Source organism: Scyliorhinus torazame, chromosome 2 (assembly GCF_047496885.1).
Source record: "Scyliorhinus torazame isolate Kashiwa2021f chromosome 2, sScyTor2.1, whole genome shotgun sequence".
NCBI lineage: Eukaryota > Metazoa > Chordata > Chondrichthyes > Carcharhiniformes > Scyliorhinidae > Scyliorhinus > Scyliorhinus torazame.
In genome coordinates, this window is record NC_092708.1 from 176,755,507 (window position 1) to 176,827,595 (window position 72,089).

The window sequence follows — 72,089 nt, forward strand, 5'->3', positions numbered from 1 at the left end:
CGCTAATAAAGAAAATAATCCTTTATGTCTTTCTTAACCACTGTATCTATCTGTCCTGCTACCTTTAGATACTTTTGGGCTTACACTTCAAGGTTTGTTTGTTCCACTCCACTCCTCAGAATCCTACCATTAATAATGTATTTTCTTTGCCTTAATTGTCTTTTCCAACTGCACTGTCTCACACTTTTCGGGATTGAATTCCATTTGCTACGTCTGTGCTCCCCTAACCAATCCATTGATATTTATATGCAGCCTAGCGCTTTCTGCCTCACTATCAATCATGCAGACTATTGGTGCATCATCTGCAAACTTCTTAATCATGTCCCATATATTTAGGTCTAAATCAATGAAAAATACCAGGAAAAATGAGTGACCCAGTACTGAGCCTAGCAGAATCCGACTGAAATCCATTTACAAAGAGATTCATACACCCTTTACTCCCTATCACTGTGCCAATTTTGTATCTAACTTGCCACTTTCCCTTAGATCCCATGGGCTTTTACCGTTCTGACCATGTGGAACATTGACAAGACCCTTGCTAAAATATATTTTAACTGTATCAGATGTTCCCTCATGACCAGCCCTATTATCTTCACAGAGAATTCCAAAAATATTCCTCAAAAAAATGTCCCATGTTTCCTGGAACTTGCCACTGAAAACAAGGGAGGCACTGTTGTGATCTTTTTATTTCAAACATACCGTTCATACAAGGATTGGGAAAACAATAATGTGGGTTCTTTGTTTGAAGGTAAAGACAATGGTAACTGGAAGGTTTTTAAAACTTATTTCACAGGATGTGGCGGTCGCTGCCTAAGCCAGCATTTGTTAGGCATCCCGAATTGCCCTTGAGAGGGTAGTGATAAACTGCTTTTGTGAATCGCTGCAGTCCCTGTGGTGTGGGTACATCCACAGTGCTGTTAGGGAGGGAGTTCCAGGATTCTGACTCAGTGACAGTGAAGGAACAGTGATGTATTTCGAAGTCAGGATATTGTGCGGCTTGGAGAGGAATTTGCAGGTGGTGGTGTTCCCATGCATCTGCTGCCCTTGTCCTTCTAGATGGTAGGGGCTGTGGGTTTGGAAGGTGCTACTGAAGGAGGTTTGGTGAGTTGCTAGAGTGCATCTTTAATATGGTACACACTGCTGCCACCTTATTTCAATAGTGGAGTGAGTAATAATAGTAAGGGGATCAGGAGTTATGTGGAGAAGGCAGGAGAATGGGGATGAGAAACATATCAGCCATGATTGAGCGACAAGAGCAAACTTGATGGGCCGTATGGCCTAATTCTGCTCTATGTTTTATGGTCTAAATGTTTAAGGTGGTGGATGTGGTGCCAATCAAGCTTTGCCCTGGATGGTGTTGGGCTTGTTGAGTGTTGTTCCAGCTGCAAGTGAGATTGTTTCAACACATTCTGATTTGTGACTTTGGAGAATCAGTTTCTCACAGAATTCTCAGCCTCTGACTGGCTGTTCTAGCCACAATATTTATATGGTTGTTTCAGTTAACTTTCCGGTCAATGGTAACTTGCAGGACCTTGGTAACAGGGGAATCAACAATGTTTTTTTGGGTTGTGACTCCCCAGGGTGTACACTATTTCGATACTATAGAGCTCATTTAAGTTACCAAGAATTTTTTTATTAACATTACTGAACTATGTTATAGTGGAGGGTACAGGTATAGAGAGGGTTCCATGGTGTGCACTTACATGTTGCTACCTAGCTCTACAATGCTGACCTAAGCTCTAGGTCACTGCCTTCTTACATTGCTGGTGGGCACTCAATTCCAGATTAACCCTTAATGTACCAGATCCTTCCACTGCAGTAATGACATTGAATATCATGGAGAGATGGTTAGATTCTCTCCTGTTGAAGATGATGGGGAATGGTCCGAAAATTCCAGCGGATAATTGACTGGCATTTGTGTGGTCTGAATGATACATGCCCAAGCCTGAATGTTGTCCAGGACTTGCTGCATATCGACAGGGATTATTTCAGTTGACACATTTAACCTATAGGTGTGCTACTCTGTTCTACCTACAGAGAAACGCCAGTAGGAACCACAACAGTAAATGGGTCATATTTGGGTTGACAAGATGTGATAACTGGAGTGTCATAGGGATCAGTGCTGGGACCTACACTATTTTCAATTTATATCAATAACTTGGACTAAGGTTGTATGGTTGTTAAATTTGCTGATGGCACATAATAGGTAGGAAAGCAAACTGTGAAGAGGACATAATGGGTGGAATTTTAGCTTTTTTTATTAAGAGTGTGGCAGACGGTTGGGAAAGTGGTGTTGAAGCTGCAGGCAGCAACGGTGGCTTTCTCCACTGTATTCTTCGGAACAAGGAGCGGGTCCCACAACATCATGCTCTGATTGAGCCGCTCCACTTTGTTTTTCAAAGATTCAGATTCCCTTTTTAATGGCTGCCTCAGTGCACTACCGTTAAAATGGAAACCACCCCACCGCAACCCCACCTCGTGCAAACCCCCTACCCCGGTATAGGCCTGGCACAGTCCCCTGGTACTACCCAAGACACTGCCTGGGCATGACCCTCTCTCTCTGAGCAATGCACTCAGCTGAGCTCCTCTGGGAGGTGCATCTGTCAGGTGTACAACATGGAAGACTAGCCGTAATTCGTGCCGGCATGTTCTCATTCTGATATCAATTGATTTTCCAACGGGACGGGGGATGATCAGGTGTAGAGCCTGATAATGAGATTCAAAGTTATTATAATGTTGTTCCTGACATTGAATGTTGGGATTCCCATTACGTCACTGGCGGGGACAATTGTGGTGAGATTTCAGCGAACATAAAGCACGATTTGGGCCTCTCACAAGAATTTTTGCTCCCGTCACCAAACATACCTGAAATAAATGGGAGTGGAAAATCCCGCCCAAGGAGATTGCAAAGGGGCATGGAGAGGTTAATTCCACAGGTACAAATTTGGCAGGTGGCATCTAATGTGGGAAAAAGGTGAACACGAAGAATCTAAAAGGAACCTATTGTCTAAATGGAGAGAAATTGTAGAACTCTGAGGTACAGACAGTGTCCTGGTACATGTATCACAAAAGGTGAGTGAAAATACAGCAAGTGATCGGGAATGGAATATTGGCATTTAATGCAAGGAAAATGGAATCTAAAACTGCAGGGATGTTTTCCTGCAGTTCTTTTGGTGTTGGTAAGACCACATCGAGAGTACTGTGTACAGTTCTGATCTTCTGATTTAAGAAAGGATTTAAATGTATCAGGATCAGTTCAGAGAAGATTCACCGAATGATAGCGGTGTGCAGGGATTATCTTTTGAAGTAAGGTTTGATAGGCTGGATATCAATTGGAGTTTGGAATAAGAAAGGTGTTCTTATTGAAACATATAAGATCCTGAGGGGATTGACAGCGTGGATGCTGAGACGATGTTTCACCTTGTGGGAGACACTCAAACTGGGGAACATAGTTTAAAAATAAAGGTCCCCCAATTACAATGGGGCTGAGTGGAATTTCTTTTCCTCACAGAGTTGTGAGTCTTTGGAACTCTCTTCCCTGGAGAGTGGGGAAGGCAGTGTCATTGAACATTTTTAAGGCAGAGATAGATAGGCTCTTGACTAAGGGGAGGCATATGATGTGGCGTGATCACCAGCAGCACTACTCATTGTGACGTGGGATGCCCCAATAGCCTAATTTTAACATGGTTTAGTTAGATTGAAGCAGCACACCCATCTTCAATTTGGTCAACCCAGTTCGCAACACAAAGCAACCCTTGAATTAAAAGCATCCATGTTACAGGCACAAAATGTTCATCGTTAACTCTTGTCTTAACATCCATCACAAATGTGAATCATAGAACTCTCAGTGCTGAAGGAGGCCATTCGGCCCACCGAGTCTGCACCAGCCCTCGGAAAGACCACCCTACCCAAGCCAGCATGTTCACTCTATCCCCGTAACCCCACACCTTCACCTTATCCCCGTAACCCCACCCAACCTTTGTGGACACGAACGACAATTAAGCATGGCCAATCCACAAAACCTGCACATCTTTGGACTGTGGGACGAAACCGGAGCACCCAGAGGAAACCCACGCACACATGGGGAGAACGTTCAGACTCTGCACAGACAGTGACCCAAGCCGGGAATCGAACCTGGGACCCTGGAGCTCTGAACATAGCGCATACAGTGCAGGAGGAGGCTATTTGGCCCATCGGGCCTGCACCGACCCACTTAAGCCCTCACTTCCACCCTATCCCCATAACCCAATAACCCCTCCGAACCTTTTTGGTCACTAAGGGCAATTTATCATGGCCAATCCACCTAACCTGCACGTCTTTGGACTGTGGGAAGAAACTGGAGCACCCGGAGGAAACCCACGCAGACACAAGGAGAACGTGCAGACTCTGCACAGGCAATGACCCAGCGGGGAATCGAACCTGGGACCCTGGCGCTGTGAAGCCACAGTGTTAGCCACTTGTGCTACCGTGCTGCCCCGAAGGCCACTTGTGAGGCAGAAGGCAAAATGGGAAAGGGAAGGAAATGGTGAAAAAAAAATTTAAATGACTGAAAACTGAACATAATTTGAATAATGTAACATAAATGTTAAACACCCAAGAGTATTGCACAGCTGCAAAATGTTTCTCTTTTCTATTCTGCTACTCCTATGTGGTATAACCCTTGTGGTTTCAGCAGATGGAAAGGTCGGCTGCTCAGATCCCTTTTCTGGCTGCTAAGATACTCTTGGCCAAGGTCCTCCTGGTTTTTGAGTCTATGAGGCTTCCACTTGCACATGTACAGGTGCTGGGCATCGGAACAAAGGGACTGTGAGAGAGTCAATGGGTGAGAAATCAAAGCATTTTATTTAGAGTCCTCACTTCCATGGCCCCTTTCACCTTTTGCCTTCTCTTGGGGTGCCTACAGTTTCCTGTTAAAAATGATTTTGACAAAACTTTGCTGCATATCAGTGGAGCAATTAAGGCTCAAAGCTAATCTTTCATAAACATTGTTCAAAGTGCCATTCAGAGTGTACAAAGCATCAATAAGGCAAAGCATTGCACTCATTTGACTGCCATGATTGATGCTCAATAGAGGTGGTCACTCTTTCCATGGGCATTGTAGTGATCTGTACATCTGTACATACATCTGCACATACACCAGGCACTACAGCACAGATGTAACAGCCACAGCATCACTAGAGGGCAGCATCAGAGACGGGTATAAAGGGTCCAGCCCAAGGGAAGATCCACCTCTTTCAGAAGCACAGGGCTAGTGAGCAGCAGCAGACAGAGACAGCTCAGCATAGTCAGTTTACCTTAGCTTCCCTGGTCATACCTCTTGACTGTATTATATCTAATTAAGCTCTGGAAACAGAACAAACCCACTGAATGAAGTATTTGTGTTAACTGGAAGTCTACAATCTTTATTCAGACTTAGAGAATAATATCTGGTACCAGGAGTGATTTCAGAAAGCTAGCTAGACACCAGCAAGAGAAGAAAAACTTAAACCGGATATTCAACTGTGGAAGGCTTTGCAGCAAATGGATCCTCAATGACTAACTGATTCGTTGGAACTTGTTGGAACTCCATGGCAGCTGGAAACAACCGGTAATTTAAGTTATAACTGGAAAATGTTTGAACAGCTGTTACAAATATTTATTGCAGCTAATGATTTAAGCACTATCTCTGATGCAACAAAAATAGGCATACTACTCTCAACAGGAGGGCATGAAGCTAGAGAAATCAATAATTGCTTTAATTACTTAGCAGGTGAGGACAACACCAAAGTAGAAGTTATACTTAAAACTTTTACTGAACCCTGTAACAGTCAGTCTGGTGAGATGCTGGAAAGGTTTAACTCTTGTCAGAGAAACGGAGGGCCCATCACTGATTTTATTAAAAATCTCAAGTTAATAACACAAGGCTGTGTTATTCAAGTTAAATCTCAAGTTAATAACATTATGCTGATTTCAGAGACACTGTGATAATGCATCAATTAATTTCTGGACTATCTGATAAAAATTTGAGGGAAGAACTTTCACAAAATAAGTATCTAACTCTAGAAATCGCTATCCAAAAATACCTTGCTTATGAACAAAAACAAAATCAATACTTTGAGTCTCTACAAACACAGAATCATCATTTAGAAAACAAAATCGGTAAAAATAGCGCAAACACTCACCACGAGGCGGAGGCAGGGTTGAATCGGAGGAAAATGGAGGTTCTGAGCGGCAACCATGTTGAGAAAGGAGCCGCACATGCGCAGTTGCAAAAATAGCGTACAGTACAGGAAACCCAGAGTGTGCATGGGTAATCAAGTCCTACGCATGACATCACGAGACTCATGACATCAGAGGATCAGGACCACGCCCACTTAAAAAGGAAATGCACGAAAATGAACAAAAAGACATTTAAAGCTGCAAAACCCAATTTTCTTGCCTCAAAAGACAGAACAATGCCCGAACTTACACCAGCAGTTGAAAATAACTTTCACAACTCCCTGGAACAAGCAGTTAGCACCGCCCTAGAAGATTATATGGTCCTTGTAGACTATGACTCAGACGAAGATTTCATCTTGGGAGATGGCTACCCCAATACCAAATCCGAACCGCAACTAGAGGTGTTGTACCGTGAAGACCCCGACAATGTGTTCTTCGGAGTGGGGAATCTTCAGCCCAGCATATATGACATCCCGACTCGTGAGTGCAGGATTATGATGCGGCCTGACGCCAAGAAACAGAGAGTGGTCCACGCACCACGAAGGGTCCCAGCCTCCACACAAGAAGATGATTTGTTCATTGAACATGAAGGGAACGATCACAACTCCGAAACAAAAAGCGATGATTTGTCCATCGAACAATACACATAATACTACTCAGACATGGCTGAGTTATTCGGAGATCCTGATCACAGCATCAGCAACACGGTTGAAAAGCTCAACACGATTCTTCTCATGGTAGATGAATCCAATACCAGGGTTCCATGGCATGTCATCGATACATTGGATGACAGCAATACCCAAGATGAATATGACACCACACAGAGAGCACAGATCGACTCTACAGCGAGAACACTGCACGACTCCACAAAGAGAGCGATGACAGACTCCACAGAGAGAGCGATGAAGGACTCCACAAAGAGAGCGACACAAGCCTCCACAAAGGGAGCAACGCAAGCCTCCACAGACAGCTTGGTGACAGACTCAAAAATGGAAGCAAGCAAACACTCCATAGCAAACGCCATCCATGAACAAGACCATGAAGACCTATCAAGTTTATTTGAGCCACCAGAAAAAGACTATGAAAATCTACCCAGCTCATTTAACCAACAAGAAGTCACTGAATGTCTACCCACTGTATGTGAGACAAGTGACGACAAAATCACAATTCCCATACAGGATGTGCAGAATCACAGCGAGACTGACATATCTCAGCTCATCTGCACAGAAGCACTCAACAATCAGAGGAGGGCTACTCATGTGTCCAGAGAGACTACGTCAAATGAAATTGTGAAGATTTTGACTCCAAAAGAGGAGCACCAAGAGTCCAGAGAGACCAGGTCAATAGAAATCCTGAAGATTTTGACTCCAGAAAAGGAGCACAACGAGATCAATGATGATTCAAATGAACCTGAAATGACTCCAAAAGAGGACCACCAAGAAATCAGTGATGATTCAAGTGAACCAGAAATGACTCTAGAAGAGGAGTATCAAGGAAGCAAAGAAGAGGAATCGAATCCACCACAAATGACTGATGTCACCAACATCAATGCAACATCAGATCATTCTCACAATTCTCAAGAAGAAACGCTCAATGTCAAAGGACACTGACACCAATAACTGACAATGACTCAAATCATCCACATGGCACACTCATTGAGTGCAACAAGAACAACAAAAACCACAAGAAGCACAGCAGAAACAAGAACAACAACAGCAACAACAAAAACAACATGCAGAGCAACAAGAACGACAAAAGCAGCAAGAAGCATCCCAGAAACAACAAGCACAACATGAAAAAGAAGAAGACTAAAAGCGAAAACAACAAAAACAGAATCAACAAGCGCGACAAAAAAACAAGAACGACAGCAACAAGAACGACAATGAAAACGACCAAGACAGAAACGACTGAAACAACAATAATAAAACAACGACCTGTACAACAGGGTACAACTCTGCACATGAAGGACAATGCCACAGCACACTGCGAAACAATGACAAGGCTACAAACACGCCATGGCATGATAAAGAATCTCACGAATTCACATCTGCTCCAGAACAAACAAGCAAAACAGCTTTCACGAATGATGGCATACAGAATCAATACCACAAACACAGGAAAAAGTCGAGGTCAGACAACAGTGCGACACAGAATCGCTACCCACAATCAAATGGAACAGGGGGGAAAGGTGTCCACATCATTAAATGACTCATCAGCAAGGCAGCCGAGTCATGTTCCGACACCAACCTAGCTCTGTTATCGTACCGAGCAACCCCATTGAGCTCAGGACTGTCGTCAGCACAAATGCTCTTCGGCAGAGACATCCGGACAACCCTACCGGCAATGCAGTTCTGAGACCCCGGCAACGCACTGGTTCTTGACAAAATGCGGGCACTCAGCTCCAAACAAAAATGATACTACAATCAACATGCGATCCCACTCAAGCCACTGACAATAGGTGACATCGTCAGAATCAGGGACCCAGAAGGCGGATGGTCTGAGCTAGCCACGGTGATCAGACCGGAGCCGTCACGGTCCTACATTGTCAAATCATCAGCTGGAGTACTTTTTCGCCGTAACTGCCGGGATTAGACCTACTAGAGCTATTAGAGATTAGACCTACAACGCCAGTATATCCCACACTGGACTTGACCGAGTCCACTTGTCCACAGGACGTTCCTCGCCACACAACGCCAGCATCAGGAATAAGGTGGGTGAACTTAAGGCATGGATCGGTACTTGGGACTACGATGTGGTGGCCATCACGGAAACTTGGATAGAAGAGGGGCAGAAATGGTTGTTGGAGGTCCCTGGTTATAGATGTTTCAATAAGATTAGGGAGGGTGGTAAAAGAGGTGGGGGGGTGGCATTATTAATTAGAGATAGTATAACAGCTGCAGAAAGGCAGTTTGAGGAGTATCACCCTATTGAGGTAGTATGGGTTGAAGTCAGAAATAGGAAAGGAGCAGTCACCTTGTTAGGAGTTTTCTATAGGCCCCCCAATAGTAGCAGAGATGTGGAGGAACAGATTGGGAAACAGATTTTGGAAAGGTGCAGAAGTCATAGGGTAGTAGTCATGGGCGACTTTAACTTCCCAAATATTGAGTGGAAACTCTTTAGATCAAATAGTTTGGATGGGGTGGTGTTTGTGCAGTGTGTCCAGGAAGCTTTTCTAACACAGTATGTAGATTGTCCAACCAGAGGAGGGGCAATATTGGATTTAGTACTGGGTAATGAACCAGGGCAAGTGATAGATTTGTTAGTGGGGGAGCATTTTGGAGATAGTGACCACAATTCTGTGACTTTCACTTTAGTAATGGAGAGGGATAGGTACGTGCAACAGGGCAAGGTTTACAATTGGGGGAAGGGTAAATACGATGTTGTCAGACAAGAATTGAAGTGCATAAGTTGGGAACATAGGCTGGCAGGGAAGGACACAAGTGAAATGTGGAACTTGTTCAAGGAACAGGTGCTACGTGTCCTTGATATGTATGTCCCTGTCAGGCAGGGAAGAGATGGTCGAGTGAGGGAACCATGGTTGACAAGAGAGGTTGAATGTCTTGTTAAGAGGAAAAAGGTGACTTATGTAAGGCTGAGGAAACAAGGTTCAGACAGGGCATTGGAGGGATACAAGATAGCCAGGAGGGAACTGAAGAAAGGGATTAGGAGAGCTAAGAGAGGGCATGAACAATCTTTGGCGGGTAGGATCAAGGAAAACCCCAAGGCCTTTTACACATATGTGAGAAATATGAGAATGACTAGAGCGAGGGTAGGTCCGATCAAGGACGGTAGCGGGAGATTGTGTATTGAGTCTGAAGAGATAGGAGAGGTCTTGAATGAGTACTTTTCTTCTGTATTTACAAATGAGAGGGGCGATATTGTTGGAGAGGACAGTGTGAAACAGATTGGTAAGCTCGAGGAAATACTTGTTAGGAAGGAAGATGTGTTGGGCATTTTGAAAAACTTGAGGATAGACAAGTCCCCCGGGCCTGACGGGATATATCCAAGGATTCTATGGGAAGCAAGAGATGAAATTGCAGAGCCGTTGGCAATTATCTTTTCGTCCTCACTGTCAACAGGGGTGGTACCAGGGGATTGGAGAGTGGCGAATGTCGTGCCCCTGTTCAAAAAAGGAACTAGGGATAACCCTGGGAATTACAGGCCAGTTAGTCTTACTTCGGTGGTAGGCAAAGTAATGGAAAGGGTACTGAAGGATAGGATTTCTGAGCATCTGGAAAGACACTGCTTGATTAGGGATAGTCAGCACGGATTTGTGAGGGGTAGGTCTTGCCTTACAAATCTTATTGAATTCTTTGAGGAGGTGACCAAGCATGTGGATGAAGGTAAAGCAGTGGATGTAGTGTACATGGATTTTAGTAAGGCATTTGATAAAGTTCCCCATGGTAGGCTTCTGCACAAAGTAAGGAGGCATGGGATAGTGGGAAATTTGGCCAGTTGGATAACGAACTGGCTAACCGATAGAAGTCAGAGAGTGGTGGTGGATGGCAAATATTCAGCCTGGATCCCAGTTACCAGTGGTGTACCGCAGGGATCAGTTCTGGGTCCTCTGCTGTTTGTGATTTTCATTAATGACTTGGATGAGGGAGTTGAAGGGTGGGTCAGTAAATTTGCAGACGATACGAAGATTGGTGGAGTTGTGGATAGTAAGGAGGGCTGTTGTCGGCTGCAAAGAGACATAGATAGGATGCAGAGCTGGGCTGAGAAGTGGCAGATGGAGTTTAACCCTGAAAAGTGTGAGGTTGTCCATTTTGGAAGGACAAATATGAATGCGGAATACAGGGTTAACGGTAGAGTTCTTGGCATTGTGGAGGAGCAGAGAGACCTTGGGGTCTATGTTCATACATCTTTGAAAGTTGCCACTCAAGTGGATAGAGCTGTGAAGAAGGCCTATGGTGTGCTCGCGTTCATTAACAGAGGGATTGAATTTAAGAGCCATGAGGTAATGATGCAGCTGTACAAAACCTTGGTAAGGCCACATTTGGAGTACTGTGTACAGTTCTGGTCGCCTCATTTTAGGAAGGATGTGGAAGCTCTGGAAAAGGTGCAAAGAAGATTTACCAGGATGTTGCCTGGAATGGAGAGTAGGTCTTACGAGGAAAGGTTGAGGGTGCTAGGCCTTTTCTCATTAGAGCGGAGAAGGATGAGGGGCGACTTGATAGAGGTTTATAAGATGATCAGGGGAATAGATAGAGTAGACAGTCAGAGACTTTTTCCCCAGGTGGAACACACCATTACAAGGGGACATAAATTTAAGGTGAAAGGTGGAAGATATAGGAGGGATATCAGAGGTAGGTTCTTTACCCAGAGAGTAGTGGGGGCATGGAATGCACTGCCTGTGGAAGTAGTTGAGTCGGAAACATTAGGGACCTTCAAGCAGCTGTTGGATAGGTACATGGATTACGGGAAAATGATATAGTGTAGATTTATTTGTTCTTAAGGGCAGCACGGTAGCATTGTGGATAGCACAATTGCTTCACAGATCCATGGTCCCAGGTTCGATTCCAGCTTGGGTCATTGTCTGTGCGGAGTCTGCACGTCCTCCCCGTGTCTGCGTGGGTTTCCTCCGGGTGCTCCGGTTTCCTCCCACAGTCCAAAGATGTGCGGGTTAGGTGAATTGGCCAATGATAAATTGCCCTTAATGTCCAAATTGCCCTTGGTGTTGGGTGGAGGTGTTGAGTTTGGGTAGGGTTCTCTTTCCAAGAGCTGGTGCAGACTCAAGGGGCCGAATGGCCTCCTTCTGCACTGTAAATTCAATGATAATCTATGATTAATCTAGGACAAAGGTTCGGCACAACATCGTGGGCCGAAGGGCCTGTTCTGTGCTGTATTTTCTATGTTCTATGTTCTATACTCTTGATGACATCAAACCATCATCCCTACTACCACCGTTAAGATGCTCCAGCAGAAGCCGTAAGGCGCCCGACCGGCTAGATTTGTAACAACAATTCGACACACGCGCAAGACGAATATGGACATTTCTCACGATGGACTCACAACACAGGTAATTGTTTCTGTCTTACTTTTATCATTTTCACAGTGTGCAGATTTGCATATTCTCACCACTTGTTATGAAAACATGTCAAATAAAAGGGGGGGATGTAGTGATCTGTCCATCTGTATATACATCTGCACATACACCAGGCACTACAGCACAGATGTAACAGCCACAGCATCACTAGAGGGCAGCATCAGAGACGGGTATATAGGGTCCAGCCCAAGGGAGGATCCACCTCTTTCAGAAGCATAGGGCGAGTGAGCAGCAGCAGACAGAGACAGCTCAGCATAAGCAGTTTACCTTAGCTTCCCTGGTCATACCTCTTGACTGGATTATATCTAGTTAAGCTCTGGAAACAGAACAAACCCACTGAATAAAGTATTTGTGTTAACTGGAAGTCTACAATCTTTATTCAGGCTTGGAGAATAACATAGGCATGAAGGCCTATGACATTCTGGGCACCCATAATTGAAGCAGACTCTTCCAATCTCTCTATAAAACAGCAAAGTGGAGCTGATAAGCATGAAAACCCCTCACATATTTTATTCCTTTGCTAAAGAATTACCTTTCATATTAATGACCCCCAAGGTTCAGCATCTGCATATAACTGAGCAAAGCTAGCAATATCCTACAACTTCTGTTAGAGACTCTGCAATGCTGCCCCTGTCTCCGCTATCTTCTCTCGCTCATTTGTGATGGGTGAGATAAAATGTGGGGGCAGTGCAGTGCAATTGGAGGAGTCCAACCACCTGTAGGGGGAGGAGGTGACGGCAATTATGCATGCTACCGAGGCCAACACTGAACAGGTGTTGCCATGCTGAGACAGTTCCAGAGGGGCCTGGCACGGTCCCTGAGTGATGTGATACAGTCCCAGAGGGACGTGATACAGTCCCACAGGAGGTGGTACAGTCCCAGAGGAGGTGGTACAGTACCTGTGTTGCATGGCTGCGAGCATGGAGACCCTGGTCGAGATGAGAACAGACCTCCAGGACTGGTCGCGCCAGGTAGTGGGTGTGCCTCCAGAGCTCGATCCGGCCACACCCCCATCCCAAGAAGTAGCCCAGAGGCCATCAGGAACCTCAAAGAAGGGAGATGTGATGGGGTCCGCAGGGGAGGTGCAGGAACACCGCAGCACCCCTGCATAACCCCCTACCCCCCCTGTCCCTGGTGCATCCAATGGGCACCGGGTAGAACAGGGTGGCACCATACTACCTGGAAGACCAGCCAAGCCCATTATGACTTTGATGAAGGGATTGGAAGGATTGTTGCCAAATTTGCTGATGACACAAATAATAGGAAAGTAAATGTTAGGCTAACCAGTCTATAGTTATCAATTCTTTGGCTCCCTCCCATTTTGAATAGGGGTGTCACATTGGCAGATTTCCAATCCTCCGGTACTTCTCCAGAATCCAAGAAGTTTTGGAAAATTACAACTAATGCTTTCAATATCCCTGTAGCTACTTATTTGTAGCTTCTGTTCATCCTTGGTGTTGGTACAGCTGAAGTGTTCATGCAATGCAAGGGCTGTCACCTTCTTGGATGATGATGGGTTAGCCTTTGCCCATTGGAACTGCTCAGAACCTTCCAGAACTACCATGGTGGGTTCAGCTGTGGCCATTTTATCAGTTCGACACTATTGTCTATTAAAGAATACAGAATTTAAACAAGAGGAGAAAGTTTTTCGAAAATTTTTCTTCTTTGTGCCTTCTCAGCACGACACTCAAAACGGTTACAGCCAGGGAGAGAATGTAAATATTAGATCTCAGAAAGAAAGCACAGTAATAGAAACAGCTCCACAGCTGAGATCTTATCGAATTGAAACGGACCAAGCAAATATATAAAGGAACCAAAAAGCCTTGACATAATTGGCAAGAAAACGAATGGAACCTTAGTGGCACAGTAAGGCGGCATGGTGGTACAGTGGTTAGCACAGCTGCCTCACAGCACCAGGGACCCGGGTTCAATTCTGACCTTGAGTGACTGTGTGGAGTTTGCATGTTCTCCTCTTGTCTGCGTGGGTTTCATCCGGGTGCTTCGGTTTCCTCCAAAAGTCCGAAGCTGTGCAGACTAGGTGGGTTTACTGGGGTAGGGCAGGGGAATAGTACTAGGTGGAGGGGTCTTTCAGAAGGCCGGTGCAGACCTGATGGACCGAATGACCTTATGCACTGTAGGGATTTTATGGTTCTATGTTAGCTTCCATACAATGGGGGGAGGTATTTGTTATGGGGGGGGGGCTCTGTTATGAGTGGTCTCTGTTTTGTGGGGTCCTCTTTTTGGGGCTCTGTTATGGGGGGATCTCTGATATGGGGGATCTCTGGTGAGGGTCGGGGGGGGCGGGGTCGGGTCACTCCCTTGCGTGTATACTGTGTTGGGGGTGTGACCTAGTGATTATCATGGTTGGGGGAGGGGGGCAAGAATTGCTTTGCAGGAGAGAGAGGGGCTAGCTGCCATACCTCACTATCGAGCCGCCAGCTCAAAATGGTAGTCCGAGAGTGGGATCCACAACAGAATCCCTCGCGATACCCAACTTGCAGAAATTGATGTGGCAAGTGACAGTGATTTGGCTCTGAGCGTCACTCCCAGCGCCAAGGTGAAACCGAGGTTATTCAGCTCCTGCGGGTGAACATAGTCTCCTAAAAGGCGAATTCTGTCCCAATGTTTCAAAACACATTTTATGTCAAGTCGGTAGCCAGAGGGCAGCACGGTGGCGCAGTGGGTTAGCCCTGCTGCCTCACGGCGCAGAGGTCCCAGGTTCGATCCCGGCTCTGGATCACTGTCCGTGTGGAGTTTGCACATTCTCCCCGTGTTTGCGTGGGTTGCGCCCCCACAACCCAAAGATGTGCAGGGTAGGTAGATTGACCATGCTAAATTGTGCCTTAATTGGAAAAAATGAATTGGGTATTCTAAATTTAAGAAAACAAAAGTCGGTAGCCAGCTGCACAGAATAATTAATAAAGGAGCAAGGTGCCAGCATTTTATGACACTTCAGAAAGTTAGCAAACAGACATCATTTTGCGTTGCTAAGATTACGTTTGGCACATCAAAAACTGAGTAGGCAGAACAAACATTATTCCCTTTCTTTTGAAGTCAGAGACTGGGGGCGAGATTCTCCGTTGCCTGACGCTGATATCATAATCGGCGATTGGGCGGAGAATCGCTTCCGACGCCCAAATCGGAGGCGACGCCGGTTTTCGATTCTTCACCCCCTCCGAAGTGTCTTAAGAACGCCGTCGCCGTGTCGCCTGGAAGCCCTCCCCCAGTGCTCTGCCCCTGATGGCCTCGGTTCCCGACCGCATGGTTGACATTTGGTCTGAGCGGTCGGGAGCCCGGCGTGGGGGCTGTGGACTGTGTCCAGTGATGCCACAGTCGGCTGGGAGCTGTGCTGCAGGACGAGGGAGGGGGGCTTCCGGGTGGGCTGGGGGGACTGGTGGGGGTGGCCAGTGGGTGGTGGGGGCTGGGGGGGGTGGCGGCTGGGGGGGCTGGTGGGGGTGGCCAGGGGTTGTCCTGTGGGGCCGTATTTGGCAGGTGGGGTCCACGCACAGCTGTGCCATGTTGTACGGCGCGACCGCCGCAGGTCATCACCATGCACTAGCGCGGCCACGGACCCGACCATTCTCTGGCCATTTTTGGTGCAGGACCCGGGGGGTTTTACCCACCGCCGCTGCTAGCCCCTCACCGGTCCCGGAATCGGTGAGCGTTCGGCGCTGATTATGGCATCGTAAAATGCCACAGTTCCCACACTGGTGTCGGCACTTAGCTGCAGAAATGGAGAATCTAGCCCTAGGATTTTAAGTTTTAGCCATTACTTTATCTATTAAGATATACACACCCTGTATCCAACTCATTGTCCATGAAGTTCTGGCTTCTCTTCTTCATGACTAAGGTTTGAGTTGCCATATTCTTTTGAAAGAAATTTTAGAGTACACAATTCATTTTTTTCCAATTAAGGGGCAATTTAGTGCGACCAATCCACCTACCCTGCACATCTTTGTGGGGGTGAAACCCACGCAAACACAATGAGAATGTACAAAGTCCACACGGACAGTAACCCAGAGCCGGGATCGAACCTGGGACCTCGGCGCCGTGAAGCAGCAATGCTAACCACTGCGCCACCGTACTGCCCTCACCATATTCTAAATTAAAACATACGAATACTTTTAAGCATGCCACACACAAATTTGTATAATAATATATTGACAATTTATAGACTAGTTTCATAGATTAAAACAAATAATAATGCTCACATGAATATTGAATACTATTTAACTCACAAAACTACAAAAATACACTTTAAATGAGCCAATAACAATCGCCTAGCACAGGGCTAAATAGCTGGCTTTGAAAGCAGACCAAGGCAGGCCAGCAGCACGGTTCGATTCCCGTACCAGCCTCCCCGAACAGGCGCCGGAATGTGGTGACTAGGGGCTTTTCACAGTAACTTCATTGAAGCCTACTTGTGACAAGAAGCGATTTTCATTTCATTTTCAACTTCAGGAGCACCTGATACTGATGTAACTATGATGCAAGGTCACATGATTAAGTAACTGCGATCTGGAGAAAAGTAGAAATACAACCTTGTGTAGAGGTACTGAGATGTATAGAGATCTGCAAATGAACAATGATGGATTTTACAAATTACAGATATGATTGCATCCTTCAGGAAATATACAACCCTAAAGATACCGCATTTAGACCTGAAATGAATAACATTCAAAAGTTTCCTAGATTCTGGACAGGTCCCAGCAGATTGGAAAATCACGAAGGTGACACTACTATTTGAGAAAGTAGGGAGTCAGAAAGCAGGGAACTATAGGCTTGTTGGCTTAAAATCTGTTATTGGGAAAATGCTAGAATACAAGGAGGCCTTAGCAGGACATTTAGATTTTCATTATACTATCTGGCAGAATCAACATGGTTTCTGAAGAAAACTCAAGGGGTGATATATTAACAGGGATGGACAGGAAACAGAGCCAGGAAAATGGGTCATTTTCAGGTTGAAAAACTGTAAATAGTGGAGTCCCACAGGGATGAATGCTGGGGCCTCAACTATTTACAATCAATATTTAAAACTTGAAAGGCTGTATTTTCTGATGTCACAAAGAAAGGTAGGAAAGCAAGTTGTGAGTAAGATATAATAAAGAGTCTGTAAAGGGATTCAGATAGAGTGGAAAAACATTTCGCAGATGGAGAATAATGTGGGAAAATGTGAGGCTGTCCACTTGGGCAGGAAGAATAGAAAAAGGAGACACAGGGCATTGTGCCAAATGGCTTTTGCAAGCCCATGTACACCACATCAACAATATTAACCTCATAACCCTCTCTGATACCTCTTCAAAAAAGTCCAGCAAGTTATTTTAACATGATTTAAGCTTAAAAAACTGTGCTGACTTTCCATAAGTAACCCACTGTGATGAACGGTTATTGTATCACCGTACCCTTATCATCATGTAAGGTGATGTCCCCTTTAAGACGGGGCTTGGAACGCTGGGGGACTCCGCCTCTGGCTCCGCACACCTGGGAGCCGGATATAAGGGGCCGCTTTGCAGGCGGCACCCAGTAAGCACCCGTCTCGGCACCAGACTAGTTCTTAGCTTATTAAAGCCTTCTTTACCGTTTTACTCTCTAGCGTCGTTATTGAGGGTACAACAATTTAATAAGCGAAACTACATCAGGATGGACGCAGACCTAAAACCAGAGAAGCTCAATCTGGAAGCACGGACACCGGAGGCAAAGGAAATTTCTAAATACTGGCTCCGATGCTTCGAGGCCTACCTGGACTCCTCAGCGACTCCCATCCTGGGGCCACACAAGCTGCGCACACTCCACGCCCGAGTGAGTCACAGAATCTCTGCCACGCTCGAAAAGGCAACTACCTATGAAGAGGCGGTCGTGATACTACGCAAGCAGTTTGTCAAACCCATCAACGAGGTACATACCTAGCATCTGCTCTCTACTTGCCGGCAGCGCGCGGGGGAATCGCTGGACGAATTTGTTGAAAAACTCACCGCGCTCGCCAGGAACTGTGACCATCAGGATGTGACGGGGGAAATCCATATGAACCTGCACATCAGAGACGCATTCGTGACCGGCATCCGCTCGACCTACATCCAGCCGCGACTACTAGCAAATGGGGCAAAAGACCTCCAGGACACGCTAACGCTCGCCAACTCGCTGGAGGTGGCCCGACATAATTTAGGCACGTACCCCGCGGAGCCTGCGAGCCCCCCTCGGACTTCCCCAGACTCGGCCACGTTACAGGCCTGCGCCGCGCAGCGATCCGCCCAGACCGGGGGCACACCGTGCTATTTCTGTGGGCAGGGCCAGCACCCACGCCCACGCTGCCCAGCCCGCTCCACCGTCTGCAGCGACTGCGGGAAGAAGGGGCATTTTGTGAGGGTCTGCCTGGCCAGGTCCAAGGGCCAGAAACACAAAGAACAGCAGGCCCGAAGATCAGGCTCACAGGCCTGCAGGCCTCGCAACGCGGTTGCGCACTGACCCGACACGCTCCCTTCTGACGCGTCATCTGCTTCGTGTGAATCATGGGAGTGGCCAGCTTGGTGGCGGCCATCTTCTCGACCCGACACGTGCAACCGACGGCAGCGGCCATTTTACGAATCCGACTCGGCTGAGGACTCAGACTACCCGCAACTGGGAGCGATCACCCTCGACCAGACGGGGCCAAAACACCTGCAGAACTCTATGATGAAGGTCCAGGTCAACGGGCGCGACACTCCATGCCTTTTCGACTCCGGGAGCACGGAGAGCTTTATTCATCCAGAAACGGTAAGGCACTGCTCCTTGCGCATCCATCCCGTGTCCCAAACCATAGCCCTCGCATCCAGGTCCCACTCGGTCCAAATCAAGGGGTATTGTATTGCGGATCTCTCAATCCAGGGCGCCGAATACACCCGTTTCAAACTGTATACCCTCCCTCACCTCTGCGCCCCCCTGCTGCTCGGACTGGATTTCCAGTGCAGCCACCGAAGCCTGACACTGAAGTTCGGCGGAACCTCACGGTATGCAGCCTTGCGACACTGAAAGTCGCACCCGTCTCTCTATTCACAAACCTCACTCCCGACTGTAAGCCCGTCGCCACCAGGAGCCGGCGGTACAGTGCCCAAGACATTTTATCAAGTCAAAGGTCCAGCGTTTACTGGGAGAGGGGGTCATCGAGGCTAGCAACAGCCCCTGGAGAGCACAAGTGGTGGTAGTCCGGTCCGGGGAAAAGAAACAGATGGTCCTGGATTATAGCCAGACAATAAACTACTTCACGCAGCTCGATGCGTGCCCATTTCCTCGCATAGCAGAAATGGTAAATCGGATCACACAATACCGGGTATTTTCCACGGTCAATCTCAAATCCGCCTTCCACCAGCTCCCTGTCCGACCGAAAGACCGCCTCTATACTGCCTTCGAAGCAGCCGGCCGGCTCCTCCACTTCCTCAGGGTCCCCTTCGGCGTCACAAGTGCGGTCTCCGTCTTCCAGAGGGCGATGGACCAAATGGTGGACCAGTACGGCTTGCAGGCTACATACCCGTACTTGGACAATGTCACCATCTGCGGCCATGACCAGCAGGACCATGACGCTAACCTCAAAGTTCCTCCAGACCGCCCAAGCCCTCAACCTGACCTACAACAAGGAAAAATGCGTCATCCACACAACCCGGCTAGCCATCCTCGGCTATGTTGTGGAAAACAGGGTCCTAGGTCCCGACCCTGACCGCATGCGCCTCCTTAAGGAACTTCCCCTCCCCCGCAGCCTCAAGGCCCTCAAACGGTGCTTGGGGCTTTTCTCGTATTACGGCCAGTGGGTCTCCAAATATGCAGACAAAGCCCGCCCACTCATAAAGACCACGATATTTCCCCTGTCGGCTGAGGCCCGATCGGACTTCAGCCGCATCAAGGCCGCCATCATCAAGGCCGCAATGCACTCGGTGGGCGAAACCATCCCTTTCCAGGTGGAGAGCGATGCGTCAAACATCGCCCTGGCTGCTACCCTCAACCAGGCAGGCAGACCAGTAGCGTTCTTCTCCCGGATCCTCACCGCCTCCGAGATTCAGCACTCTTCAGTCGAGAAGGAGGCACAAGCCATTGTGGAGGCTGTGTGGCACTGGAGGCACTACCTAGCCGGGAGGAGGTTCACCCTCGTCACCGACCAATGGTCAGTAACCTTCATGTTTGATAACGCACAATGGGGCAAAATAAAAAACGATAAAATTTTGAGGTGGAGGACCAAACACTCCACCTACACGTACGATATCAAGTATCGTCCAGGGGAGCTCAACGAGCCCCCAGATACCCTGTCCCCTGTCCCACGCCAACACGCAGGAGGACCGCCTGCAAGCCATCCACAATGACCTCTGTCACCCGGGGGTTACCCGGCTCGTCCACTTTATCAAGTCCTGCAAGCTACCTTACTCAACAGAGGAGGTCAAGGCCATGACCAGGGCTTGCCAGATCAGTACAAACCGCACTTCTACCGGCCAGACAAGGCTCGTCTCATGAAGGCCTCGGGTCCCTTTGAGCGACTAAGTGTAGACTTCAAGGGCCCCCTCCCGTCCACCAACCGCAATGCCTACTTCCTCACCGTCATCGACGAGCTCTCCCGCTACCGTCTCGAAAGCTCGCCATCCCCTGTCCCGACATGACCTCGGCCACCGTGATAAAGGCACTGCATCTTCACCCTGTTTGGTTTCCCCGCTTATATCCACAGCGACCGGGGTACATTGTTCATGAGCGATGAACTGCGTCAGTATCTGCTCAGCAAAGGCATCGCCTCGAGCAGAATGACCAGTTATAACCCACGTGGAAACAGGCAGGTGGAGAGGGAGAACGCAACAGTTTTGGAAGGCTGTCCTTCTGGCCCTACGGTCGAGAAGTCTCCCAACCACCCGCTGGCAGGAGGTCCTACCTGATGCCCTGCACTCCATCAGGTCGCTCCTCTGCACGGCCACAAATGAGACCCCTTACAACCGCTTGTTTGTCTTCCCCAGGAAGCCCACCTCCGGGGTCTCGCTTTCATCTTGGCTGTCGGCTCCGGGACCTGTTCTTCTCCAGAGGCACGCGAGGAGCCATAAAACGGTTCCCCTGGTCGAGAGGGTCCGATTACTACATGCGAACCCCCGATACGCCTACGTCGAGCACCCCGATGGCAGGCAAGATACGGTTTCCCTCTGGGATCTGGCATCCGCTGGTTCCCCCATTACAGATGCCCTCTCCCTCATGGCTCCCTTGCGGGATCTGGCACACACTATTCCCCCCCCCCCCACCGGACCCACTCCCCGTCGATGGACACCAACCGCGCGCGCCACATAGCGCCCCCCCCCCCCCCCCCCCACCGCCCCCCCCCCCCCCCCTCCCACCAGCGCCGGCACCACTACCGCCAGCCCCAGCTATTTCCCCAGTGCCCCAATCCCCTACCCCGACCCGGACCAAGGCTCCGATCACCCTGCTCCCGGACGTACCCTCAACTAAGACGTCCGTGTCCGCCGCACCACCGCCCGAGCTGAGGAGGTCGATGAGGACGATCAGGCCGCCGAAACGAATGGACTTGTGATTCCACTTCACCCCCGCCGGACTTGGTTTTTTAAACAGGGGATGAATGTAATAATTGGTTATTGTATTACTGTACCCTTATCATCATTTAAGGTGATGTCCCCTTTAAGACTGGGCTTGGAACCCTGGGGGACTCCGCCTCCGGCTCCACCCACCTGGGAGCCGTATATAAGGGGCCGCTTTGCAGGCGGCATCCAGTAAGCACCCGTCTTGGCACCAGGCTAGTTCTTAGCTTATTAAAGCCTTCTTTACCGTTTTACTCTCCAGCGTCATTATTGAGGGTACAACACCCACATTTTCCCAAGTAGCTTAATTTTGTCCCAAATTACTGTGTCTGGAAACCTCTGCAGCACAAAATTAAATTAACTGGTTTCTAATTGCTTGTGCTTATTTTATGCCCTTCTTTTGTAACATTTGCAATTCTTCAGTCCTCTCTGTGGTAGGGGGTCCCTTTCATGGCGATCTTTCATCGACCATATGACCCGCTCCGAGCCTATCCTGTGGGAGCGTGGGAACCCCGACCAATGGGGAAAAAGTGCGGGATCCTGGAAGAAGGGGCCCAGGCAGTGAGGACCCAGGAGTGCAGGAGTAAAGACCTGTATGTTGTATCTCTGTGCCTGTGTATAGTTAAAACTTCATTTTTGTTCCCAATAAAGCTCTTTGTTGTGTAAGAAACCTCCTCAGTGATACCTTGCACTTTCACATTGGCGACGAGAGTAAATCGGACAATGATCGCAAGCTTCAAAATTGTTGGGGGAAGAGGTTTATCAGAAATTTTGAAGAAACTGAAAAGATGAGGCCAGTAGAAAAAACGGTGCGTGAGAAACTGTGCCAATGATAGGGAAACTTGATCTGTTCGACTAGGGGGCTAATAGATCTGGAGTCAACATATCGAGAGGCTTCAGTTTTTTTTACCACTAATGAAATCATGGGGAAGATAAACAAAAGGTCATTATGCTTACAGTATGTGGACCCCAGACTTACAATCTCATTAGAAATTTAACATCCCTGGAGGCCACAGACACAAAATTGCTTGACCACTTATGAAAGAGCACTTCAACACCAGTCCCTCCATTATATTGCAGCGCTGTAAATTTGTCTCCCGGGGAGACAAGTTCGGCTTCTGTAACCAAACTTCGTCAAATGATGGAGCACTGCAAATTCGACTCATCTTAAGTGGGGGCTGCACTGGTTTATGGCATTAACAATATCAAAGAAAATTATTAGCCTAATTGAAAATATCCCTGGATAAAGCAACAGAAATAGCTCAAGCCACTGAATGAGCACTTCTGAGTTCCAGAGTGTGCAGGAAGGTGAGGTAAAGCAGCTTTGGAGTGGAATGGCTGTTAGGCGGGCATCCCGAGTGTCAGGCACAGAGGAGGCTGAACGGAGATCCCAGGAACAGGCTCTTGGACAGAGGCAAGGGAGAAAAGCGGGCCATCAGCCCAGTCATTTTGATGAGTGTTATAGATGCAGAGGAGAACACCCCCAAGAGATGTGCCATTGCAGAGATTTCATTTGCTTCAAGGGTAACAGGAAGGGTCACATTCAAGCATGTTGCCTTGCCAGACAGGGCACAGCCAGTTTAAAAAGAAATGCAACATGGCTCTAGTGCATAAAGTAGAGATTTGCAGATCTTGCATGATTAAAGGAAGCAAGACAGCTCCTATAGAAATTGTCCTTATGGTCTATGGGCAACCATTGAGCATGGAAGTAAACGCAGGGGCATAGGTCATGGTGATAAGTGAACAAACCTACAAGTTCCTTCAAGGAGGAGTCCAACCCCTCAGCCTAAGCAGCACGGCTGCTCAGCTGGCAATGTATACAGGAGAAGTCTTAAAGATATTAGGTACCACGACGACACTGGTGTTATGTCAGCAACAATCTGCTCAAATACCCATGATCGTTGTAGAAGGAGAAGAGCCGAGCCTCATGTGGCGAGATTGGCTATGTCAGATAAAGCTGAACTGGCTAGAAACTTTCAGGGTATCAAATGGTGTTTTTCAAGAAGTCTTGTGCAAGTACAAAGGCGTGTTTCAGAACGAGCTTGGCTGAATACGAGGGGTAAAGGCCAAAATTTATGTAAACCCTGAATCAACACCAAAATTCTTCAGAGCTAGGCCCATCCCAGCTGCTCGACACAAGAAATTTGAGGCTGAGTTGACACTCTTGAAAGAAGTAGGGGTCATAAAACTGGTAAAGTTCTCTGAATGGGTGGCCCATCTAATCCCTGTCTTAAAACCTGACTGCTCTGTCAGGATCTGTGGTGATTACAAGCTCACCATAAACCAATCTGCCCAAATTGACAAGTATCCGATCCCTCGGATAGAAGTTATCTATGCGAAGTTGGCAGGAGGCCTCACATGTACAAAGCTTGACACCTATTTTCAACTTGAACTGGCTGAGGACTCCAGGAACATGCGCAAGTGACATTTCCAATACACCAGGTTGTCCTTTGGTATATTGTCTGCTTACACAATCTTTCAATGGACGATGGAAAACTTGCCGCAAGGAATCCCTAAATCCGTGCTTTACTTAGATAACGTCTTGGTGATGGGGCTTCACTCGGGGAGCATTTGGCCAGCCTGGAGGAAGTCCTTAAAAGATTTAGAGGTGCTGCTATCAGACTAACAATAGAAAAATGCACATTTTAGGCCAATGAAGTCACATATTTGGGGTTCAAAGTGGATAGCAAAAGCCTTCACCCTTTAGAAGATAAGGTGAAGGCAATCAAAGAAGTCCCTGTGCTGAAAAAGTCATAGAATTGTAGTAAATGACTCCAATCGATTCATTCGTGGGCAGCAGGGTAGCACAGTGGTTAGCACAGTTGCTTCACAGCTCCAGGGTTCCAGGTTCGATTCCTGGCTTGGGTCACTGTTTGTGCAGAGTCTGCACGTCCTCCCCGTGTCTCTGTGGGTTTCCTCCCGGTGCTCCGGTTTCCTCCCACAGTCCAAAGATGTACAGGTTAGGTGGATTGGCCATACTAAATTGCCCTTGATGTCCAAAAAATTAGGTGGGGTTACGGGGATAGGGTGAAGGTGTGGGTTTAAGTAGGATGCTCTTTCCAAGGGCTGGTGCAGACTCAATGGGCCGAATGGCCTTCTGCATTGTAAATTCTGTGATCCTTAATTTGGCAACAGCATTAGTGCCGCTGCACCTCCTTTTTAAAAACATCAACGCTGGGGCGCTGGACAGATCCAGAAAAATAGGTGTTCTAACAGGGAATATATAAGGAGCCTCCTCAGTGATACCTCGCACTATTGCATTCTGGCACCACCCTTGAGTCTCAGCCCCTGAGTCTGCAATTCCCACTCTCATCCCTTAGTAACCATGGATGAATCCAGTCTTTGTGTCCTACTAACATTAGTTACAGACTCCTATCCGATACTTTCTCCAGGGGCTGGATTAGCACAGTGGGCTAAACAGCTGGCTTGTAATGCAGAACAAGGCCAGTAGCGCAGGTTCAATTCCCGTACCGGCATCCCAGAACAGGCGCCGGAATGTGGTGACTTTCATTTTTGGTCTCCAAACAGCCTCACTCCAACTTTTAACACCCTTTTATTATTAAGATGCTTATAGAAAACTTTGGGATTCCCTTTTATATTAGTTACCAGTGACTTTTCACAATATAATAGATTAGAACACAATAGAATCCCCACAGTGCAGAAGAAGGCCATTCAGCTCATTGAGCCTTTACCGATCCTCTGAAAGAGCCCCCTATCTTGGCTCATCTACATGACACCACCCAATCTTTTGGACGCGAAGGGACAATTTATCATGACCAATCCACCTAACCTGCACATCTTTAGACTGTGGGAGGAAACCGGAGCACCCGGAGGAAACCCACACAGACACGGGAAGAACGTGCAAACTCCACAGTCATCCAAGCTTGGAATTGAACCCGGGACCCTGGCTCTGGGAGGAAGCAGTGCTGACCACTGTGCCACCGTACAGCCCATTATATTGGTTGAAACCCAGTTGATAATGGGCAGTTAAAGTCTCCTATTATTGCCCTCTCATTCTTACAGGCAGAAATCTGTCTACATATATCTTCTTCTATTTCTCTCACAATATTTAGGGTCTGTAGTTACTCCCAGTAGTGTGACTGCCCCTTTTTTATTTCTAAGATCAACCCATTTAATATATCAACCCTTCTCACAACTGTAATTGATTCTTTAACTAACAATGCTCCTTTTTCATCACCCACTCTATCCTGCCTGAAAACATTAAATCCAGGGATACTGAGCTGCCAATTTTGCCCCTCCTTTAGCCAGGTTTCAGTTATGGTAATGACATCCTGCTGTCATGTGTCTATCCTTGCATTGAGGTATAAACAGTTCAACGCCATCAGTTTTCTTTGCTGTACTCTTTTTAACCCTTGTTTCTTTTGCCTTTCAGAGTCACTGACTACATTACTAGCTAATGTTCTACGTCCTGTTTCCTGATCTGACCCATCCAACTTGTGTTCCCATTCCTCTGTCATATTAGTTTAAACCTTCCCAACAGAACTAACAAAAGCGTGAGGATATTGGTCTCAGCTCTGCCCAGGTGCAACCCATCTAGCTTGTAAAGGTCCCACCTTCCCCTGAACCAGTCCCAATGCCTCAAGATTCGAAATCACTCCCTCGAACACTATTTCTCCAACCATGCATTCATCTGATCTGTCCTATTATTCCTGCTCTCGCTAGCGCACGGCACTGGGATTAACCCTGAGATTGCTACATTTGAGGTCCTGCATTTTAAGTTATCTCCTAACTTCCTGCACTCAGTTTGCAGATCATCATCACTTTGTTCACCTATGCCATCGGTACTTATTTGTAATACGCCCACTGGCTGTTTACCCTCCCTCTCCTGAACGCTCTGCAGCCAACCCATGACATTCCTGACCCTGGCACCAGGGAGGCAACATGCCATCCTGAATTCGCCTCGGCCGCCACAGAAGCATCTGTGTGTACCCCTTATTAGTGAACCCCCTATCACTATAACCTTGCCACTTATTTTCTTCCCCTTCTGTGCAGCAGAGCCACCCGTGGTGCCATAAAATTGGCTGTTGCTGTATTCCCCTGACAGTATCTAAATCCGTATATCTGTTTGAGAGGAGACTCCTGTAATTCCCTCCTGAGCCTTTTACTTTGATAATATCCCTTCCCTTTCTGCCTGTACAATCCTCACCTGCGGTATGACCACCTCACTAAACATGCTATCCATGATATTCTCAATATCACGGATGCTCCACAGTGAGTCCACCCACAGCTCCAGCTCTCTGAAATGCAATTAGCCGGTAGCTGTAACTGGACAGACTTCCTGCCCACGTGGTCATCAGGGACACTGGAAGTGGCCTTTATTTCCCACATTGCGCAAGAGGAGCAGACCATGGGTCTGAGACCTCCTGCCATGACTTCCCGCTGGATTAAGCTAGTTACCCCCTTTTAGAGAAATTAATTAAGCTAGGGACCTTCCTTAATTTCAAAACACTTGAAATCAAAATTCTTCAATCTATTATGTTAAAGTTTAAAAATGGAAAGAAAATACTCTGCAGGTCGAACTTACCAATCAGCTGTTTCTGTTGGGTCTGTGCCACTTTCTGAACTGTGACATCACTTCTGAAATCCAGTATTAATGGACCCAATGGTCCCCGCTGCTGCAAGTTACTTACTAAACTAAAGAAAGACTTGACTTTTGATAGTAAGTCGCCCTTAATTTCCCTCAGTCACCAAACTCCAACTTAAGCACTACACCGCAGCTCAAAGTAGCACTCCAGTGCCATGTACTCTCCTAAATGTAACATAGAGTACATTTCCTGCTTGCATTGTTTGTACAAGGATTAAGTTTAATGCAAACTGACCCTCTAAATATTCTGCTCACTATGTGTTCCTTTGCATCATTGGACAGAAGTAGATCTCGGTTTTGTTTTACTCTTCTTTGATGTCACGTATTATAGCTGTGAAAAGGACAATAGGGATGGAGGTGGGGTTGATGCAAGGGTGAATAGGGAAGCAAATCAACAATCATTTTCCTAAATTATCAATTAAAACATTCAATGGCTGAACATAATTTTAATTCAACATCCTTGAGCACGTAATCAGAGACCAGAGACTGCTGCTTATGCAAACATTTACATTACTGAAATATCTCCAGTTCCCCAAAGGCTGTAATGCTGGATTCCAACACATGAACTGCAGATGTCACAATGATTGAATTCCCTTCTATTAAAATAATATGGGTGTGCCCATTGTTACACTGAGCTCATGGAATAGTCAACAGTGGCTTCTAAAATGTTCAGCCATAGGTCATAACAATTAGATCAGTGGAAAGTAGGCACAGTCTGGAAATTGTCCATAGCGGCAGATGGAGGAGCAGGTGGACAAATCTTATGATGTTGTGATTTTTTTGGCTTTCGGACCAAGTCCCGTTACAGTGGGTATGTTGGTGCGAACCCAATTTTCTTGTTTAGTAGCAGGCAGTAAAACCATTAAGAATGAGTACCAGTTTAGATCCAGCTTAATCTTGTGTGGTAGTCAGTATTAGGGGTATTATGGTACCTAGGTTGAGGCTGTGAGATCATTGGTGTGGGAGGTACCTGAGACAGGAAGATCATTGGTGAAGCCTGCCTGCTGGTTCCGCCCAGTAAGGCGGAGTATAATAGCCTGTGTCTCCCTAGCAGCTGCATTCTGTACCTGCGCTGCTGGGGGAAACATCTAGTCCAATAAAGCCTTCAATTGTCATCCAATCTCGCTTCTGGAGTCATTGATCGAGCATCACCTTGTTCATAAGATAGTCATCAGTATCCGGAAAGGGGGAGGAACATAATGCGTTGAAAGATAATGGGCATGATCTGACCAAATTCATTCAAAGTGTGGTAGTGAGCGGGAATCGCCGGATGTATCCCGAAGACCAAACCTGCGAGCCTGTCACCGGTATCTAATGTTAATGCTAATGTTAGTTAGGCCACTTAACGATGCCCCACGGGCTTTAAGCCAAAATAACTGTCCTGCCAGATCACTCACCAGCTCGGCGCCGGCAGCTCCCCACAACGAGGAGGAGCAGCACTTAAGTCAATCCCACAGAGCAAACCCCAGAAAGCAAGCAGCCATGCCACTGCGCAGGCCAGCCCCGCGGTTCGGGGATGCTGGGCTGGCCAGCATCATGGACGAGGTCACGTCCAGGAGGGATAGATACCCTGTTCCCCTGAGGGGTTCAGAGTGTCAACCACAGTGGGAGGCAGTGGCAGTGGCCGTCAGCTCAGAGAGTGTCATCGGGAGGACTGCCACTCAGTGCCGCAAGAAACTCAATGACCTCCACCAGGCTTCACGGATGAGTTTGCTTCAACCTCCTGGCCCTGTCTCGTCGTGAGGACTGACTGGTTTAGTTGGAAGCTGAAGTGCAGATTCTGGTGGAATCTGAGAAAAACAAGAGCCTGAAAACCAAGGTAGATGATTTGGAAAACAGGTCGAGGCCCCTGAAGCTGAGAATCATGTGCCTGTCTGAGGAATTGGAGGGCACAAAGCCGATTTAATATTTTTTGATGATGCTCCCTCGGCTGGTGTGCAGAGATGAGGGGCTGGATTCTCCGTTCCTGCGTCTAAGTGCTGACACCAACGGAGGATCTGTGGAGTTCCAAGACAGAAAAATTGGCGCCAGACCCGCACTGATCCTGTTACTGGTGAAGGGCTAGCACCGGCAGTGAAACAACCGCAGGACACGTGGAAAACGGTGGGAGAATCGGAGGGTCCGTGCTGGACATGCACAGAGCTGACAAGCTGCAGCTGCGCGTGCACTTACACCCCCCACACACGCACCGATAGTGCCTAGCAGAAGCCCCCCTTGCCAGCGGCATGACTGTCGGCGAAGTATGGCAGACCTGGACACTGTCCGTACGCCCTCTCTCTCTCTCTGCAGCCACCACGCCAGACTCATGACTGTTGAGACCAAACGTGGCTCGTGGCGTCGGGAACTCAGCCCATCGGAGACGGAGCATCACGGGTGGGCCTGATAATGCGATGTGAATGTGGTTGCAACTACCCGCTTCACAATGACGCTGATTTGGAGGGGGCGGAGTATTGCAATTCGGTGCCAAACCGGCACCTGCCACAACTTCGGCGTCGGTAGCTAGTCTCCGCCCAATCACCATTCCCGATTTCGGCGTTGGGCAACAGTGAATCCTGCCCGAGGTGTTTGTTCGGGGCCCTGCAAGAGAAACCAAATCCGAATGAGCCAGCACATGAAGTGATAATTCGGTTTCATAACTACCAGAGGAATGAGGGGCCCTGGATTGGGCCAAGCAATGACAGAATATCGACTGGGATGGCAACATGGTGCACATTTAACAGGACATTGGCTCCGAAACGGCAAGAAGATGGGCTGCTTTCGGCAGGGTGAAAGCGGTGTTGTGCAAAAAGGATGTGCGGTTCGGAGTGGTTTATCCGGTGACGCTGAGGGTCACGTTGGACTCGAGGTATCACTATTTCAACTCACCAGAGCAAGCCGAGACCTTTGTCAAGGAACGAGGACTGGTAGTGGTTTAAAGAGGGGCAGGCTGTTTGGCTGTTTTCCACTCTATATTTCCTGTTTGTACAAGTGGGGCTGGGGCAACTGCAAATATTGTTATATTGAGGATTATGTTTGTGGTTTTTTTCCCTTTTTGTATAAGCTGAGCGATGGTGAAAAAATGAATGAATGAAAATCACTTATTGTCACAAGTAGGCTTCAAATGAAGTTACTGTGAAAAGCCCCTAGTCGCCACATTCCGGCACCTGTTCGGGGAAATTGAACCGTGCTGCTGGCCTGCCTTGGTCTGCTTTAAAAGCCAGCGATTTAGCCCAGTGAGCTAAACCAGCCCCTAAGTAATTGTAATTGTAATACTGTGGGTTATGTTTGTCGTGCTCTTTGTGGCCACGTCATTTGCTTGTTGATGTTTGGTCTTCTCTTTTTGCTGTAGGATGGTGGGCCATGGGGCATGGGTGGGATAACGGGGATCACAGGTCTTGGGTTTATTGGTGTTTCGGGATCGTACCTTAGGCGGTATAGTCACCTTGCTAGCGCTAAGAGTTTGGTTAGTTAACGGGAGTGGTGTGGGGAGTTGGGCTGCGACTTGTTGGGCTCGATGGGTCCTGCATGGTTGGTTGGGAGGGGAGCGGGGTTAATAAAGGTGGTAAGTACCCTGCCGACCTGTGGGGAAGGTGGAGGGAAGAATGGGGAGCGGGGCTGGCAGTAGTCAGAAGGTTTTTTTTGTCCCATCTTCGGGGTGGGGCAGGTCATCATGTTCGGTGGGCCAGGGCTTGGATATTATTGAGGAGTTTTTGACCTACCGAGGTAGTGATGGCTGCGGATGGGTGCAAAACCCCCGACATGGTTAATTATCTGGAACGTGTGGGGCCTCAGGAGATGACCAGTTAAAAGGGTGAGGATTTTGTCCATCTAAAGCGTCTAGGAGCCGGCATGGTATTTTTATAAGAGGTGCACATGCTAGAACGAGACCAGGTTTGGCTCTGGAAGACCTGGGTGAGCCAGGTGTTCCACTCAGGCTTCGACAGCAGGACCCAGCAGGTGGCAATCCTCATCAACAAGCAGGTTCAGTTCATGTGGAGAAGGTGACAGCAGATTAAGGTGGGGGTGGGCGCGATTTGTGATAGTGGTAGGAGTCTTTTCGGGGAAACCAGTGGTAATGATAAACGTATATGTGCCAAATTGCGGCGTGTCGTGCATGAAATGGTTGGTGACGGCAGTGACAGACCTGGACACTCACCAGCTAATTATGGGGCGGTGATATGAAGTGTGTGTTGAACCTGAAGGCAGATCAATCTAGGTCGTGATTGCTGGCCCAGGTCAGGATGGCGCGAGTATTATCCACGTTCATGGAAGAGGAGGGAGGGACGGATCCGTGGAGCTTCATGCACCTAGGGGAGAGGGAGTTCTCATTTTTCTCTGCGGTACAAAAAGTGTATTTGAGGATTGCTTACTTTGTTATAAGCAGAACTCTAACTAGCTGGAGTTAGGGCACCGAATGTTCAGCGGTAGTGATTTTGATCACGCCCCACATTGGGTGGACCTGGCCCTGGGAATGGGTCAAGAATGCCACAGGGGCTGGCTTGATGGGTTGTTATCAGATAGGGGGGTCTTTGGGAGGATTTAGAGATCCATAAAGGAATACATTACAAATAATGACAATGGAGAGGTCTATGAGAGGCACTGAAACTGGTGATCAGGGGAGAGATTATAGCAATTGAAGCACATGTAAATGCAGAAGGCAGGGAGGAGTGACAGAAATTGGTGGATAAGATTTTAAACGTGGATCATAGATATGCGAGGAATCTCACCCCTGATCACCCCTTCATCTCACCCCTTCATCTTCATCAATTGTTGATGTGCAGGAAGGAACTGCAAATGTAGTTCGATGTGATGTCAACAGACAGAGTGGTGTGGCAGTTGAGATGAGCAAAAGGGGCAGTATACAAGTATGGGTGAGTCAGCCTTTGCCTTATCAATTAAGGAGCAGGGGGCGGATAGAGAGATTGTTCAGGTTGAGGACCGAGAGGGTAAGTTGGTCTCTGATCCGAAGAAGGTTAATGATGTGTTCAAGGCTTTTTATGAGAAGTTACATTGAACAAAACCACAAAAAGATGGACGTGGGATGGTGGAGTTTCTGGGCAGTCTGCAGTCACACAAAGTGGGGAAGGAGCTGTGGGAGGAGTTGGAGACTCCACTTTGTATGGAGGAGATCCAGGGAGTGTTGAAGCAGATGAAATCAGGGAAGGCACCAGGGCTGGATGGGTTCCCGTGGAGTTCTACAAAATATTCATGGATCAGTTGGGTCCAATGTTACAGGGCATGTTTAGGGATTCCTTGGAGTGGGAAGCTCTCCCGGGGACACTGGGACAGGAGTCCATCTCGCTGTTCAATAAGGGACAAAGACCCCAAGGTCATACTGTCCCATCTCCCTGTTGAACCTAGATGCCAAATTGCTGGCCAAGGTGTTGGCTTTGAGACTGGAGCCTGGCCTCCGGGAGTTGATAGGTGAAGATCAAACAGGGTTTGTGAAAGGGCAGAGCTCTCTGGACACGGAGAAGGCATTTGACTGGGTGGAGTAGGGATACCTCTTTACGGTATTGGAGAAATTTGGGCTGAGTCCGGGATTGTGTCCTGGGTGCAGCTGCTGTATGCGGCACCGTTTGCTAGTGTTTGTATGAATATTATTACCTCTGAGACCTTTCGGTTACATCAGGACATGAAGCAAGATGCAACATCATTGTGCGTAAGGGTGAGCCTCATTCAGTGGAAGGTAATCTTTCGAATCCACCCCGCTAGAGCGAGGATGAGACGCTTTTTTGAAGGGAAGCAAGATAGGTGTGAGCGTTGTTCAAGGGGGCCCGCACATCAAACGCACATATTCTGGTCGTTGGTGGCACGGCTGGAAGGTGACGGCACCGCCGAAGGCTTCCGCGTGGCTGGTTGATGGTTGTCGTTTGTGTGACTTGAGAAGGCCAAATACACCTTGAGAGGGTCGATTGAGGGGTTCTATTGAAGATGGCGTCACTTCAAAGAATTAGTCACTGCTAGAGTGGAAGGGGGGAGGGTTGTTTGTTTGTTTATGGGGGGTAATCCGGGTGTGGTAGGTGGCGGGATGGGGTGAAGAGGAGAGCGAAGGTGAGAATCTTTGTGAAGAGTGTTTGTTTATGGAATTTTGTTTAAAAATGTTGGTTATGGGTCACATCTTTTATATTCTTTTGTATGAAATATTTAAAAATTAATAAAAATTATTGGGGATGAACAGTGATTTATAGTCTTTCATGATGCAGATCGGGATGGGGGGTGTACGATCATTGCACTTCCTGCAACCAGGCGATAAAGACTCTTTGAGTTTCACACAAAGCATATTCGCGCATTGATTTCTTTGTTTTGGAAAAGACTCTCCTCCCTTCAGTGGTGCCGGCTGAGTACTCAGCAATTGTTATTTCGGATCATGCCTCATACCTTATTTATTTGTCGCTAGAGTCTGGCCCCACCCAACGTCCCCCTGGAGATTAGAAACAACATTGTTCGCGGATAAAAACAATTGTGAGCGTATGTCCATTGCCATAGAGGGCTATTTAAAATCTAACAAATCCGATTCTATCTCACCTTCCACGTTGTGGGAGGCTCTTAAGCAGGTCATTAGGGGGGGAAATTATCTCCTACAGAGTTGATTTGTTGAGGACAATGAGGATGGAGCAGCAGAGGCCGGTGGACTCCATTCTAGAGGTAGATCACCAGTACTCGCTTGATCCTACTCCGGAGTTACTGACAAGTAGGTAAAGACTACAGACCCAGTTTAAATTATTGTCAACTAGCAGAGTGGGAAGTCAGTTACAATGCTCAAAGAGCAAGTTTTATGAATATGGGGAGAAGGCCAGTCGCCTTTTGGCTCTCCAGTTTAAACAGCAGACAGCCTCTGGTGAGATCCCTCAGATACTCAGATAAGGGGCTGGTTTAGCACAGTGGGCTAAACAGCTGGCCTGCAATGCAGAACAATGCCAGCAGCGCAGGTTCAATTCTTGTACCAGCCTCCCCGAACAGGTGCCGGAATGTAGCGACTAGGGGCTTTTCACAGTAACTTCATTGAAGCATACTTGTGACAATAAGAGGTTATTATTATTATTACTTAATTCAGACAGCAGCCTTGTCTCCACCACTCCTCAGGTTAATGCGGCTTTCGAATCTTTTTACCACGATCTTTACAGATCAGAGCCTGCTGCGGATGGATCTATCGGGCGCAATTCTCCGACCTTCCACCGGGTCGGAGAATCGCCGGGTGCTGGCGTGAATCCCGCCCCCGCCGTGCCCCGAATTCTCCGCCACTAGAGATTCGACGGGGGCGGGAATCGCGCCGGTCGGCGGGCCCACCCCTGGCAATTCTCCAGCCCGCGATGGGCTGAAGTCCCGCCGCTGTCAACCCTCGCCTGCCGGCATGGATTAGACCTCCTTTTGAACGGCGGGACAAGGTGGCGCGTGCAGGCTCCGGGGTCATGGGGGGTGCGCGGGGTGATCTGGCCCCGGGGGGGTGCCCCCATGTTGGCCTGGCCTGTGGGGGCACTCTTTTTCTTCCGCCTTCGCCATGGTCTTCACTATGGCGGAGGCGGAAGAGACCCCCTCCCCTGCGCATGCGCGGGGATGCCGTGAGCAGCCACTGACGTTCCCGCGCATGCGTCGCCCGGCGAAGACCTTTCGGCGCCGGCTGGCGTGGCGCCAAAGGCCTTTCCCGCCAGCCGGCTGAGTGGAAACCACTCCAGCGTGGGCCTAGCCCCTCAAGGTGAGGGCTTGGCCCCTAAAGGTGCAGAGAATTCCGCACCTTTGGAGTGGCCCGACGCCGGAGTGGTTCCCGCCACTCCATTACGCCGGAACCCCCCGTCCCGCCGGGTAGGGGAGAATCCCGCCCATCATGTCTGACATTCTGGATGGCCTACCCAGCCCAACGGTTGAGATGGACAGGAACAGTGATTTGGAATCCCCGTGACACACTGATGACATTTTTTAATGTATTGGGTAGATGCCCCTGGTCCGGATGGCTTTCCGATTGAATTCTTCAAGGAGTTCTCGGAGCAGCTTGTACCTTTATTATTGGACGTGTTCAATGATTCCCTAACCCGGGGGTTGTTGCCCCCGACCCTCACACAAGCTGATGATTCTATGGGTTATGGGCCAAGTGCGGGCAACTGGGACTAGCTTAATGGTAAAAACTGGGCGGCATGGACTGGTTGGGCCGAAGGGCCTGTTTCCATGCTGTAAACTTCTATGATTCTATGATTCTTCTAAGCCTCTATTTCCCTGCTTCTCAAAAGGGACAAAGATCCAACAGACGTCCTATTTCGCTTCTGAATGCAAACGTCAAACTATTCGCTTGGTGCTGATGTTTCAGCTGGAACCTAACCTCCCAAATTTAATCTTGAAGGATCAAACAGGCTTCATGAAGGGCCTACAATTGTTGGCTAATGAAGGTGGGCACTGTCAATTGTGAGGGGTTTAGGTTAGTTTTTATATTTAAGATAATTAGGTGTCGTGTATTGTTTCCTTTTTTTTGACTGTGATGTTTTTCCTTTTCTTTCTGTTTGTTTGTTTCAGGATGTATTGACTATTCTGAAAAAATTCTCAATAAACATATTTTTTTGAACTCTGATGTTACTGCCTTATTATTATTATTTGTCCTTCAATTGGTGGGTGAGTTCTCAGCTGGCTGTTTTCTTTGGATCTATGACGTACAAAGTCCATTCTTATTTTGTCTCTCTATGAAGTGTAGCATCTGTTAACCTTGTGTTTTTCTATGAAGTACCTTGGAATATTCTTTAAATCAGTGATGTCCAACAAATTAGTCAATACAAAACAAATATTAAAACAGGGCAGTTGAAGCAGAAAGCTTTTTTTAAAAATGGACAGTAACAGAAAGACTTCTTTTCTAAGTGGATGGTTTTCAGTTAAACTACTACTTGCTGAATGTAAGAATGTTTCATAAGTCTGCATGACTTATGTGTAAGATACCAGACTCCTGTTCCCCTGTTCAAGATTGCAATCTCATGCCCGCATATGCCAGTAATTACCATCATCTGTATTGCTGGAAAATGAAAGAAAGCAAGAGAATGCAACAAAAGCAGGCTTCCACATACTAAAATCCCGCTGTTAAAATTAGGGTCAATTGACTCCTAACTTGTGCTAGATGAGCTGATCTTAACATGGGCATTGCAATGGCCTCAGTCCCTTTCAGGTAGGAAGGGGAAATGCGGTTTCTGTTCGCCAATGATCATGGTTAGAAATGTAAGAATGTACATTTGTAGACACTGAATGAAGTTCAGAGTAATTGCTGCCCTGTCAACACACACTGCACGGATTAACAGCAAAGAATAGACCTTGAGGCACGGTACAGTTGCTTGTAGAACAATGTCTCAGCAGAGGATAATAGCCTAGATATTTGGTGATGCCACGCTAATTTCCAGACATAAATCTATGGGCGGAATTCTCAGTTTCTGTGGCTAAGTGCCGAAGCCGGGGTGGGACTTCTGGGGCGGGATTCTCCGACCCCCCCCGCCGGGTCGGAGAATCGCCGGGGGCTGGCGTGAATCCCGCCCCCGCCGGTTGCCGAATTCTCCGGCACCGGATATTCAGCGGGGGTGGGAATTGCGCCGCGCCGGTTGGAAGGCCCTCCCCAGCGATTCTCCGGCACGCGACGGGCCGAAGTCCCGCTGCTAGAATGCCTGTCCCACCGGCGAGAATCAAACCACCTCTCTTACCAGCGGCACAAGGCGGCGCGTGCGGATTCCGGGGACCTGGGGGGGCGCGGGGCGATCTGTCCCCGGGGGGTGCCCCCACGGTGGCCTGGCCCGCGATCGGGGCCTTTGACGTGGGGGCACTCTTTTCCTTCCGCCTTCGCCATGGACTCCACTATGGCGGAAGAGACCTCCTCCACTGCGCATGCGTGAGGATGCCGTGAGCCGCCGCTGGCGCTCCCACGCATGCGCCGCACACAAAGTCATTTCCGCGCCAGCTGGCGGGGCACCAAAGGCCTTTCCCGCCAGCTGGCGGGGCAGAAATCAGTCCGGAGCGGGCCTAGCCCCTCAAGGTGAGGGCTTGGCCCCTCAAATGCGGAGAACTCCGCACCTTTGGGGCGGCGCGATGCCGAACTGATTTGCGCCGTTTCTGGCGCCGGTTGGCGGACATCGCGCCGATTGAGGAGAATTCTGCCCCTGGTGTTTCACAACCGGCAAATTAGCACGCACCCCTCACCGCTTCCGATACGGGTGAGGGGCTAGCATCAGTGCCGCATGAAATGCCCACGGACCTTACTGAAAACGGATGGAGAATGGCCAGGTCCCGGGCCACGCATGCGCACGGCTGATGACCTACACTGGTCGTGCTGTACAACTTGGTGCCGGACGTGCGTGAAACCTAACCCAACAACCGCGACACCACAGGCCACCCCCCAGCCATAGCAGAGGCCCCTCCCCCCGGCCAGTGGCAAGGATCCCAACCAAGTGTGGCGGCGCTGGACATAGTCGCAGCCGGCACACCGGCTGAGACCACACATGTCCTGTGCCATCGGGAACCCGGCCCAGCAGGGGCGGAGGATCGTGGGTGGGTTGGCCGATGGGGTGCCAACAGCCTTGTGACTGTGCGCAGTGCGTGCCACGATGACGGCAGTTTGGAGGGGACAGAGAATCGCAAACTGGCGTCAAACCGGCAGCGGTCCCGTTTCCGGCATCTAAATCGATTCTCCGCCCAATCGACAATCATGATTTCGACATCGGGCAATGGTGAAACCCGCCCAAATTACCCAATTTTGGAGAGTGCCATGTGCATGCACATTCTCCATGGGTTGTATAGTCAGAAAGAAGTATCAAGGCACACATGCCAAAGTCTATTCGCTGACGAGTTACCTGGGATGAGATTTGAATCCCAATATTAAATGTGCCTTGCAGTTCACGTTAGTAGGTTGACGAAAAAAAAACAGGGGCAGGATTCCCCGGTCGCCAACGGCGAAATCGCTTTTGCCGATCGGCCGGAGAATTCCTATTCACGAACGAATCGGGGTCAGAGCCGCTTTTGCGAGGCCCTGCCTCCTCCAAAGCAGGGTAGTCAGAGAGTTGGTCAGGTGTGGTCTCATCCATCGGGAACTCCGCGCGGAGTCTGCAGACTCAGTCCAGCACTGCCACAGTCAGGGGAGAACCGATCCGCGGGAGGGGGGTCTTTGCCAGGAGCTGGGGGCACTGTTGGGGTTGGGTCAGGGCACATGAGCTGGCCAAAGGGGTGGCACTATTTTTCAGGCCGTGTCTGCGAGCATCCAGCACGATGTTGCATGGCGCGGCCGCTGTAGGCCGGCGCCGTGTGCATGCGCGGCCACGGTCCCGGCAATTCTCCGGGCCGTATCGGCAGCGTGACCGGGGGCTCTATGCTGTGTTGATGCTAGCCCCCAGCCAAACGGAGGATTGGTGGCCGTTTTACGCCATTTTTTCTGTCGTACAACATCACCTTTCCCACGCCGACGTGAGGCATGACCTCAAAATCGGAGAATCCAGCCCCAGGTATCTTCATTAAAAAAGAGGAAAGTGTAGAAAACCAAAAGAGGGAGGAAGAAAGCAGTGCTGATTATACTACACTATGCATATTGGAATAGCTCTGTCTCCATATCCACTGGGGAAAATGGGAGGAGATTGAAGATAGTGAAAGGTAAGAATAAAAATAGCAGGATCTTCCTCTTCAAGTAAGATAAAATAAAGGGTGTTGATTTATTTCACACAAGCTCACACAGGAGAGGGTTTTGCAACATTTTGCATTCATACAAGACAAAGAAGGATAAGGGAAAGGAAGGAGGTTCAGGGGCCAACCACAATGAAATACAAGTTAGAGTTTTATGTGTGTCCAGAGTCCAGAATCAAAAGTCTAATGGATTTTTTTCAGAGGAGAGGTTGACTATTGCAGGATGATCCATCTTTCCAGACTTCCACCAGGGGTGAAGGCATGTAGAATTGAGTTAGTCTTGAAGGTGTGTTCAAATGTTCCAGTGGCTTGCAGTTTTGATGAGGGCCAGAGTTCTTTCTACTGCAATTGGGTTGATGGTAAGTTGGTAGAGAGCACAGGTTGATTGTCTAGGGCTACTGTTTACTCTTTGGAGGTCAAGCAGTGACTGCTTATAACTTACAACAGCTTGTGAATTGAAGGAATTCAGACAGCTCAAGTCTTGGTCATGTGACACTGGTTTCAGGTTGTTAATTGATGTCCCTCCTTGAAAGCCAGTGGGCTGGATGCTCCAATTTCACGCCGAAATAAAGCCTGGCACCGGTTTGGCGATTCTCCGGGCCCCGGAAATTGGCGTGTTCGCGGAGTACCTTGCGTGGCTGGGGGGGCCATTGCCAGAGGTAATGGGATTACCGGTCGGGATGCTCGCGTGGCGGCTGCGGACTCAGTCCGCGACCGCCCTGGTGGCGGCCGGGGGGGGGGGGGGGGGTGCGTGTGCGCGATCGGATGCAAGGGCGCGGCCGATCACTTTGAAGCTGCCTCCGCGTTCCGAGTCCAGGGGCCTGCATTCACAGCTAAAGTGCGTGAATCACTCTGGGTCCTTGCTAGCCCCCTGCAGGTGAGTGAATCGAGATCTTTTTTATTGGAAACTCGGGAGTGAAACACCAGCGTTTTTACACTTGCGTGGGAACATAGTCCCATTTTGGGAGAATCCAGCCCATTTGAGTTGGGGCAGGTAACACATGGGCCATTAGCACCAGATTGGGGACGAGGAGTTGCAAACAGCTACCTTTATTCAAAGCTGACTGGGACAGACATCCCATCTGCAAGATCATTCTTTTGACTTTGCTGAAATGTTTGTGATTAGAGGAATGTTACATTCCAGGAGGTGAGTGCTTTCTTCACTTTCAAAGTGCTCAGAAATTTCTAAGCACTGGCATGTGAACAGCTGGAGCCATTTTATCAACTCAGCAATTATCTATTTCGAAAATGATAGAAAAATAATTTTATAAAGTAGTCCAGCTAATATGTTAGATATTTCCTTCCCGCCTCAACCGGGCCAATATGCAAAGTGAGTTTTTCAGTAGTATTCTCACCATCAAAGGAAAGACCAATTGTGCAACTGAAAAACTATTGCAGAGTTTGAAGGGGCAGTAAGGGACATGCACTCCAAAGAGTGGATTCAAGAATACATTGAAGTATTCGGCTGAAACTGAATTTTTGAGACCAACTTCCACCAGCCCCTCCTCCACTGGAAACCTCCAGGCCTTTTATTGTTATTGTGCAATAGCTTAACTAGATTCTACAAGGCAGCTTCTGGAAATATTGTTCAGTGAAATTCGACCCCAGCCCATGATCTTCTATCTTGTAATTCCCGTCAAAAGAGCACAATAATAATCTTAAATAGTGTCACAAGTAGGCTTACATTAACACCGCAATGAAGTTACTGTGAAAATCCCCTAGTCACCACACGGTGCCTGTTCGGATACACAGAGGGAGAATTCAGAATGTCCAATTCACCTAACAGCACGACTTTCGGGACTTGTGGGAGGAAACCGGAGCACTAGGAGGAAACCTACGCAGACATGGGGGAGAACGTGCCGACTTCGCACAGAACAGTGACCTAAGCCAGGAATCGAACCTTCAACCCTGGAGCTGCGAAGCAACAGTGCTAACCACTGTGCTACCATACCGTTCCTTCATACATGATGGCAAACAAATGGCCCCTTTGTGCAAAGGGCCCCTTTGTACAAATGACAATAGAATTTTATAGAATTTTACAGTGCAGAAGGAGGCCATTCGGACCATCGAGTCTGCACGGGCTCTTGGAAAGAGCACCCTAACCAAGGTCAACACCTCCACCCTATTCCCCATAACCCAGTAACCCCACCCAACACAAGGACAATTTTGGACACTAAGGGCAATTTATCATGGCCAATCCACCTAACCTGCACATCTTTGGACTGTGGGAGGAAACCGGAGCACCCAGAGGAAACCCATGCACACACGGGGAGGATGTGCAGACTCCGCACAGACAGTGACCCAAGCCGGAGTCGAACTTGGGACCCTGGAGCTGTGAAGCAATTGTGCTATCCACAAGGCTACCGTGCTGCCCCGACAATCTTCACTATGTTTTTGGTGTGAGCTGAGGCCTTGATGCCATAAAACATCCCAACATACTTCTCAGGAATTATCAAACAAAAATATAAGCATTACTCTTTGAAATTGTTTTTTTAAATACAGCTGGATAATGATCACAATTACAAAGTATTCCCAATGATGAAATTGTGAAGAATCATTTTCATAATTCAACAGTGCCACGTGAAGCCAGATTCACAGGCAGCATATTGCCAGAAATCTGCGGCAAATGGTAGAAGGCTGTGTCAGAGATTGTCATTTTTGAATTGTATAAAATAGACAAAATTGTCTCAGAGCTTGTACCTGAAAAGATGGGATCTATATTTTACATTGGTAGTCATTCTCGCCAGTATGGTTTTGAAAATATTGGACAATGGTTTTTATTAGTAAGCACGCACTAATTTTATGGAACTTGACAATTCATTATACAGAACTTAAATGTTGTAAATATAATTTATTGAAATACCATTATAATACTGTGGGAAATTGGTACAATTCATACATTTTAACATTTATGCAAGCCAGACATATTGATGCATTCTCAGTATAACTAGCATCTTCACATTGAGTGATGTTTTACTGAGTGATGTTTTACTGCTAGAATATCAGTTTATCTCGACTATAATATTTTTAAAAAAGCTGATTAGTAATTGCTAACTTGCTGCATGGATAACAATATTGAATACTCTGGCTGCCAACAGCAGGACTGCCTTCAACAATGTTCCTTCTTGTAATCCGCATTCTGTTTCTAACCAATCTGAAATATTTCTTGGATTCCAACCTGTTCATGCTCAGAAATCTATTATACCTGATCTATTTGACCTGGGGCTGGTTGAGCACAGTCGGTTAAACAGCTGGCTTGTAATACAGAACAAGGCCAGCACCACAGGTTCAATTCCCGTACTGGTCTCCCAGGCGCCGGAATGTGGCGACTAGAGGCTTTTCACAGTAACTTCATTGAAGCCTACTTGTGACAATAAACGATTAGTATTATACTACGTATGATTGATAAACCTCCTGAAGCCTTCATCTAGATTCCAGTCTTCAGTTTACTCTGGTTTATCCAGTACTCATAGCTAAGCTACCCAAAGCCTTTAATTAGGTACAAACCTGAAAGACAATTCTAGATATGTATCATTCTACACACAGAGGTATAAGAGACGTTATAAAGGGTGTACTATTTTTGACAAAACAACTTGTTGTTATGCACACAAAAGTATGATGCATATAACAACAACTTTTGGAATAAAGGCTGGAGTCACCAATAGAAAAACAAAACCAACCACTTCACAATAATAAGTGGGAGTTTAGTTCTTGTATGTGCACTTCAAAACATTTGTCACTGAGTGATTCAAGTGCAAAACAAATTCATAGCTATGACCTTTTGATCTCAGCCCCATGGTATATTTTGTTGCTGCAAACAAAAAACAGGTTCTTCCCATTCGGGAATAAATCAATATTGCAAGACAAGATTCTATGTATAGAATTATAGAATGTTTACAATACAGAAGGCTCTTCAGCCCGTATCAATTAAATTGCAAGATATAGGTTTGCATTTCCACAACTTCAGGACATTTAAAGTTCTTTGCAGTCAATGAAGTATTTTTGAAGTGTAATCATTGCTGGAATGTAAGAAATGCAGCAGTCATTTTTACACAGAAAAGCCCCACAATTAACAATGGGATAATGTCCAGATAATCTGCTTTCGTGATGTTAGTTGAAAAATCAATTTTGGCCAAGGTACCAGAGAAACTGTTTTTATCTGAATAGCCTTGTGGGCAGCACGGTAGCACAGTGGTTAGCACTGTTGCTTCACAGTTCCTGAGTTCGATTTCTGGCTTGGATCACTGTCTGTGTGGAGTCTGCACTTTCTCCCTGTGTCCGTGTGGGTTTCCTCCGGGTGCTCCGGTTTCCTCCTACAAGTCCCGAAAGACGTGCTGTTAGATAATTTGGACATTCTGAATTCTCTGTCTGTCTACCCGAACAGGGGCCAGAATGTGGTGACGAGAGGATTTTCACAGTAACTTCATTGCAGTGTTAACGTAAGCCTACTTGTGACAATAAAGATTATTAAAAATAACATTTTTAATAATTACATCCATCTGAGAGACTGCTTGGGCCTTGGTTTAATATTTGATCTGAATGCTGGCATCTCCGACTGTGTAACACTCCCTCATACTGAACAGGTGCTACAAAGATTTTGTGCATAAGTGGCTGGGGTGTGTCTCAAGTCCATGATCTTCGGACATTGACGTGAGGGTGCCATCAGCCATCTTTAACACCTTAGAGACCTTTTTTCTTGCTTAATTACAGCATTGAAGATGATATCATCATATAATCTGGGGTCATAAGAGTCCTAACAGCACAGAAGGTGGTCATTCAGCCTATTGAGTCCATGCCAGCTCCTTTGCAGAACAATCCAGCCAGTCCCATTCCCCATTCTACCCCCAAGAGTCTTGCCAGTTTATTTCCCTCAAGTGCCTACAAAATTTACCTTTGAAACCCTTGTTTATGTTATGTAGGTTCATCCAATCTGAATTTGAAAAACAGAATAGCTAGCCAGTGAGATTCAGTTAACTCAATTATATTCTGCATTCCCAATAAAGCAGAGCCCCACACGTGTCTGAAATTATTTAATATAGCTCTTCTGTAACATTTGTGCACTGGTATGTAACATTTGTGCACTGGTAGGCTAACTGATTCTATATCAATTTGCCTAAATACTTGGAAGTGTGAACTCCCTCAATTAGAAACAAAATACTTGCATCCAAACAACACCCTATGGAATCTATGAAATATTTCAACACTTAAACAATAGCAATTATGTAATTGAATGAAGCACTGCAAATGTTAAGTAAATTTTTGAATTGGTAATGTTTCTGTTAAAGAAAAGTGACGATTACATTAGGAGACTGCCTCCAACATGGAGTGCTCTGTTTCTGTACTGTCCATAAGCCTTGTGATACCAGATTTGACAGAGTATTTGACGATGAAAGCTTTCATGAGGTCATATCTGTAGTTTTTATTAATGAAGCTGTAGAGTATGGGATTTGCACAGCAATGTACCAAGGCTAGGCATTGAGTAATGTGAAAAGAAGTATATATGAAATCTTCTAGTTGACAACTGAATGATAAAAGATTTAGGAACCACAAAAAATCAAGAAATAGAATCGAGTGATAGGGAAGCCAACAAATAAGGAAAACGATCACATAGACAAATATTATCTTCCGGCTATTTTTTCTCTCTGGGTCGTTTGTGATTGGGATGGTTGTTGCGAGGAGAAAATAAAAAACTGCGATAATTGCAAATGGGATAGCAAAGCCGATGATGATGTAAATCATTTCCATCCCAGCCATCCATTCCCTGTAGTTTTCCTCAGGATAAGCCAAATGGCAGATGGATTCATCCCGATAACTGAGAGTCACTTTCAAGAAAAATAAATCTGGAAGTGAGATGAGAAAGGAAAAAATCCAGACAAACATGCAGATAACCTTGCGGATCAATTGTTTCTTACGGTCAATGGAATCGTGGAACCACACCATTGATGTATATCTGTCCACACTCATGCATGTTAAGAAGAAGATGCTCCCAAAAAGATTGACACTGAAGATGAAGTGAGTAAATTTGCACATAAACTCTCCAAACGGCCAGGTGCCATGTTGAATGAGGGACGTGACCCAGAAAGGGAGAGTGACTACCACACACAAGTCTGCAATGGCCAAGTTCAGGATATAGAAGTGAGTTTCATATCTTGATCGCTTTGCCTTCACGTTCACATACACCACAACAATGTTGGCCACCAAACCAATGACAAAAATCAGGATATAAAAGAAAGATATAGTATGCAGGATTGCCTTCTTAGAGAAGCTGTGCAGACAATGGAAAATCTCCCAGGTCAAACAGTCAGACTCATTTACACAAGTGGTCCAGGTCAGATTCATCGTGGTAATGTTCTGCTCATCCCAGTAATCCCAGAAGGTGATTAAGTCAGCAGTTGCCATGATGATCAGATTTCAAAGAGAGTGTGCTGTAAAAACAAAGGAAAATCTAAAGATTTCATATTTTTGATTCACTGAAATAATTTTTATTTGCTTAACTGCATTACCAGCATTCCTCAAATATAACTTCATATCCCCTTCAGCGTGGAAAGCTAACACTTGGAGAGAGGGTGCAGTGTTCCAGCAGATAATCATGAAATCAGCCACAAATAAAGCAACAACAACTTTGGGCGGCATGGTGGCACAGTGGTTAGCACTGCTGCCTCACAGTGCCAGGGAGCCGGATTCAATTCCGGCCTTGGCTGACTGACTACGTGGAGTTTGTACTTTCTCCCTGGGTCTGCGTGGGTTTCCTCCGGGTGCTCCAGTTTTCTCCTACAGTTCAGAAATGTGCAGGTTTGGTGAGGTTATGGGGACAAGGTTGGGAGTGGGCCTTAGGGCGCTCGTCCAGAGGGTCAGTGCAGACACGATGGGCCCAATGGCCTCCTTCTGCAATGTAGGGATTCTATGGATTCTATACTATTATCTCACCAGAAACACCACTAACTAGATGAATAGTGAACTGATTTAAATAAAATTTGACCAGTTTACATTACCTGGTTTAAAATCTGAAGGATAAACATAGAACATAGAACGATACAGCGCAGTACAGGCCCTTCGGCCCACGATGTTGCACCGAAACAAAAGCCATCTAACCTACACTATGCCATTATCATCCATATGTTTATCCAATAAACTTTTAAATGCCCTCAATGTTGGCGAGTTCACTACTGTAGCAGGTAGGGCATTCCACGGCCTCACTACTCTTTGCGTAAAGAACCTACCTCTGACCTCTGTCCTATATCTATTACCCCTCAGTTTAAAGCTACGTCCCCTCGTGCCAGCCATTTCCATCCGCGGGAGAAGGCTCTCACTGTCTACCCTATCCAACTCCCTGATCATTTTGTATGTCTCTATTAAGTCTCCTCTTAACCTTCTTCTCTCCAACGAAAACAACCTCAAGTCCATCAGCCTTTCCTCATAAGATTTTCCCTCCATACCAGGCAACATCCTGGTAAATCTCCTCTGCACCCGCTCCAAAGCCTCCACGTCCTTCCTATAATAAAGATGGCATTACATTCACAATATTCCAGACAACAGTCAGGAGAAGCAGATACTTTCATCAAGCCCTACCACTATCAGTACTAAAACGCTTTACAAAATCTTTATGGTTAATTTCTTATGACTGATATTTTTATGTTAAAAATACATTCTTTAAATAAAAAAAACAAAGAACAAAGAAATGTACAGCACAGGAACAGGCCCTTCGGCCCTCCAAGCCCGTGCCGACCATACTGCCCGACTAAACTACAATCTTCTACACTTCCTGGGTCCGTATCCTTCTATTCCCATCCTATTCATATATTTGTCAAGATGCCCCTTAAATGTCCCTATCGTCCCTGCTTCCACTACCTCCTCCGGTAGTGAGTTCCAGGCACCCACTACCCTCTGCGTAAAAAACTTGCCTCGTACATCTACTCTAAACCTTGCCCCTCTCACCTTAAACCTATGCCCCCTAGTAATTGACCCCTCTACCCTGGGGAAAAGCCTCTGACTATCCACTCTGTCTATGCCCCTCATAATTTTGTATACCTCTATCAGGTCGCCCCTCAACCTCCTTCGTTCCAGTGAGAACAAACCGAGTTTATTCAATCGCTCCTCATAGCTTATGCCCTCCATACCAGGCAACATTCTGGTAAATCTCTTCTGCACCCTCTCTAAAGCCTCCACATCCTTCTGGTAGTGTGGCGAACAGAATTGAACACTATACTCCAAGTGTGGCCTAACTAAGGTTCTATACAGCTGCAACATGACTTGCCAATTCTTATACTCAATGCCCCGGCCAATGAAGGCAAGCATGCCGTATGCCTTCTTGACTACCTTCTCCACCTGTGTTGCCCCTTTCAATGACCTGTGGACCTGTACTCCTAGATCTCTTTGACTTTCAATATTCTTGAGGGTTCTACCATTCACTGTATATTCCCTACCTGCATTAGCCCTTCCAAAATGCATTACCTCACATTTGTCCGGATTAAACTCCATCTGCCATCTCTCCGCCCAAGTCTCCAGACAATCTAAATCCTGCTGTATCCTCAGACAGTCCTCATCGCTATCCGCAATTCCACCAACCTTTGTGTCGTCTGCAAACTTACTAATCAGACCAGTTACATTTTCCTCCAAATCATTTATATATACTACCAAGAGCAAAGGTCCCATTACTGATCCCTGTGGAACACCACTGGTCACAGCCCTCCAATTAGAAAAGCATCCCTCCATTGCTACCCTCTGCCTTCTATGGCCTAGCCAGTTCTGTATCCACCTTGCCAGTTCACCCCTGATTTCTGCACTTTCCCAATAAATTCCATCTCAGGACATGGGTGTTACTGGTGTAAGGATCCTTCCTGTTTGCTCTCTGCTTATTCCCTCATTTCCCCTTTCTTTTGTTTTTTCTGTTACGTTTTTGATCCTGGATGATTAATGGACATGTCACTTGAAGGAAAGCTGCCTGTATCTTTAATTCAAGCAGGAAGAACCCAGAACGTTTGTGCTGGTTTAAACTGAAGTTGCAGACTGGTTGGGAGAGATGGGTTGGGACTCGGTTTGATTGATTTGGCTGGTGGCCAATGAATTGACTCAAAAGATGGTGCTCTGCTTGGTAGCAGGTGGTGATTGGCTCCTATTCAATTGGAATGCTTTTCAGAGTTCCGGGGTTTCAATTTTGATTCTGGCAGCATGGTTAAAAGATCCCACTAAGGCATTATTTCAAGCAAAGAGACATGGAGGATGGGGAAGAAAAACTAAAGGGATGGGGGGGGGTTAGCATTAATGCTACTAAAACCAAAAAACAACAAACTGTTTGCACTGCCTCCATTGTACTGATGCTCACAAGCGATGTGGTTATTGTGTTCTTCAATTTTTAGAATAAAAATATACTTAAACGAAACATTTGGGCAACATTTCATAGTTTTACAAAGTTAGTGTCATTACCCCCAAGGTACAGAGACTTCATCATTGACTTCCCAAATCACAAATGGGCCTTTCTGAAAGCTTGCGTTTTATATCTGCCAGAGTTACCAACCCACACTGACACCACACCACCTTTGTCGTCACCTGCCCCCAACTCCTGTTACATTCCCCCTGGACGCTCAGGCTGCTTTTACGGATGTTGGGTTTGCGGTGCAGGGAATTCTCCCATCACTACACACCGGAAGCGAGAATGAAAATTTAGGTCGAGACTTCTGGAACCCTGAGAACCACACACTTCCTTATAGTATTACTGCTGCCGAATAGAAAATACAAAATTGGTCGAATTAAAAAGCTGTTTTAGTTTAAAGAAATATTGAGTGCACATCCTATTAATGCCAGTTACAGAGTTAGAATTTACTTTTTCAATGTGTTTGCCAGATAAAGAATATTTTAATCCATTGTGCGTCACTTGTAGCTCAGTTGTAGCACACATCTTTGAGTTATAAAGTCTTGGATTCATGCCCCACTCCAAATCCTGAGCACAAACATCAGGGTTGGCACGTCAGTGAAGTACAGGGTGTGCTGCAATGTCTTTTGGACGAGACCCCAATCTGCCTGTTTGCCTGAATGTAAAAGATCTCATGCCACTTGTTTGAGGAAGGGCAGAGGCGTCATTCCAGTGCTTTGGCCAATATTTACCCTTTAAACAACACAAAAACAGATAATCTGGTCACGATTATATTGCTGTTTGTTGGAATTTACTGGCACAAATGGCTGGTGTGTTTCCTACATTATAACAGTGACTACACTGATTGGCTACAAAACACTTTGAGACATGTGATGCTTGTGAAAGGTGCTAAATATCTGCAAATCTTTCCTTTTATTCTTTAAGATTGTGAGCACTCCCAAGGTAAATGGATAGGGCAGGATTCTCCATTTCAGACACTAAGGGCTGGATTCTCCGCATCCCCGACGGCGAAATTGCGGCTGCCGCCGGGGCCGAGAATCTCGTTTGCCGCTGTAATCGGGACCAGCGCCGGTTCGGCGATTCTCCGGGCACCGTAAATCGGCATCCCAGGGAGTACGCCGCGCCACCGAGGGCCATTGCCAGAAGCCCACGCCAACATCCTCCGCCCCCGACTGGCCGAGTTCCCGACGGCGTGGAACTAACCTGTTATTGCTGGTCGGGATGCTCGCGTGGTGGCTGCGGACTCAGTCCGAGGTCGCCCTGGTCGGGGTTGGGATGATCGGAGGCCAGGAGGGGCCTAATAGGCGGGCGGGGAATTAATGTGCGGGGTTTGAGGGTCGGGCGTGCGGCTGATCGGGGGGTCTCCTTTTTGGGTCCACCTCCGCGGTCCGAGTCCACCCTGGAGCACGGCGCAGCCGCTGGAGGCCGCCGCTGTGCGCATGCACAGCCTCTGACCCGGAAGTGCGGGGACCTGTATCTGCAGCAAAAGCTGTGAGATCGACTCCGGGTCGCTGCTAGCCCCCTGCAGGGCTGATAATTCGTTACACTTTTTTCATGGAATTTCAGGAGTAAAACTCCACCGTTTTGACGTTGGCGTGGGGATATAGTCTCAATAATGGAAAATCCAGCCCGAAGTGCCAACGCCAGGACTAAATCGCGGGTGTTCGATAGCAGCGCCCATCCAGGAGCAATTCAGGACATGCTAATGAGCCAGCACTGGCACCATGTCAAACTAGTGTGATTCCAATGCACACCAGCATTCACCGGGGCTGGGTATGGCACCCGAGAGCCTGACAAGCTGGAGCTGCACATAAGCACTCCAGTCCCCACACACACTCTCATTCCAGCCAAGAAGATGCCAACCCGAAGGGCGACCCCGAGATTTTCAAATGCAGAGCTGGAGACATGGAGGAGAGTCAGGTCACCCTGTTCCCCAGGGTGGGAAGGATGCTGCCACCTGCCGACATCAACTGGGCCTGGGCACAGGTGGCAGAGGCCGTGAGTGCTCCTGCCTCTGCTACCTTTGCCAAATTACTAAACATGGGAGTCTTCCCACCCTTCCACAACTTATAAATTGCTGATTGGTGCCTACTGCCTTCTGGCAGCATGTAACTAAGGCCTGGAAATTCTGGTGACACTGTGGGCATGCTCCACCAGATGCCCACCTGTAGGATCGCCGTATATTCTGCCCGCACAATCACCAGGAGCACCAATTTCCCCACGACTAAAAAGTCTATAGGAGAGTATACACAATGCATATAGGAGAAGAAGAACTCCCTCTCTCCCGGATGCTGACACCTCCATGGGTTCACCCCCTCCCCACCACTCCCACCAATCTGCTCCATGAAGTCCCCAGCTTTTGCGCCATTCGCGATCTGACCAGTGACTTTGGGTTTGACCTATCCATCCTAGGCTCTAACACAAGTTAAAATTGCCCCCCATTATTAATTGATGCAAATCCATTTCCGGGTAGGCCACCACCATCTTCTTGACAAATTCCGCATTGTCCTAATTGGGTAAACATCTTCTAACATGACCGGCGCTCCCACCAAAACCCCACTCACCATCACGTACTGACCTCCTGAGTCCCGCAACCCACTAGCCACCACAAATGCCACCCTTTTGCGGAATACATGCAATCCCTCTCGCCTTGGAATCAAACCCTGAGTGAAAAGACTACCCCACCCACTCTATTTTTAACCTCATCTTATCTTTCACCTGCAGAAAAACTATCTCCGGCTTTAAATTTTTCAGGTGGGTGAACACCTGAGACCGCGTCATTGGGCCATTCAATTCCCACATATTCCAAGTCACTGTCCTCACCAGGGGTTTCTGACCCCTCCCCCACCCCATTAGGGACCGCATCCCAATCTAACACAAAACTATCCCTGCCCCCAGTCCCCTTCACTGTCCAAGCCCATTGAAAATTGTCCCCCCTTCCTTTCTCCCCTACCTCCACCCAACAAGCTACCTGCGTAACCTGCATTGTCCCCTCCTAAACCCACCCTCCCCCACATTTTATCTTCGCCAACCACTTAATGGCACCCCCCTCTTTTGCTACCCATGGCAGCCCCCTCCCCTACACTGACTGTTTCCATTCACGAGCAGCACTGCTAGCGTGACAACTTTCACCTGGAGATCAACAGAAAGGCCCCCATCGATATTGCCAAATATGCCCTTTCCCCACCCTTCAGAACGTTCCTGCTCAGGCACCACCCACCCCCCACCCTGCCCCCCTGATCCCTCTTCCTCCCCCTCACCACCAGGAGATAGGCACCCAGGACTCAAAACCACCCCCCATCAACCATAAAAAAATACCAACAAGCCAGCATGTGCAAAAAACAGAACATTTACAAACATATCAAAAGACCAAACATTTCCCACCATTAACCCTTACCCCTATCCATGCTTCTTAATTAAGTTATTCGCCTCCTCTGGTGTCGTAAAATAATGATCCTTCCCGTTAAAAGTCTCCCAAAGTTTGACTGGATATAACGCCCCAAATATTACGAAACAGCACCGCTTTGGCGCGGTTAAACCCCGCCAACTGCTTGGCCACGTCAGCCCCAGTGTCCTGATATATTCGGATCCTTTGCAGTCCCATGTCATCTTCGGCCACATCAGAACCTTTTCCTTTTTCTGGAGTTTATGCATTCGGTCTATCACCGCCCTTGGCAGTTCCCCGGCTCTCGGCCTCTGTTGCAGTTATAAGCGTACATAAGAACGAGGAGCAGGAGTAGACTATCTGGCCCCTCGAGCCTGCTCCGCCATTCAATAAAATCATGGCTGATCTTTTTGTGGACTCAGCTCCATTTACCCACCCACTCACCATAATCTTTTATTCCTTTACTGTTCAAAAATCTTTCCACCTTTGCCTTAAAAAGGGGCAGCATGGTAGCACAGTGGTTAGCAAAGTTGCTTCACAGCTCCAGGGTCCCAGATTCGATTCCCGGCTTGGGTCACTGTCTGTGCAGAGTCTGCACGTTCTCCCCATGACTGCTTGGGTTTCCTTCGGGTGCTCTGGTGTCCTCCCACAGTCAAAAGATGTGCAGGGTTAAGTGGTTGGCCACGCTAAAATTGCCCTCAGGTGTCCAAAAAGGTTAGGAAGGGTTACAGGGAAAACGGTGGAGATGTGGGGTGTTCTTTCCAAGAGTCGGTGCAGACTCGGTGGGCCGAATGGCCTCCTTTTGCACTGTAAATTCTATGTTTATGTCTATTTAATAAGGTAGTCTCAACTGCTTCACTGGGCATGGAATTCCACAGATTGGGTGAAGAAGGTGCTCTTCTATTCAGTCCTAAATCTGCTCCCCCTTATTTTGAGGCTATGCCTCCTAGTTTTAATTTCACCCGCTAGTAGAAACAACCTCCCTGCTTCTATCCTATCTATTCCCTTCAGAATGATATATGTTCCTAGAAGATCCCCCCTCATTCTTCTAAATTCCAATGAGTATAGTCCCAGTCTACTTCGTCTCTTCTCATAAAGCCAATCCTCTCAACTCCAGAATCAACCTAGTGAATCTCCTCTGCACATCCTCCAGTGCCAGTGCATCGTGTTTCAAGGAGACCAAAACTGTACACAGTACTCCAAGTGTGGCCTCACCAGCACCCTATACAGCTGCAACATAACCTCCCTGCTTTTAAACTCCATCCCTCAGCAATGAAGGACAAAATTCCATTTGCCTTCTTAATTACTTGCTGCACCTGTAAAAAAAAAAAACAACCTTTTGCGATTCATGCACGAGGATCCCAGGTCCTTCTGCACAGCAGCATCCTGCAATATTTACCATTTAAATAATAGTCCATTTTGCTGTTATTCCTACCAAAATGGATGACCGCACATTTATCAACATTGAACTCCATCTGCCACACCCTTTCCCGCTAATTTAAACTATCTATATCCCTCTGCATACTTTCAGCATCCTCTGCACAATTGGCTCCACCGCTCATCTCAGTGCCATCTATAAACTCTGACACATTACACTTGGTCCCCAACTCCAGATCATCTGTGTAAATTGTGAACAATTGCGGACCCAACACTAATCCCTGAGGCACACCACTAGCCACTGATCGCCAACCAGAAAAACACCTATTTATCCCCACTCTTTGCTTTCTGCCAGTTATCCAATCCTCTAACCATGCTGATACACTATCTGTAACGCAACGCCATGCACCTTTATCTTATGCAGCAGCCTTTTGTGCGGCACCTTGTCAAATGCCTTCTGGAAATCCAGATACATCACATCCACCAGTTCTCCGCGCTCGGAACGTCCTCAAAGAATTCCACTAAATTAGTCAAATATGACATGCCTTTCATGAACCCATGCTGCATCTGCCCAATGGGACAATTTCTACCCAGATGCCTCGCTATTTCTTCCTTAATGACAGATTCAAGCATTTTTCCCACGACAGAAGTTAAGCTAACTGGCCTATAGTTACTCACGTTTTGTCTACCTCCTTTTTTAAACAGTGGCGTCACATTTGCTGTTGTGCAATCTGCTGGAACAGCCCCAGAGGCCAGCGAATTTTGGTAAATTACCACGAACGCATTTGCTATTTCACCCGCCACCTCTTTTAGTACTCTGGGATACATCAGGGCCAGTAGACTTGTCTACCTTTAGCGCCATTAGCTTGCCCAACACTATCCCATTTGTGACAATAATCATTTCTAGATCCTCATCTGTCATAGTCTCCTTGCCAACAATTATTGGTATATTATTTGTGTCTTTCACTGAAGACCAACACAAAATACCTGTTCAATGCCTCAGCCATTTCCTCATTTCCCATTATTAAATCCCCCTTCTCATCCTCTAAAGAACCGATGTTTACCTTAGTTACCTTAATTTCTGCTGCCTGGACCGTTTCTCCTGGTCGTCCACCTTCACCTTCAATGCCTTGCAGGCCACTTCCAGCATCACCTCTGCTTCCAACTCCATGATCGGTTCTCTGTGATCCGTTACCTCCCTTTCCACCTCACGAATCATTGCACCTTCCGATTCCAAGGTGCTTCGCCGCCCACTCCAAAGTCTGACAAGAGGGGCTACTGCTCCCTCAATTGTCTTGGACCAGTCCCTTGCATCTCCAGCTAATGCTGCCTGAGCTCCCCCTTGATCAGCTCCATCAACTTCTCCACTGGCAGTGGGGCAGACGACAATGATGCTCCTGCCTCCACCACGTTCTCTGGTGATGTGCCACGCGGATCCTCCACTTCTGGGTAGGGTGCTCATTCCAAGAGCTGGTGCAGACTCGATGGGCTGAATGGCCTCTTTCTGCACTGTAAATTCTATGATAATCTATGATAATCTGGAGCTGCAGCCTTATTCAATTTCTGTCAGGTGTAGTTACCTGCCGACATTCCCGTCCGGGGGAGAATTCAACTCACATAAGTTATTCTGCACAATTTCCAACAAAAATGTCCATCAACTGGTGAAAAATGGACAAAAGCAAAGCCTCCAAACAGGAGCCACCCATCAGCTCATAGTCGCCACCAGATTCTTTTGCAGCGTTGATTAAAAGAAAAATGTCAATCAGTAGCTAGGATGTTTTTTTTTACATTCAACTGGAGCAGGCAGGTGGGACCTTGGTTTAATTTCTCATTCAATGGAATTACTTGCAAGAGTGCAATGCATCCTTAATCCTGCATTGTAGTGTCAATCAAAACCTCATGCTCTAGGTTTGGAATGCATAAATATCTGACATATCTGAAGAGACAGTAAAACCAAGGAGAAACCAGGAAAAAATTGGAATGAAGTTGGAAGACACACAGTATAAGAGACTGAGAAATCCAGCCATTAGATTGACAAGTGACTGCCATTTAAGCAGCTGAGAGCTCCTAAGCTTTGACAAAGAGTCATCGGACTCGAAACGTTAGCTCTTTTCTCCCCCTACAGATGCTGCCAGACCTGCTGAGATTTTCCAGCATTTTCTCTTTCGTAAATAAAGACATACTTGTTTACTGCGCTCTGGAGAAGAGATACATATGCACTGGTCACAGCAAACACGAAGCACCACTTACAATCACAAAGAAATCAGATAGTATAAGACTCACATGAATGCTGAGGTGAGCCAATCCCTCAAGGGGAGGAAGGTTTTTTAAAAAAATGTTGGGAATCATTTTTAAAATTTGGGATTTAAAGAAATAAAAAAGAAATGAGAGACTGAAGGCAGCATTTGATATGGCATCTAATATGTGAGAATTTCAATATGCACAGTTGTTGCAATCTGAGGGTACATTTTTACTTGTTTGAGTGCTTCTGGAGCACATATTGGAAATTTGGATCCTGGCCAGAATTTTCAAGAATATGGGGTGGTATTCTCCAGCCCCTCCGCCGGGTCGGAGAATCGCCGGGGGGTGACGTGAATCCCGCCCCGCCGCCTGCTGCCAAATTCTCCGGCACCGTTTATTTGGCGGGGGCGGGGATCGCGCCGGTCGGGGGGCATTGGGAGCGGCCCCCGTGGCGATTTTCCACTCCCCGATGGGCCGAGCGGCCGCCCATTTACGGCCAGTCCCACCAGCGATGATTAGACCAGGTCCGTACTGGCGGGACCTGGCTGTGAGGGCGGCCTGCGGAGTCCTCGGGGGTGCGCGGGGGGGGATCTGGCCCCGGGGTGGGGGGGGCATGGTGGCTTGGCCCGCGACCGTGGCCCACCGATCTGCGGGCAGGCCTGTGCCGTGGGGGCACTCTTTTCCCTCTGCGCCGGCCGGTGCAACAGTCCGCCATGGCCGGCGCAGAGAAGAAACCCCCCGCGCATGCACAGGAAATACGCCAGCGGTTCTGCGAATGCACCTGAACACGCTGGCACTCCTGCGCTCTGTGCATGCGCCAACTTGCACCGGCCGGCGGAGGCCCTTCGGTGCCGGTTGGCGCAGCGCCAACCCCTCCAGCAGCCCACAAAGGTGCGGAGGATTCCGCACCTTCCGGGGGGTCCGACGCCGGAGTGGTTCACGCCACTCCTTGGCGCCGGTACAGCCGCCCCGCCGGATACCGGAGAATCCCGGCCTTTCCTTTCATTAAAAGCAAAATTGTCTTCCTGTGGATTGGGTGTGATCCCAAATTCTTCATACGGTGTCGGTTTGCAAGCTTTATAGTAAGAGTGTTGAACAAATATGTAAAATGTTTAAGTGGTTGAGCTGTTAAAAGCATCCTTGATATCAGCATTCCTGGAATGTCAAAGTGTTCACAGTCATAGAGAGTCAGGGTTTTACAGCACGGAAAGAGGCCTATTGGCCCATTGCGTCCATGCTGATCAGGCACCTAACTATTCTAATCTCATTTTCCAGCCCTTCATCCATAGCCTTGTATGCAGTGGCATTTCAAGTGTTCTCAAGAAGAGTTAGAGTTGAATTTTACCATGATGGCTCTGAGAGGCATCTTCTTGGTGGAGGCCAATTAAGTGGCTGCTGACAAGGCTGCCATCCCTGTTAAGAATGGATGCCCATCCCCATGAGTTGCCAGTCCAATCTGGTGCCCGCAAATCAGCAGCCTCGGCAGTGATGCTGTTATCAGTGCCCAGTGCTGGGGCTACATGTGCAGAATGAGGCTCCATTGATGGTTGTGCGCCCCCGCAAGACAGGTAGGTTGGGACGGGGCATGCTGAACCAGGCTGACAGGCCTGGGCGATCACAATGTGGGAGAGGGTCGTTGAGGGCAATAAGTGATGTTTCCTTGGGGATGGCCACCTGGAACCCCTTTTGTGGGTCATGAAATGCCCCAAAATGATAAGCCCCATTTTGGAGTGGGAAAGGCTGCCAAGAAGGTCTCCCCAGATTGCAGCAGTACCCCGCCATTCAATTCTCACCTTCAGCAATATCCCAGCAGAGGGGGGAAGAGGCCTTTAATTGGGAACTTAAGTGGCTCAATTGGGTTCCCGACAGGGGAAACTCTGCCACCTATCCTGCCACTGGCAAAATAGCATTGTGGTGTGAAGACATTGGACATGCCACCTGTCGATTCCTTTGTCATTTTAAAAAATAAATTTAGAGTACCCAATTAATTTCTTCCAATTAAGGGGCAATTTAGCGTGGCCAATCCACCTATCCATCTTTGGGTTGTGGGGACGAAATCCACGCAAATACGGGGAGAATGAGCAAACTCCACATGGATAGTGACCCAGAGCCGGGATTGAAGCTGGGACCTTGGCAGCATGAGGCAGCAGTGTTATCCACTGCGCCACAGTGCTGCCCGCTTCCTTTGTCATTTTCACAACTTTCCCATCTCCTAGCCCAATCCCAAATGGCTTGAGAAATTGAGAATATATTCTGTGCCAACCAAGACAAAGGCCCAAATCTTCAGATGGCCACAGCAGCAAAATCTTAACTTAGGTCGATGCTGGATATCGGAACCCTGGGGAAGTCCTGGCACACACCAGATCATTTTTCAGGAGGTTCCAAATGGCTGATTTGTGCTGCCTAGAGCAATATGTAAAAAATCTCTGACACTGAGCTGGATTATATGTTTCTCAGCAGGATGAAGGAAGTGGAATGGAAACTGAGTGGTCCACTTTCTCCCACTGTCCCAGCTCATCCAAACAAGCATCAGATATATAATTAGTGGCTGCCTGATGAGATGGAAGATAGGGGTGGAAAGGGGAGCACCACACCCAATCATGACTGGCAGCAGGGAGGTCATATGGTGTTGACAGCTCATCAATCATGGCTAAAAGTTTAACAACCCCCTGCTCTCTGAATTTATCTTTTATTTTATATTGAAGGACCAAAAAGCTCAAAGGAGTTTTGAAAAAAAACATGCAGACACTCCAACCTTCACCCACAGAATCTCCTGCTATATTTGGCCATGCTAGAGGCAGCAGGCCTTTTGGGTTGTTAGCAAGTTCAATAGCTTGTTAGTGATTTCAAACTGGCTGCCAACCTGATGTTATCACAATGTATTTTATATTTACATGGGGGTGGGGCTTGGAGGAGGGGTGGAGTAGTTCACCAACTTGCAGAAGTAAACTCCAACTCATCCATTAATTCACCCACTCACTGAATAATCCACACGCAGTCATTAATATAAGACTTGAGACCTTTAAAAACTTACTGGGTATGGAGGCTGGTAGTATAAAATGACCTCTCCTTCCTTTCAGTCACCTGCACTCAGTGGACTTGCGCTGCACTGAGCTAGTTCTACTTAAGCTGGCATTGGAAGTCCTGGCTGAAACTGTTAGAACATGTTCTTTGAGAATTGGCACTTCTATTAGGATGCAGAAAATGTTGTGGGCAGTGCATCGTCACTAACTGGAAGATTAGAGCCAAAAACTAGGCGGGGGGGTCATAAATATAAAATTTTCATTTAAAAACCTCAGAAGGAATTCAGGAGAAGCTTGTTTACCTGAAGTGTGGTTAGAATGTGGAACTCTCCTACCACACGGAGTGCATGCATGCATTTCAGAGGAAATTAGATAAAAGCCAGAGGGAGAAGGAATAGAAAGGTGTGCTGATACAGTTAAATTAAGAGTCATACAGCACAGAAAAAGGCCCTTTGGCCCACCACGTCAGTGGCAGTCAAAATCAACCACTTAACTATTCTAATCCCATTGTCCAGCAATTGGCCCACAGCCTTGTATGCCCTGGGATCCCAAGTGCACATCGAAAAACGTCTTAAATGTTATGAGGGTCTTAGCCACCCCTTTAGGCAGTGAGTTTCCAAACTCCCAGCACCTCTGAGTTTAAAAAAAGTTTCTCCTCATATCCCTCCGAGGGGGATGAAAGTTCATGTGGAGCTTCAACATCAGTTTGGACCCGCGGGGCCGAAGGTCTTGTTTCCAGATTGTAATGTCACACGACTGAAATAATAGCCCCAGTAGCTGAGTCGGTCAATTCACTGCCCATTTAGACGATGAAGTTTCAGATTATTTTCAACTTGTTTGAGCAGCAGGACTGCTTCAAGTAACCATGGATTAAAAGAAATCACCCATGGCCCCAGTTCCTGACTGCTGCTGGCAAACGAGAACTCAGGCAGGCAACTCGGGAGATTTCAATCATAACTCAGTGGCTTGCACTTTTTCCCGGGTTGGGGAACCCCACCCATGGATAAACCGAGAGGCCAGACATTGTTCTTAGATTTACAACCCTATTTTTCTCTGAGAGCAAACAGCAAAGTTATAAACAAAAAAGACGACGTTTTAATTCTGTGTGAAGAAAACTAATGAGAAAACATCGATATTTTCCAGTCAAATACTTTTCGATTTGGCATTCTTGTAACTAATTCTATTCGCATTTAAATCCATAAACGCTACATTCATTGCGATGTTCGGTTTTGAATTGGTTTCGTGAAGGCCTCCAGCAACATTTTCCCGAGCGGTGCATTGGCGGGAGGAAAGCCTTACCTGGAGCCAGTGCGTGCCCGAGAGTAGCGCCTGTTGTTTAGCGGCGGGGAGACCTGCTGCGCGCTGAATTGCTCGCTGACCCTCGACAGCCAAGGTCTGTCTGCACATGAAGCATTGCCGCCTGAGCAAGATACCGGCGATCGCAGTTGTTACACTCTGCCCGGTTAGGGGCTCTGCTTTAACTTTATTTCGACAAACGGTGCATTGGTCTCACGTCTTTGCGTGTTCACAATGAGTTTGTGTAGCGAATGTTATTATTACTAAAATGAAAAAGCGTAATTTCTATATCACACAGGAACAAGTAAAAACTCTGCACTTTACCTGCAATTCTCTTCTCGCTCTTGTGGAGCTTTGTTCCTGAAAATTGCTCGAGCTGCGTTGCACAGATTTATAATGTTAGAAAAAGACGCCTCCAAACGGAACTCCGGGGTTAGTTAATGGGCAGTTCCTTTTGCAGCAATTTGTGAATCAGGCATCCAGGAGTTATCCAAGTTCGTGCAGTATCTAGAGTTACAAATACAACAATCTGAACATGTGCTTGTCTACTCATTTCTGTTTTTCAGAAAAACTGAAGTTAAAAAGAAGCTAGAACAAAATAAAATCCATTAGATTTGTTTATTTGCAAAATACAGTAATACATATATACAATTTTTGTAAAACTTATTGCCTAGCGAGACACTTAGTTAAACCAGAAGTGATATTTTGCTGGAACTATACAATTGAAAGGAACAGGTTGGATTTTACCAGCCGTTTGGAGAGGGACTGAGAGCCAAGAGGAGTTTGGAGAGGGACTGAGAGCCAAGAGGAGTTTGGAGATGGACTGAGAGCCAAGAGGAGTTTGGAGATGGACTGAGGGTTAAGAGGAGTTTGGAGATGGACTGAGGGTTATGAGGAGTTTGGAGTTGGACTGAGGGTTATGTGGAGTTTGGAGGTGGACTGAGGGTTCTGAGAAGTTTGGAGTTGGACTGAGGGTTATGGGAAGTTTGGAGATGGACTGGGTGTTATGAGGAGATTGAAGATGGACTGAGGGTTATGAGGAGTTTGGAGATGGACTGAGGGTTATGTGGAGTTTGGAGGTGGACTGAGGGTTCTGAGAAGTTTGGAGTTGGACTGAGGGTTATGGGAAGTTTGGAGATGGACTGGGTGTTATGAGGAGATTGAAGATGGACTGAGGGCTATGAGGAGTTTGGAGATAGACTGAGGGTTATTTTAAGAATAATCTTTATTGTTACATGTAGGCTTTACATTAACACTGCAATAAAGTTACTGTGAAAAGCCGCTAGTCGCCACATTCCGGTGCCTGTTCCGGTACACAGAGGGAGAGTTCAGAAAGTCCAAATTACCAAATAGCATGTCATTCGGGACTTGTGGGAGGAAACTTGAGCACCTGGAGGAATCCCACGCAGACATGGGGTGAATGGGCAGACTTCACACAGGTAGTGACCCAAGCTGGGAATTGAACCGGGGACGCTGTCAAGCAACAGTGCTAACCATTGTGCTACTGTGCTGCCACAAGCCCACAAGTTTATGAGGAGTTTGGAAATGGACTGAGGGTTAAGAGGAGTTTGGAAATGGACTGAGGGTTATGAGGAGTTTGGAAATGGACTGAGGGTTATGAGGAGTTTGGAGGTGGACTAAGGGTTCTGGAGAGATTGGAGATGGACTGAGGATCACAAGGAGTTTGGAGATGGACTGAGAGGCATGTGGAGTTTGGAGATGGACTGAGGATTAAGAGAAGTTTGGAGATGGGCTGAGGGTTAAAAGAAGTTTGGAGATGGACTGAGGGTTATGAGGAGTTTGGAGATGGACTGAGGGTTATGAGGAGTTAGAAATGAACTGAGGGTTATGAGGAGTTAGAAATGAACTGAGGGTTATGAGGAGTTTGGAGATGGACTGAGGGTTATGAGGAGTTTGGAGGTGGACTAAGGGTTCTGGAGAGATTGGAGATGGACTGAGGATCACAAGGAGTTTGGAGATGAACTGAGAGGCATGTGGAGTTTGGAGATGGACTGAGGATTAAGAGAAGTTTGGAGATGGGCTGAGGGTTAAAAGAAGTTTGGAGATGGACTGAGGGTTATGAGGAGTTTGGAGATGGACTGAGGGTTATGAGGAGTTAGAAATGAACTGAGGGTTATGAGGAGTTAGAAATGAACTGAGGGTTATGAGGAGTTTGGAGATGGACTGAGGGTTATGAGGAGTTTGGAGGTGGACCAAGGGTTCTGGAGAGATTGGAGATGGACTGAGGATCACAAGGAGTTTGGAGATGGACTGAGAGGCATGTGGAGTTTGGAGATGGACTGAGGATTAAGAGAAGTTTGGAGATGGGCTGAGGGTTAAAAGAAGTTTGGAGATGGACTGAGGGTTATGAGGAGTTTGGAAATGGAATGAGGGTTAAGCGGAATTTGGAGATGGACTGAGAGTTATGAGGAGTTTGGAGATGGACTGAGGGTTATGAGTTAGAAATGGACTGAGGGTTATGAGGAGTTTGGAGATGGACTGAGGGTTATGAGGAGGTTGGAAATAGACTGAGGGTTATGAGGTGTTTAGAAATAGACTGAGGGTTATGAGGCGTTTAGAAATGGACTGAGGGTTATGAGGTGTTTGGAAATAGACTGAGGGTCACGAGGAGTTTGGAGATGGACTAAGGGTTCTGGAGAGATTGGAGATGGACTGAGGGTCATGAGGAGTTTGGAGGTGGACTGAGGGTTATGAGGAGTTTGGAAATGGACTGAGGGTTATGAGGTATTTGGAGATGGACTGAGAGACATGTGGAGTTTAGAGATGGACTGAGGGTTAAGAGAAGTTTGGAGATGGGCTGAGGGTTAAGAGAAGTTTGGAGATGGACTGAGGATTAAGAGGGGTTTGGAGATGGGCTGAGAGTCATGAGGAGTTTGGAGATGGACTAAGGGTTAAGAGGAGTTTGGAGATGGACTGAGAGCCAAGGGGAGTTTGGAGATGGACTGAGAGCCAAGAGCAGTTTGAAGATGGTTGAGAGAAACAAAGGGTTTGGAGATGGACTGAGAGCCAAGAGGAGTTTGGAAATGGACTGAGGGTTAAGAGGAGTTTGGAGATGGACTGAGAGCCATGAGGAGTTTGGAGATGGACTGAGAGCCAAGAGGAGTTTGCAGATGGACTGAGGGTTATGAAAAGTTTGGAGATGGACTGGGGGTTAAGAAGAGATTGAAGATGGACTGAGTGTTATGAGGAATGTGGAGGTGGACTGGTGGTTATGAGGAGACTGAAGATCGAATGAGAGTCATGAGGAGTTTGGAGATAGACTGAGGGTTATTTTAAGAATAATCTTTATTGTTACAAGTAGGCTTTACATTAACACTGCAATAAAGTTACTGTGAAAAGCCGCTAGTCGCAACATTCCGGTGCCTGTTCCGGTACACAGAGGGAGAATTCAGAATGTCCAAATTACCAAATAGCATGTCATTCGGGACTTGTGGGAGGAAACCTGAGCACCCGGAGAAATCCCATGCAGACACTGAGAGAATGTGCAGACTTAACACAAGCAGCGACCCAAGCTGGGAATTGAACCTGGGACGCTGGGGTTGTCAAGCAACAGTGCTAACCACTGTGCTGCCACAAGCCCACAAGTTTATGAGGAGTTTGGAAATAGACTGAGGAGTTTGGAGATGGACTGAGGGTCATGAGGAGTTTGGAAATGGACTGAGGGTTATGAGGAGTTTGGAAATGGACTGAGGGTTATGAGAAGTTTGGAGATGGATTGAGGGTAATGAGGAGTTTGGAAATGGACTGAGGGTTATGAGAAGTTTGGAGGTGGACTAAGGGTTCTGGAGAGATTGGAGATAGACTGAGGGTCACGAGGAGTTTGGAGATGGACTGAGTGTTATGAGGAGTTTGGAAATGGACTGAGGGTTATGAGGTATTTGGAGATGGACTGAGAGGCATGTGGAGTTTGGGGATGGACTGAGGGTGAAGGGAAGTTTGGAGATGGGCTGAGGGTTAAGAGAAGTTTGGAGATGGACTGAGGGTTAAGAGGAGTTTGGAGATGGACTAAGGGTTATGAGGAGTTTGGAGATGGACTGAGGGCTATGAGGAGTTTGGAAATGGACTGAGGGTTATGAGGAGTTTGGAGGTAGACTGAGGGTTATGAGGAGTTTGGAGATGGACTGAGGGTTATGAGGTATTTGGAGATGGACTGAGAGGCATGTGGAGTTTGGGGGTGGACTGAGGGTGAAGAGAAGTTTGGAGATGGGCTGAGGGTTAAGAAGAGTTTGGAGATAAGCTGAGGGTTATGAGGAGTTTGGAGGTGGACTAAGGATTCTGGAGAGATTGGAGATGGACTGAGGGTCACGAGGCTGCAGCTGCCCGCCGGTGAACTCGATCGAACACACGGACCTGCTAATTTATGATGCATTTGTGGCAGGTATGAACTCTCCCCAAATCCGCCAAAGACTTTTGGAAAGAGAGTCGCTAGGACTCTCAGTGGCACGGGCCCTTGCAGCCTCCCTTGATGTGGCCTCGCAAAACGCCCGCGCCTACGGCCCCGACCGTGCAGCAGCCCCTTGGGCTCCGTGGACCCCCGTCGCGACAAACCCCCCCCCGCCCCCTCGCAAGCTTGCGCGTTTAAAGCGCCAGACCATCCCGGGGGGGCCCGCTGCTATTTCTGCGGACAAGCAAAACACCCCCGGCAGCGCTGCCCGGCCCGCGCAGCTATTTGTAAAAGCTGCGGCAAAAAGGGCCACTACGCGGCAGTATGCCGGTCCCGGGGGGTCGCCGCAATCCCCGGAGAAGAACGAGCTCAGCACATCCCAAACACCCCCCCAACCCCCCCAGCGCCCCATGTGCGACCCGCGGGCGCCGTCATTTTGGGTCCCGGGTACCACGAGGGGAGGATGGGCGCCGCCATCCTGTGACCCACCAGCCACGTGCGATTCATGGGGGTGGCCATTTTGTCCACCCCCGACCACGTGCGATCCAGGGGGGCGGCCATTTTGTCCACCCCCGGCCGCGTGCGATTCATGGACACCACCATCTTCGTTGACAACAAAGGACCCCAGCATCGACGGCTCCACGGGGTCCGAAGAAGACGCCACAACACTACTACCATGACTGGCTTCGGTGACACTGGATCAATCGCGGCCCCGGACGCTCCAGACGACGACAACAACGGTGCTGGTCAACGGATACGAGACGCCATGCCTGATCGACTCCGGGAGCACTGAAAGTTTTATTCACCCAGATACGGTAAGACGCTGTTTTCTGACCATCCATCCAAGCACGCAAAAGATTTCCCTAGCTGCAGGATCCCATTCCATAGAGATCAAAGGGTTCTGCAAGGGAGGGAGTTTACTATAGGCTCTACGTCCTTCCCCAACTCTGCGCGCCCACATTACTGGGATTAGATTTCCAGTGTAAACTGCAGAGCCTAACATTCCAATTCGGGGGCCCAATACCCCCACTCACTATCTGCGGCCTCGCAACTCTCAAGGTTGAACCGCCGTCCTTGTTTCCAAAACTCACCCCAGATTGCAAACCCGTCGCCACTAGGAGCAGACGGTACAGCGCCCAGGACCGGATATTTATTCGGTCCGAAGTCCAGCGGTTGCTGAAGGAAGGCATAATCCAGGCCAGCAATAGTCCCTGGAGAGCCCAGGTGGTAGTAGTAAAGACCGGGGAGAAGCAAAGGATGGTCGTAGACTATAGTCAGACCATCAACAGGTACACGCAGCTAGATGCGTACCCTCTCCCCCGCATATCCGACATGGTCAATCGGATTGCCCAGTATAAGGTCTTTTCCACCGTGGACCGCCTACCACCAGCTCCCCATCCGCCCAGGTGACCGCAAGTACACCGCCTTCAAGGCAGACGGGCGTCTATACCACTTCCTAAGGGTCCCATTTGGCGTCACGAATGGGGTCTCGGTCTTCCAACGGGAGATGGACCGAATGGTTGACCAGCACGGGTTGCAGGCCACGTTCCCGTATCTCGACAACGTAACCATCTGCGGCCACGATCAGCAGGACCATGACGCCAACCTCCAAAAGTTCCTCCAGACCGCTAACGCCCTGAACCTCACACATAACGAGGAAAAATGCGTTTTTAGCACAAACAATTTGGCCATCCTGGGATACGTAGTGCGCAATGGAGTAATAGGCCCCAACCCCGAACGCATGCGCCCCCTTATGGAATTCCCCCTCCCCCACTGCTCCAAAGCCCTGAAACGTTGCCTGGGTTTCTTTTCATATTACGCCCAGTGGGTTCCCCAGTACGTAGACAAGGCCCGCCCGCTAATACAGTCCACTACCTTCCCCCTGTCGACAGAGGCTCGCCAGGCCTTCAGCCGCATCAAAGCGGGTATCGCAAAGGCCACGATGCGCGCCATCGACGAGTCCCTCCCCTTCCAGGTCGAGAGCGACGCATCCGACGTAGCTCTGGCGGCCACCCTTAACCAAGCGGGCAGACCCGTGGCCTTTTTCTCCCGGACCCTCCACGCCTCAGAAATCCGCCACTCCTCAGTGGAAAAGGAAGCCCAAGCCATAGTGGAAGCTGTGCGACATTGGAGGCATTACCTGGCCGGCAGGAGATTCACTCTCCTCACCGACCAACGGTCGGTAGCCTTCATGTTCGATAATGCACAGCGGGGCAAAATTAAGAATGACAAGATCCTAAGGTGGAGGATCGAGCTCTCCACCTTCAACTATGAGATCTTGTATCGTCCCGGAAAGCTGAACGAGCCGTCCGATGCCCTATCCCGCGGCACATGTGCCAACGCACAAATAGACCGCCTCCAAGCCCTCCACGAGGACCTCTGCCATCCGGGGGTCACTCGATTCTACCATTTTGTAAAGTCCCGCAACATCCCCTACTCTGTGGAGGAGGTCCGTACAGTCACCAGGAACTGCCACATCTGCACAGAGTGCAAACCGCACTTTTTCAGGCCGGATAGAGCACACCTGACCAAGGCTTCCCGCCCCTTTGAACGCCTCAGTTTGGATTTCAAAGGGCCCCTCCCCTCCACCGACCGCAACGCATACTTCCTGAACGTGGTGGACGAGTACTCTCGTTTCCCCTTCGCCATCCCCTGCCCTGACATGACAGCGGCCACAGTCATTAAAGCCCTTGGCACCATATTCACACTGTTCGGTTGCCCCGCGTATATCCATAGCGATAGGGGGTCCTCCTTCATGAGTGACGAGCTGCGCCAGTTCATGCTCAGCAAGGGCATAGCCTCGAGCAGGACGACCAGCTACAACCCCCGGGGGAACGGGCAAGTAGAGAGGGAGAACGGCACGGTCTGGAAAACCGTCCTACTGGCCCTACGGTCCAGGGATCTCCCAGTTTCCCGGAGGCAGGAGGTCCTCCCGGACGCTCTCCACTCCATCCAGTCGCTGCTGTGTACCACCACTAACCAAACGCCTCATGAGCGCCTCCTTGTCTTCCCCAGGAAGTCCTCCTCCGGAACGTCGCTGCCGACCTGGCTGGCGGCCCCAGGACCCATCTTGCTCCGGAAACATGTGCGGGCGCACAAATTGGACCCATTGGTTGAGAGGGTTCACCTCCACGCGAACCCGCACTACGGCGTACCCCGACGGCCGACAGGACACGGTCTCCCTGCGGGACCTGGCGCCCGCCGGAAACACACACACACCCCCGACACCCATCATCCCCTCCCTGCCACCGGCGCACCCCGCGACCGCCCCCTTCCCGGGGGGATCGGTCCTCCTCTCGTGCCCGCCCAGGAGTAAAACAGGAACAAACAGCGAAACGCTCCCGGAGACGACAATGCCCGAGCAAGCACCTGCACCACCACCGGGGCTGAGGCGATCGACGAGGAAGACCAGACCGCCCGCTAGACTCAGGGACTCCGCGTGACACCAAGAATGTTGTTGTAACAAAAAAAATGTTTTTTGCTCATATTGTAAATAGTTCTCACAAACTTATACATAGCCCAGTGTAGGGCTAAAGCTGTCGTAACACTGTCCAAAATTTGTTCCAGGGCCAGCCTTGTAAACCCCTCCCACCATGCGAACCACCACCCCGCCGGGTTCCTTTTTAACAAGGGGTGAATGTGGTGGTATGTATTAGGGGTCATGTGGGACCTATGAAGCCGAGATGCTATTGGCTGACAGATCCCGGGTCCTGGTTGGATCTACCGACTTCTGGCTCCGCCCTGAATGCGGAGTATAAGAACCCGAGCTCCCCGCAGCTTCATTCTGTTGCTGAGCTGCTGGGGACAAGCATCGCTTAATAAAGCCTGGATCGACTTCATCACTTCTCGTCTCTCGTAAGTCATTGTGCGCTACACACGGCAAGTTCCCGCCCGTTAACACTTAACAGTCTGTGCGTCTCGGATTCCCAACTAACTCTGGCCGTCACGTGAGAGCTCAATTGCCCCCTTAATTCAGCTCAGCATGGGTGCTCGAGCAGCTGATTAGTACTAAAGTTAATGGTATAGCGGACCAACAAAACAAAACCAAAAAAGAAATTTTAAACTGAATCTTTTACTCACTTGGCCTTGATACCAGATTTGTTCGATGTTTCTTCGCCTCCGTCTGTCTCACCATGTGACTCTAACTTCTGTTGGTCAAAAGTTTGACTACTCGCCTTGTCTACACCCGCTTGATCAGCGTTCGGCTCTGCAACATCCTGCCGACTACGCCGATTGTTAGAGGTGAAAATAATCATACGAAGGCATTTTGGATGAGTAAAGAAGCAGTTTATTATATCAGAATTCTGGGAGAAAGGCCTGAGGCTCCGCAGCCTTGAGACAGTACTCTTTCTCACTTGAGCTAAGGTTCACACGAGTTAATATACAGATTCAAAAGCAAAATCAGTTTGTAATCTCATTTACATATAGACAATCACCTTTATTCACATCACAATTCATTACATGCAACTAATTAGTCCTCCATTATCTCAGTCCATGCCGTAAATAGTTATTAGTTTGTAATCTACAGCCTTTTCCTATTGTTGCTAATTCTTCAGCTTGTGGCTAGCCGGGCAGAGCAGGGGTATCTTAAGGCATTCAGACCTTGGGCAAAGTTTGTTAATAGTCCATTGTCTCTGAGTATGCATCTGGCGATGAGTCATTTGTTTTGCACACAGGGCTGTTATTCCAGTAGCAGACACAGAAAGTACACCGAACTGCAGAATTAGATACAATTTGCAACATAGTTAAGAATTAGTTATATATTGTAAAAAGCAGGATTTCCCACCAACATGTCCCACAATCATATAATGTGAGAGACAGAATTTACTCACCAACAAAATAAGCATGTTGCCTCTACCTATATACATGTTGCACTCATCAGTCCCGCTTCTTATCCCAATAAAAGTGCAGGAGATCTTGTACCAGACAACTATGCGACAATCAGAAAGGTTTGTACTGGATAGTATCAGAAATCAAAAAGATTTGTGGTAGATAATTTGGCAAAATCTGTGGCTGTTCTGGCAGTCTTCCAATCTAACTATGATTAACACTGCTGCCTCACAGCACCAGGGACTGGGGTTCAATTCCAGCCTTGGGTGTGACTGTCTGAGTGGATTTCTTCCGGGTACTCCGGTTTCCTCCCACGGTCCAAAGAAGTGCAGGTTAGTGGATTGGCCATGGTAAATTGTCCCTTAGTATCCAAAGTTGCGTAGGTTAGGTGGGGTTATGGGAATAGGGCGGGTGAGTAGGCCAAGATAGGGTGTCCTTTCAAAGAGTCAGTGCAGACATGATGGGCTGAATGGCTTCCTTTTGCATTGTAGGAATTCTATGGCTCTCTGGATATGGCCTGTGGAAGCTGAGTCCTGACTGAATACTTCCACCTCTACCTGCCCTATTAATGGCCATCAATGGAGGAAGGGTTTGAGCTGGGATACAATACTTCAACTATGCCTATTTTCAGCCTTCAGAGTAGGACAGTAGCGAACAGGCAAACTGGAGTAATTAACTAGCACACGGTGGAAATTGATTTCCAATCCTTGTCAAAAAATTATTTTTATCTGACTTCATGGTGGTCTTCTTCATGCAGGGGCCATGGGAACAACTAAGCTTTTTTCTGATATAGGGAATCACAATCCAGTGCCCTGGAACTCTTCATTAGACTTACCAGCCCCCATGGTCAGTGGGTCACATTACATACCAAATTATGTATGACTTCCTGACCCTGGACCCATCAATGGGAGTGTCGTGGAGGACACCTATTGATTCTTATGCTGAGGTGAACAAACCCATGTTGAGCTTATACTGATTTTGTAATCAGTGAAATGGTCTTATGTCACCAAGACTGAAAGACTTGCATGTTAGCCAATTCGAAGAATCATTAACATTCAGCATTCAAATGGATAATTAAAGTGATGTTATGTGTTGTCAACAATAATATCAAGTTTCACTTCCTTGCTCACTGATTCTCAGTTTGGGTTCTGCTAGGGCTCCTCAGCTCCTGACCTTATTACAGCCTTTGGGCTGGATTCTTCCACCTGCCCGCCTCAATGGGCGGGATGCGGACCATGTAAAGGTCCATTGACCTCGGGCAGGAATTTCCTGTCGCCAGGCAGGTGCGGCCGGAGAATCCTGCCCTTTGTTCAAACAGGGACAAAAGATCTGGGACGGAATTCTCCGTTGGCTGACACTGGAATCAGGAAACATGATTGGGCAGAGAATTGGTTCCGATGCTGCAATAGAGATGGGCGCCGGGTTCACGCCAAATCGCAATTCTCTGATGCCTCGACAGAGGCATCAATGCTTTCTACTCTGCACGTAAGTAAATGCCGTTTTCATGTCATTAGCGGGCCTGACCTGGTATTCTCCGGGGCTGGCACGATTCTCTGCCTCCACTGGGGAGAATTTCTGAGGTAGAGGTTCACTTGTACTTTTAAAAATCGAGAAACAGGTGCCGTGGCTGATGAGGGAGAGAGGGGGCAGGATATAGAGAGTCGTGACCGTGGGCTGCCAGGCTTGACACTGGCCGGGCTGGCTGGGGCACTGCTAGGGGGGGAAGGGGAGGTGATGGGGGGACGGGCGTGGGACCATCCACGGAAATAGGACGGTGTCCAGGCTTGAACTGCCATAACCGCAGCCTGCTAGCCAGGAATCCCGCTATACACCCAATTGACCACCTTCCTTGTCCCTGGTTCTACCGAGTCCCACTGACCGTATGAGTGCCACCACCTCACTACGCCCGCACTCCACCCTCCGCCATCCACCCTCTGCCAGGGGGCCACCATCTACCGGTGGAGCATCACGCGGCTCATCCAAATGCAACAGCCACAGTAGCCTTTACAAGGGGACGCCGGACGGGGGCCGCGGAGCGTACCTCTGGCATGGGCAGCGCTAGCCAATGGTACACCTGGCAGCAGGGACAGGCACCAGGGCTAGAGGTCCCCACCATGCTGGGCAACGACAGGGCCAGGGGTGCAGTGATGGTGGGGGTGAGGGGGGGGGGGGACATACGGGGACAGAGTTTGCAGTGCCAACCGGACCACTGTGTAGACCAGTGAACCAGGTTGGATTTGGATTTGATTTATTGTCACAAGTACTGAGGTACAGTGAAAAGCATTGTTCTGTGTGCAGTGTAGACAGATCATTCCATACATGGAAAATCATAGGACATACGAAACATACACAATGTGAATACATAGACCCAGGTATCGGGTGAAGCATGTGGAGTGTAGTACTACTCAGCCGGGAAGATGTGTGGAGAGATCAGTTCAGTCCATAAGAGGGTCGGACCACCTGCAAAGATTGCCCTAGGCCCTGGACATGCTGATCCATGGCCGAAACCCTCGCCCCAATGCTTCCACTCACCGACAACCCCTCATGTAGTCCCTGGCTCTGTGACTGCATCTCTTCAATCGATAGGACTGTCCATTCAAACACGTCTGGATGGCAGCTAGTTCCTAGGGCCGGCCTGCCCTCCCACCATTCGCCCCCTAGCCCTCTAGGGAGTTGCCATCTCCACCTGCTCTACTGGGGCATGTGTGTTGTGCGCACCGATTAGTGCCCCAGGAGCTTCTTCACTAAAGTGCCCAACCGAGGTGAGTGTCTCTGGGATGGTGGAAGGTGTTGGAGACAGCTGTGACTTGAAATCGGTGTCATCCTCGGACTCGAGCTCCGGGGTGTCCTGGGTCTCGGATCTATGGCTCCCGTCCATGTCAGTGTCCTCGTCTCTGGTCGGCACCTGGGGCTCTGGCTGTGGCTGGCGGGTGAAACCAGATAGTACGGCAACTACTCGGCCCAAGGCACAAGAAACGTCAGAGTGTTGTGAACACAGCCCAGTCCATCACACAAACCTGTTTCCCATCCATTGACTCCATCTACATCTCCCGCTGCCTGGGGAAAGCGGGCAGCATAATCAAAGACCCTTCCCACCTGGCCTACCCACTCTTCCAACTTCTTCCATCGGGCAGGAGATACAAAAGTCTGAGAACACGCACAAACGGACTCAAAAA

General features: G+C 48.1%; 1 protein-coding gene across 2 annotated transcripts; it reads right to left on the reverse strand.

The window, feature by feature from the left end:
- Positions 1–41,817: 41,817 nt before the first annotated feature.
- On the reverse strand, positions 41,818–59,877 carry LOC140393938 (atypical chemokine receptor 3-like). Of its 2 annotated transcripts, none has more exons than XM_072480600.1 (2): positions 59,682–59,877; positions 41,818–45,411 (listed from the first exon to the last, which is right to left on the reverse strand). In XM_072480600.1, exon 2 carries the CDS (start codon positions 45,383–45,385, stop codon positions 44,288–44,290), a length of 1,098 nt encoding a protein of 365 aa, XP_072336701.1. In that variant the 5' UTR covers positions 45,386–45,411; positions 59,682–59,877; the 3' UTR covers positions 41,818–44,287. The 2 variants fall into 2 exon arrangements, with proteins under 2 accessions (XP_072336701.1, XP_072336710.1); XM_072480609.1 differs by lacking the exon at positions 59,682–59,877 and adding an exon at positions 58,394–58,506.
- Between the last annotated feature and the right edge of the window lie 12,212 nt (positions 59,878–72,089).

Excerpts from the sequence above, each read along its gene's own strand:
- LOC140393938 (XM_072480600.1), bottom strand. The coding sequence starts at position 45,385 with ATGGCAACTGCTGACTTAATCACCTTCTGGGATTACTGGGATGAGCAG.